This window comes from Bos mutus, unplaced genomic scaffold, assembly GCF_027580195.1.
Source record: "Bos mutus isolate GX-2022 unplaced genomic scaffold, NWIPB_WYAK_1.1 CTG206, whole genome shotgun sequence".
Taxonomy (NCBI): domain Eukaryota; kingdom Metazoa; phylum Chordata; class Mammalia; order Artiodactyla; family Bovidae; genus Bos; species Bos mutus.
In genome coordinates this window covers 323,333-395,421 of record NW_027219516.1, presented here as the reverse complement: position 1 = coordinate 395,421, position 72,089 = coordinate 323,333, and the positions used below count along the sequence as shown (strand labels likewise).

General features: G+C 38.1%; 3 protein-coding genes and 1 pseudogene across 3 annotated transcripts; 1 reads left to right on the top strand and 3 right to left on the bottom strand.

Moving 5' to 3' along the window:
- Nucleotides 1-15,720: 15,720 nt before the first annotated feature.
- On the bottom strand, nt 15,721-16,657 carry LOC102266128 (olfactory receptor 5M5-like; annotated as a pseudogene).
- Nucleotides 16,658-33,446: 16,789 nt separating this feature from the next.
- Nucleotides 33,447-34,411, bottom strand: LOC102265844 (olfactory receptor 5M10-like; the record flags this gene model as incomplete). The annotated part of the gene is given in 2 exon segments (XM_014482302.2): nt 33,447-34,099; nt 34,102-34,411. Coding segments are annotated over 2 exon segments (963 nt in total), but the record flags the coding sequence as incomplete, so codon positions are not given.
- A 15,720-nt stretch (nt 34,412-50,131) lies between these two features.
- LOC102265559 (olfactory receptor 5M5-like) lies at nt 50,132-50,977 on the top strand. Its single transcript, XM_014482298.2, has one exon. The coding sequence runs from the start codon at nt 50,132-50,134 to the stop codon at nt 50,975-50,977; it is 846 nt and encodes a 281-aa protein (XP_014337784.2).
- A 7,560-nt stretch (nt 50,978-58,537) lies between these two features.
- LOC102265285 (olfactory receptor 5M10) lies at nt 58,538-63,777 on the bottom strand (the record flags this gene model as incomplete). The annotated part of the gene is made up of 2 exons (XM_070366763.1): nt 62,860-63,777; nt 58,538-58,546 (listed from the first exon to the last, which is right to left on the bottom strand). Coding segments are annotated over exons 1-2 (927 nt in total), but the record flags the coding sequence as incomplete, so codon positions are not given.
- Between the last annotated feature and the right edge of the window lie 8,312 nt (nt 63,778-72,089).

Below are 72,089 nucleotides of genomic sequence, written 5' to 3'. Positions count from 1 at the left end.
CTGTAAAATGGAAGCAGTTACGATTACCTTTTAAAGTTATTATGAAGGTTAAATAAAGTAATGTAGGAACGGGACTTTCCTGGTGGTCCAATGGTTAAGACTCTGTGCTTCCAATGTAAGCGGTGCAGGTTCGATCCCGGTAGGGGGAACTAAGATCCCACATGCCTCACTGTATAACCCCCCTCAAAAAATAATAAGGTAGGAATACTTCCTGAGACAGTGCCTGGCACATACAAGTACCTCTGGGTTGGTGGCTGCTATAATCACTGCCACCATTATCAGTGCCATCATGGTGATGATGATTTTTTGAAGGATTTATTTATTTATTTATTTATTTTTGGTTACAAAGGGTCTTCGTTACTGCCCTTGGGCATTCTGTAGTTGCAGTGAACAGGGGCTATTCTTTACCTTCTGTGCTCAGGATTCTTATTGCGATGGCTTCTCTTGTTGCAGAGCACAGACTCTAGAGCTCTGGCTCAGTGGTTGTGGCACACGGGCATATGGAATCTTCCTGGACCAGGGATTGACCCAGCGTCCCATGCATTGGCAGGCAGATTCTTAATCACTAGACCACCAGGGAAGTCCATGTTCTTTGTTTTACTTTTGTTATTATTATAGTGTTTTGAGAACAGAAATAATTTTCTCCTTCTGCTGCTGCTGCTGCTAAGTCTCTTCAGTCGTGTCTGACTCTGTGCGACCCCATAGACAGCAGCCTACCAGGCTCCCCTGTCCCTGGGGTTCTCCAGGCAAGAACACTGGAGTGGGTTGCCATTGCCTTCTCCGACAAACTATGAGCACAATCGGACATTTCTCTGGCTTAAAAAACAAAACAAAAATCAAAGGCTAAACAGAAACCCTCTCTCTGGGTTTTTGACATTTACCATCTGTCACCCTCTAGCAGGGCTTGCTTAAGTTAAAACAGTCATAAATTAAAGACTTCAAAAGTTGTGCTCATTCAAGCTGAAAGGGAAACCAGGGCAAAGTAAACACGGATGGAACACCATTAAGCTACGAGTAGGTGAAGTGTGCGATTATATGGACCTACTTGTGTGTGTTATTTGCTCAGTCATGTCTGACTCTTTGCGACCCTGTGGACTGTAGCCTGCCAGGCTTCTCTGTCCATGGAATTCTCCAGGCAAGAATACTGGAGTGGGTTGCCATTTCCTCCTCCAGGGGATCTTCTGACCCAGGGATTGAACCTGGGTCTCCTGCATTGCAGGTGGGTTCTTTACCATCTGAGCCACCAGGGAAGCATACTTGTGTGGTTTCTGTAAATATGCTAATTAGAATCACTATTTCTGCTTAATTATGATAAGGAGCATTAAGGCATAATTAAACCCTCCAAAAGTGAGCTGGGATGTTTGACTCAACATTGGTGTCTATGATATGCGTGCATGCTCAGTCTTGTCTGACTCTTTGCAACCCCATGGACTGTAGCCTGCCAGGCTCCTCCTTTCCATGGAATTTTCCAGGCAAGAATACTGCAGTGGGTTGCCATTTCCTACTCCAGGTGATCTTTCAGACCCAGGGATCGAACCCGAGTCTACTGCATCTCCTGCCTTGGCAGGCAGAGTCTGTACCACTCTGCCACTGGGGGAGCCTTGTGGCTGTTCAGGCCGCAGACTGCAGGTGGCTAAGGCCCCCTCCCTCCACTGCGCCAGTTTGCCACGCCCCCCCCCACCACACCTACATGAGGCAAGGTGATTGTGAAAATGAAATACTAGCTATGGGGCCTGAGAGGAGAGGAACTGGGTTTTGAGGAAATTCATTTAGGGGACATAAAGAAAGTAAGGAGTAAATAAAATCTGACAATAAAATGGATAATGAAGGACCTACTGTACAGCACAGGGAACTCTGCTTAATGTTATGTGGCAGCCTGGGTGGGAGAGGGGCTTGGGGGAGAATGGACACATGAATACATACATCTGAGTCCCTTTGCTGTCCACCTGAAGCCATCACAACATTGTTAATCGGCTGTACTCCAGTGTAAAATAGAAAGCTGAAAATGAAACAGAAACGACAAGTGCAGCTGTGGAGAGAGTGTGGTAGACACAGCCCAGGTGTGATTAAAGTGGAGAAAATCACAGATTCATTAGATAGAAAGTTCTTGCATCATTTAGACAGGTTTATCTAGGAAGATTCAGGAGGAACTAGAGAAACAGGGGAGCAGGAAAAACTTAGGGGAGTGCCTTACAGAGCCAGGATGAGAAGGACAGATCACCAGCGCCCAGGGAGGACCTGAGGCCTGAACACTGGTGTGCACCCTGCCCCTCAAAGTGGGAAGAGGCGTGTGATGCTAGGGGAGGTTAAAGCTTTGTGAGATGGGGCAGTTAGACAAACAGCGTGGGTGTGAAGGACAAAGAACATTCCTTTGAATATCCCTAAACTTTTTGGCACCAGGGACCAGTTTTATGAAAGGGGATTTTCCCCATGAATTGGAGAAGTGGGGATGGTTTCAGGATGATTCAAGTGCATTACATTTATTGTGTACTTTATTTCTATTATTATTACATCAGCTCCACCTCAGATCATCAGGTATTAGATCCCGGAGGTTGGGGACCCCTCTCTCAGCTGTCTCTCCAGGGCATGGCTATCAGGTCACTGAGGCATCTTCTCTGCCTGTCATTACTTAGAGCCTTCAAATAAGAGAATTATCCCCCCAAACAGAAACATTCTCAAAGAAACAGTTTCAAATCTGTGTATATTGGGTAAGTAAGTGGGTGATGTTTTCTACTATTATTAGGTTTGAGTTTCAAGGGTACCTGATTCCCCTTTGAATTCTAGCACTGCCTCATCATAGCTGCTTCATTGAACCACCTTTTGGTGTGAATCATTGATAGAAGCTAGCCTTCCCATGTGGCTCAGTGGTAAAGAATCCACCTGCCAATACTGGAGACACGGGTTTGATCCCTGGGTCTCGAAGATTCCCCTGGGAGAGGAAATTGCAACCCATTCCAATATTCTTGCCTGGGAAAATCCTATGGACAGAGGAGCCTTGCGGGCTACAGTCTGTGGGGTCCCAAAGAGTTGGACATGACTGAGTGAATCTCTATTTGATTACTAATGTTTTATCATTTTGAAGATGATTTATTAAAATTATGTAAACATCAAGGTATGTTCATTCCCATTAGTTTTTTGTTGTAGTGGTTGTTTGTTTGTTTTGCTTTTTGGCCACACTATGTGGCATGTGGGATCTTAATTCCCTGACCAGGGATTGAACCTGTGACCCCCTGCATTGGAAGCTCAGAATCTTAACCACTGGACCATTAAAGAAATCCCATCATTAGTTATTATAATAAAATTCCAGACAGAACAAAGCCTTGAAAAAAATACAAGCACTACAGGACAGCCAGGTGCCACCTTAAACTTTAGAGATTTTCCCATGTTGAGTAAAGACGTGAAAAAAATAATTGTTTGAAATCTTAACAGCTGGCCCCACAATTCCTTTTTGGGAAGAGGAGGCTCCAGGGAGAGGAAAATGCTGCCACTAATGCAAAACTAATGCAACAAAACTACTTATTTAATCTTTCTTTATATTATCAAACATTTGATGTCTAGTTTCCATCAGAGTTTGTCTGAACTTTGTTTTTGTCCATTTGGAGTTTATTCTTTAGATTCCATCAATAGAGCTCCTTTGATGTCTAGTTTCCATCAGAGTTTGGCCAATGGGAGAAACCAGATATATAAAACAAGTGAGAGGAAGGGAAAAAAAAAATTCCCTCTAATTGTCTCCCAGTTTCATAGGGAAGTGCTAGGGTGGCTGCATCTTTGCAAGGAAAATTTCGGCTGAGGCTTGTGTTGAGAAAGTAGCAGGGGACATTCTTCCTGGATCTAGGTTCACTGGACTCGTGACCATAACCCTGGTGTTCGCTGCTTCAGGACGGGAATGAAACTGCTTTCTGAACTTACCCTCCAGGCACTTCAACTTCTTGGATTGACTTCAACACTGCCTGTGTTCTCTTTATCAAATTCTTTCCATCAAATCCTCTTCAGTTAAACCATCTGAATAAAATTCTGTTTTGTGTCATGTCCCTTAGAATGGAGTTCACAACATAGTTAATAAATGTTGCAGTGGAAGACACATTTCTGGCTTTATCATTGCTGGATACTACAGAGGCCACTGAATCACCATAATGGCTCACTGGCAGACTCACACAGGAGGCAGAGATTAGCGTTACTAGCATTATTGTGATTAAATTTGATTCCAAATGTGGCTTATCCATGCTTTTCTGCCACTTTCTTGAGAACTGGAATCACCCAGACATAGCAGAGCAGTGAGATAACTCTTGTTCCTTCCTCCCCTTTCCAGAGCCATGACCAAGCATCATGTCTGATTGAGGAGACACATGGATATCAATCACACGAAGGACATTTTGTATTGATGGTGAGGTACCTGTGATGATATTTTTCACAATGTTATCAATCTCCATTTACCTTTCCAGGATAAGTTCATGGGAGTCTATGGAGAAGATCTGAAGTGTCCTTCAAAATAATCACTGCTTTTACACTTGCTTCCATTTATCTTTGACTCCAAATAAAGATACGGTACCACTGTACGCTATACAGTACAGTACAGCAGTATGGCATTATGCTACTGAAATAAAACAGATAGAGAAAAAACAAACAAACAAACAAACAAAAAAACAAATGACAAACATTGTATGATATGACATATATGTGGATTGTAAAAAAAATACAACAGACTTGTGAATTAAACAATAAAGAAGCAACTCACAGATACAGAGGCAAAACTAGAGGTTACCAATGGGGAGAGGGAATTAGGGGAATACAATATTGTGTTGTGGGGGAGGGAGGAGCTATTATGGGAATATAAGAAGTCATGTGTTTGAAACTTGAAAATTTTAAAGTACTACAAAATTTTAAGAAACATTCACTTAATAAAAATATAATAGAATTAATATGATATCCATGGAATTCTCCAGGCAAAAATACTGTAGTGTGTTGCCTTTTCCTTCTCCTTTTACATATGCATGTGTGTGTGTGTGTGTGTGTGTGTGTGTGTAAAAATGCTATATGTGATCATCCTTTGGAGCTTGTAGGTATGTGTGTATGCATACATTTCATACAAAGCACTGCAAAAAATCATAAATGAGATGCTCCATCAAACACAATAATTTCACTTCATTGAGAGCGTGATTCATCTCTACCTATAAGTTTCCTACAAAGATATCATAATCTTCACTGAAGAACAGGAGTTGGCTCTGAGTTACAGATGCTATGAAAGAGGTGTTTGGGAGGAAATACTCTGAAAACAGTGTATAACAGCATCAGGATGGTTTAGAAAAAATTTCAAGCTCTTTAACACACAAGAAACCCAAAAGAAAGAATAAGTGATGATTACAGGAACAGAGAAAAATGGAAAGATAAAGATCAAGATATGGAAATTTCAAATGCATAAAGATGTGGCCGGAAACTGAAATAGAGAAGTTCATTTGCAGAATTCATTTATTACATGCACTTGATGATTGCTTGTGGGAGTAAAAATGGCCTTGACTCACAAGCTCAGTGACTTGTATGAGATCTAGACATATCCCAAATGAAGCAGAGTAGAAGTACTGATAAGTGGAGAGAAGAAAATGTGTAGTAAGAGAATGTGTTTACAGAGAAAGAAAAATCACAGTTGACTTGGCTGCCTGGTCAGATTAGAGTGAAGATGAGTACCTTCTGAACAAAGTACTTATGTTTTTCCTGTGCACAGCCAAGAAGAGCCTCTTCTGATGGTGGAGTAGCTCAAGGACTGTAGAAGGCTACAAACTGTTAAACCTGGAACTAGGACATTATATGGTCTTCTCTGGTGGTTCAGATGGTAAAGAATCTGCTTCCAATGCAGGAGACCCATGTTCAATTCCTGAGTTGGAAAGATCCCTGGGAGAAGGGAATGGCAACCCACTCCAGTGTTCTTACCTGGAGAATCCCCATGGACAGAGTAGCCTGGTGGGCTACACTATAGACAGAATCCAGTACAAAAGAAAATGTACTCATTGTTCAAAAACTATCAAGCATATCAAGACAATAAGAGCAGAGCATAATAAATAATCTAAGGACAAAAACCTGTTAACTGCGTGAGTTGTATGTGCCTGAATCCTGCCATTCCTGCAACACAGAGGTCAGGAGAGCTGCCAATGTAGGGTATGGAAGGAAAATGAGCGCTTCCTAAACCCCACAAAAAATGGAAAGGATTAAGGAGAGATGAGCTCCAAAGCAAGGGTCAGTGCTTATGCAGGGTGTGTGCTCAGTTGGGTCTGGCTCTTTGTGGCCCCATGGACTGTATCTGATCAGGGTCCTGTGTCCATGGGAGTTTTAGTTGCAAGAATACTGGGGTGCATTGCCATTTCCTCCTCCAGGTAAGTGCTTGTGAGATTGTCTTAAAGGGGAATCTACCTGTCTAGATGAAGTTTGTAGGGCATTCATTATAAATGAATGAGAAAACAAATTTGTCCAAGAAAGAGCAGTAAATATAAACTTTTAGCAAGAATTCACTGTAAGAATGGTTCTCAAGCTTACTCTGCTTTTATTTATTTATTTTATTTTTTGCTTCATTTTATTTTATATCTCATGAAAGACTATGGAAGGGTATTAAAACAATGGATCATCATTAAAATAAAGCATCCACACCCAATCTTAAGAAATCAAAATCAATATGCAAGTGGTTGTTAGGTTGTCCGCCTCTAATGATAAGATCTCTGGTACTAGGATCAGATCCATCCTACACCTGAGAATATGTCCTCACATTTGTGTGAGGGAGCAGAATGTTTGCCTTTCTTGATTCTTGTGCAGTAGTGACAGCTCTGTCATATAGTGTTCAGAGAGATCAGTAGAAATGTCACTAACTATGTTGTCCAGGAACTTAGTTGAATTTGACACTGATACTGAAAACAGAAAGGATTACATGTACTTATTTTGAGCAAACAAAGTGCAAATTTTGGGCATCAGATTGAGACTTTACTAAAATTTCCTTTCAACTGAAAATAGAAATTAGAAGCACAAAGTTTTACTTCTGGCTTGCATGTACACTTGCTTTCTTTAGCCCTGCTTAAGATAGTTCATTAACCCTCTCTAAGCTGAGAGACATAACCACATTTCTAGCAGAATATGCGAGTTGGGGACCCATTCTTAAAGCAAATCTCAGAAGGAATTAGGAGCATTAGCCATTTACTGGAACACCTGGATCAGAAAGCACATGATACTCCTCAGGCTTATTCTCCATAATTTCAAATCACTATTTGCCCTAAGAGATGTATTCAGTCACTCAAAAAATATCAACTTGAAATTTTGATGAGTGTTTGATTAGATATATTTTCCTTTTCTTTTTTTTTTAAATTTAATTTTATTTTTAAACTTTACGTAATTGTATTAGTTTTGCCAAACATCAAAATGAATCCATCACAGGTATACATGTGCTCCCCCTCCTGAACCCTCCTCCCTCCTCCCTCCCCATACCATCCCTCCAGGTCGTCCCAGTGCACCAGCCCCAAGCATCCAGTATCGTGCATTGAACCTGGACTGGCATTTCCTTTTCTTTTAAACTGAAACTGCTTCCTCTCCAAAATCAAGAGCTCATATCTTATCCTTCCTGATATACATGGATGTCTTGGGCAGGTCAAGCATGAATAGGACTTTGCAACAGACTAGTGGATTGACAAACACTTTTTCTGTAGGTAATTTCTCTGATGCCTCAAAACAACTCAAAGAGGAAATGACTTACTCTTGAAGTTTCAGCTAAACAGATAGAGGTTCCTCTAAAGGAACAGTCAGTCTCTAATTCACCTGTGCTACATGGCTAGTATGTGTCAGGGTAGGATTTAAACTCCTGACTTCACAAACCCAGTTGACTGCTTTTTCAGCCTAGGTCATTTCCATACCTTAACCTGAAGACATAGTTTGTCCTTTCTTCCCTCATTATGTTTTTAAATGTTACCTTAGCTTTCCCTGTGTCAGTGCTTTCCTGGTTCTCATTGGGTTTAGGTTGGTCATGGCACTAGCTGAAAGGTGCAAATTGAAAATTTTTAAAAGACACTTTCTGTGCCTCCACAGAGATTGACTTCCATCCTCCACGCTGTCTTAACTCTCTGCCTCATCCTTGGCTGAAACACTCTGTTTTCATTACTTATTAATATTGCTTATGGTCCCAACCAGATTTCAAACCCTTTTGAGCAGAGATGCGATTTCCACAGCTATCCTTGGAGATAACACTTGAGAACAAATATGTGCTAAATAATTCCAGAGTAGGCAATGTGTATTTAATTCAATGACTGTACAGTAATTCTTATTTTTCCCCTCAGGTCAATCTGTATTTAATTGAACACATAATCTCACCTGTCAAAACTGAAAGTTTACAGGGAGAGGATGTGGGATGTGTAACTAACTCATTTAAAAACCATAGGAAGAAAACAGAATGGGAGTCATTATTTATAGGTAGCATTAACATTATTTATATGTAACTTTGAGTACATCCTATGTGCCAGCATTAGACTTAGTATTACACAACCATTAGTTCAGTTAATCCTCACAAGCACTGTGGGTGCTTAGTATTAGTACCTTCATTTTACAGATGGGAAACTGAAGCAAGTGGAGATTAATAAGCTTTCCCTGGAACCTACAGTTAATAAACTGTGAGGCTGGGATCAAACAGACTATTAGACAGTACTTTATAACATATTGCTTAGGGAATAAATGCAACAAATTCACCCAATGCTACACATTCGCTGGGTAAAATGGCATTTGCTTACCCATTAATCCATTCATTCATCCATGCATATAGTTAACAAGCGGGTTTCCCTGGTGGCTCAGAGGATAAAGCATCTGCCTGCAATGCAGGAGACCCGGGTTCGATCTCTGGGTCTGGAAGATCCCCTGGAGAAGGAAATGGCAACCCACTCCAGTATTCTTGCCTGGAAAATCCCATGGACATAGGAGCCTGGTAGGCTACAGTTTATGGGGTTGCAAAGAGTCATACATGACTAAGCGGTCAATGGTATAGTTAACAAATATTCAGAGAAAATTATCTGTTTGCCACTGTATCGTCAATGAAGAAAGTGTCAGAAAAAGACAGATGATTTTTGTCCTTCAAATGCTTCTGTTTCATGGTGGGAGTGAAGAGGCGTTGAAGTTGCACAGTCAGAATTATATATTTAAGAATGAGTGAAAATCATGTTGGAAACTGGAAGGGAGTAGATCTTGCACTGCTCAAAGAACTATAATGCATAGGGCATAGTGATATTTTATTAACTCAAATGACATATATTCAGAACATCTACATTCTAGGTTTGGGGATAAAGTCTGACTTTAAATAAGTGATCAAAGTTAGATATGGTTTATTTTTTTTATTTTTATTTTTTTAATCTATTAGTATACATGTGTTCCCCATCCTGAACCCTCCTCCCTCCTCCCTCCCCACACCATCCCTCTGGGTCATCCCAGTGCACCAGCCCCAAGCATCCAGCATCGTGCATTGAACCTGGACTGGCATCTCGTTTCATACATGACGTTTCACATGTTTCAATGCCATTCTCCTAAATCTTCCCATCCTCTCCCTCTCCCACAGAGTCCATAAGACTGTTCTATACATCAGTGTCTCTTTTGCTGTCTCGTATACAGGGTTATCGTTACCATCTTTCTAAATTCCATATATATGCATTAGTATACTGTATTGGTGTTTTTCCTTCTGGCTTACTTCACTCTGTATAATAGGCTCCAGTTTCATCCACCTCATTAGAACTGATTCAAATGTATTCTTTTTAATGGCTGAGTAATACTCCATTGTGTATATGTACCACTGCTTTCTTATCCATTCATCTGCTGATGGACATCTAGGTTGCTTCCATGTCCTGGCTATTATAAACAGTGCTGCGATGAACATTGGGGTACACGTGTCTCTTTCCTTCTGGTTTCCTCAGTGTGTATGCCCAGCAGTGGGAATGCTGGATCATAAGGCAGTTCTATTTCCAGTTTTTAAGGAATCTCCACACTGTTCTCCATAGTGGCTGTACTAGTTTGCATTCCCACCAACAGTGTAAGAGGGTTCCCTTTTCTCCACACCCTCTCCAGCATTTATTATTTGTAGACTTTTGGATCACAGCCATTCTGACTGGTGTGAAATGGTACCTCACAGTGGTTTTGATTTGCATTTCTCTGATAATGAGTGATGTTGAGCATCTTTTCATGTGTTTGTTAGCCATCAGTATGTCTTCTTTGGAGAAATGTCTATTTAGATCTTTGGCCCATTTTTTGATTGGGTCATTTATTTTTCTGGAGTTGAGCTGTAGGAGTTGCTTGTATATTTTTGAGATTAGTTGTTTGTCGGTTGCTTCATTTGCTATTATTTTCTCCCATTCTGAAGGCTGCCTTTTCACCTTGCTAATACTTTCCTTTGATGTGCAGAAGCTTTTAAGTTTAATTAGGTCCCATTTGTTTATTTTTACTTTTATTTCCAATATTCTGGGAGGTGGATCATAGAGGATCCTGCTGTGATGTATGTCAGAGAGTGTTTTGCCTATGTTCTCCTCTAGGAGTTTTATAGTTTCTGGTCTTACGTTGAGATCTTTAATCCATTTTGAGTTTATTTTTGTATATGGTGTTAGAAAGTGTTCTAGTTTCATTCTTTTTACAAGTGGTTGACCAGATTTCCCAGCACCACTTGTTAAAGAGATTGTCTTTAATCCATTGTATATTCTTGCCTCCTTTGTCAAGATAAGGTGTCCATATGTCGCGTGGATTTATCTCTGGGCTTTCTATTTTGTTCCATTGATCTATATTTCTGTCTTTGTGCCAGTACCATACTGTCTTGATGACTGTGGCTTTGTAGTAGAGCCTGAGGTCAGGTAGGTTGATTCCTCCAGTTCCATTTTTCTTTCTCAAGATCGCTTTGGCTATTCGAGGTTTTTGTATTTCCATACAAATTGTGAAATTATTTGTTCTAGCTCTGTGAAGAATACTGTTGGTAGCTTGATAGGGATTGCATTGAATCTATAAATTGCTTTGGGTAGTATACTCACTTTCACTATATTGATTCTTCCAATCCATGAACATGGTATATTTCTCCATCTATTAGTGTCCTCTTTGATTTCTTTCACCAGTGTTTTATAGTTTTCTATATATAGGTCTTTAGTTTCTTTAGGTAGATATATTCCTAATTATTTTATTCTTTTCGTTGCAATGGTGAATGGAATTGTTTCCTTAATTTCTCTTTCTGTTTTCTGATTATTAGTGTATAGGAATGCAAGGGATTTCTGTGTGTTGATTTTATATCCTGCAACTTTACTATAATCATTGATTAGTTCTAGTAATTTTCTGGTGGAGTCTTTAGGGTTTTCTATGTAGAGGATCATGTCATCTGCAAATAGTGAGAGTTTTACTTCTTCTTTTCCAATTTGGATTCCTTTTATTTCTTTTTCTGCTCTGATTGCTGTGGCCAAAACTTCCAAAACTATGTTGAATAGTAATGGTGAAAGTGGGCACCCTTGTCTTGTTCCTGACTTTATAGGGAATGCTTTCAATTTTTCACCATTGAGGATAATGTTTGCTGTGGGTTTGTCATATATAGCTTTTATTATGATGAGGTATGTTCCTTCTATTCCTGCTTTCTGGAGAGTTTTTATCATAAATGGGTGTTGAATTTTGTCAAAGGCTTTCTCTGCATCTATTGAGATAATCATATGGTTTTTGTTTTTCAAATTCAAATTCATCAAAAGAGCATTTAAACGTCGAGTAAATTCCACAAAACAACTTCTGAATGCCGGCAGAGGACATCAGGCACCCAGAAAAGCAATCCAACTCTTCGAAAGGAGGTAGGAAAAAATATAAAAGACAAAAAAAGAGACAAAAGAGGGAGGGATGGAGTTCCGTCCCGGGAAGGGAGTCTTAAAAAGAGAGAAGTTTCCAAACACAGGAAACCTTCTCACTGCCGAATCTGTGCCGAGCTTTGGAAGCACAGAGGGCAACATAACAGGAAGAAAAAATAAATAAACAATTAAAACTGGAAGATTGCAAGTCCTATGGTAACTCCCCCAGCGGAGAAGCAGCGCAGACGCCTGCACGCGCCATTAGCAAGCGGGGGCTGGGCAGGGAGGCGCAGCGCGGGCTGCATCGCTTAGACTAAGAATCTGGCCTGAATACCCTGAGCGCTATCTGAGCGAAATAATTTGGGCTAGCAAACCAGACTGTGGGATATCTACCACGCGAAAAGCCAGCCCTAACCTAAGACCACCAGGCCCACGCACGGAACAAAGGACTGAACAGAGATAGCCGGCTGCAGACCTTCCCCCTCTGGTGACAGGCAGCCAGAGCCGGAAGAGGGCAATCGCAGCCCCAGAGAGACATTATCTATAAAACTGTAAGCAGGCTTCTTTGCTAACTAAAACTTCTTGGGGGTCTGGATGGTTAACATCTGCCTGAGAAGGTGCGCCGGTTTTACACCCAGATAACCGAGTGGCGGGGAGGCGATATGTCGCAGCATTGGCGCTCGCCAAACGCCTCATCACTTGAGCTGCTTGGACCTGGGAAGAGCACAAAACTCAGGCCCAACTGAGTCTGCGCCTCTGAGGACTACCCGAGTGCCTGAACCTGAGCGGCTTGAACCTGGGAGGTACATGCAACCCAGGGCCAGCCTCGGATTGTTCCCGGCAGAACAACCTAGAGCCCGAGCAGTGTGGGCAGGGAGGCTACACGCACCGTGAGCGGGGGCAGACTCAGTGTGGCTGAGGCATTGCGAGCACACGCCAGTGTTATTTGTTTGCAGCATCCCTCCCTCCCTCCCCACAGCGCGACTGAACAAAGAGAAGAAATACAGCTCCACCCATCAGAACACCGACACAAGCTTCCCTAACCAGGAAACCTTGACAAGCCACCTGTACAAACCCACACACAGCGAGGAAAAGCCACAATAAAGAGAACTCCACAAACTGCCAGAATACAGAAAGGACACCCCAAACTCAGCAATTTAAACAAGATGAAGAGACAGAGGAATAGCCAGCAGATAAAGGAACAGGATAAATGCCCACCAAACCAAACAAAAGAGGAAGAGATAGGGAATCTACCTGATAAAGAATTCCAAATAATGATAGTGAAATTGATCCAAAATCTTGAAATTAAAATGGAATCACAGATAAATAGCTTGGAGACAAGGATTGAGAAGATGCAAGAAAGGTTTAACAAGGACCTAGAAGAAATAAAAAAGAGTCAATATATAATGAATAATGCAATACATGAAATTAAAAACACTCTGGAGGCAACAAATAGTAGAATAACAGAGGCAGTAGATATGGTTTATTGACCTGGTCCTCACGAAGTTGAGAATATTGATGATAATATATGAGTCAATCACACTGATAATATTAAAACGGCAGTTGCAAAATTTATCTGAATTAAAGTTATATGATATTGTGAGAATATATCCTAAGAGAATATGACTTAAAGAAATCAGCCACGGAGGCACTGAAAATACTAAAGGGTGGATACAACTAAATCCAACTGACATTGAAACTGAAAATTGATAATTAAAAAGATAATACATTACCCATAGAAAAATACCAAATAATCTGGTAGGGTGTCAGTCTGTATAAACAAGATAAAAGAAGACAGAAAATAAAATACTTTAAGTCCTCTAGGCAAGTAACTGTTTTTGTACATGCATACCCAAATGAATTCTTCTTTGAGAATGGACAAGTGATATTCTCAGATAAGTGGAAAGAGAGACACTCTACTGACAGATGTGATTAAGGGTTTACATCAACTAAAGAAAACTAAGCCATAAACAAAGAGTGAGAGCAAGAAAACTGTGAGAGAAACATTGATAAATGTCACTAAAGTTAAAAGAACATGGACATGGAGTCAAAATTTGATATAATTATAATTTTAGTCATAAAATATAAATAATATTTAAACTTCATTATTGAAAATTTGTTATTAGAGATATATTCCCAACCTTCAAATGATAGTTTATAAGTAAGAAGCAGGATTTATTCATAATTAAAATATTCTAAGGCCCTTTTATTATTTAAAATCAAAGTAGATGCATTGAATAATGAAGACTAAGTTAAGACAAGTATGCATATACAATTTAAGGGAATTTATTAAAAGTGGTAATAGAACATGTCATATTCAAACATGGAGTAAAAAGAAAACAAACTTAAAATTTGATTTAATTCACAGTAAGTAAAGGGAAAAACACATAAAGTAGTTTGTGAACAGCATAAGTTAATTATTAGAAAATATTCGAAAGTGCCAATATTCACAATAAAATAGAGAACACAGTAATTAAAAGGACTCACGACTTGAAAATAAAAGTCAAAATATACATAATAGCCATAAACAAACAAACAAAAAATACTGCCTAATATATGTGAATATCAGACAAATTTGACTTTTAGACTTTATACATCACAGAAGGGAAGGAAACTATAAATGTTAAAAGGAATTATACTAGCTCAATACTTGACGTGTCATAATAATTTGGCCTAAATTTTTTTTTAAATTACCAAAAAAATAAATAGGCAAATCCACATCATGTTTCTCCATTTTTATATGTGAAAATTCAAACATCTGTAAGGACACTGAAGATCTGAAAAAAAGAAAATTCACTACATGGACTTAATAGGACCCTACTCTGCTCAGTTCCCATTTAAGCACTTTTCAACATCATAGTCTTTTCCCGGATATGCCTCAGGAGGAGATGCCAAAGATGAGCAGTAGTGTCCATGACATGGAGAGGTGTGGGATCTGAGTTTCTAAAATGTAGGAAACAAAAGGACCTGCTGTTATAGCACAGGGAACACTGTTCAATACTCTGTAGTAACAGAAATGGGAAAACAATTTTAAAAAATAGATATATGGATATTTATAACTGAGTCACTTTGCTGTATATCTGAAACTAACACAATATTGTTAATCAAATCTGCTCTAAAATAAACTAAAAATTTAAAAATAAAAATTGTGGCTATGCTTGAAAATATTAATTTGTAGTTATACTGACCCTGGTATTCTTTATATTAGTTTATAATTTGGTTGTGTATTGGAAATCATTCATAACAACAAAAAGTGAAACTCCAAAACTAGTTTTATGATAGGGATGTAAATTAGTTTAAAACAGGTAAAATGAATAATAAAAAATATTCAAATCAGTATTAATTGATTCAATTTACATCAATCAATAATGTAAATATTTGCATTTACATAAAAAATCTTATGAATGAGAATTCTATTCAACCAGTATTATGATCTAAAATATATCCTGGAATAATAACCTGAGATTCCCCAAAATCTTCATTGCTATAAAATTTGAATAATAGAAAACAAAAGAAACAAACCAACAGACAAATAAACATACAAGGTTGACAAGTTCCTAGAAAATAAATTGAAAACCCATTAAGCCCTGGAAATCTAAAACATTGTCATTCCCTTAACATCATTTTTTAGTTCTATCTGTTAAAAGTCTGTACCTTTTTGAGTAACATGGATAGAATAATCTCTCCTTTATTTATTTTATACAGCAATAATAATGTTATTTGGTCTTGTGTTTTAATTTATATGTAGTATTATTTTAATACACTGAGTCACAGCTAACAATTTAAAAACATTGTTCCAAGTCTTATTCGTGAATTATACAAGTTAAGAATGGTCAATAGACAAAATGATTTGTTAAAGTGCTCACTAACTGATCAGAGACTATGTATATGTTACATACCTGTAACCAAAATGTCTATTCTATTTGACAAAAAATTTCTCTTGAATCACTCTCCTTATTGCCTTTTTAACATCTTTGTTCTGAAGGCTGTAGATCAAAGGGTTTAGCATAGGACTCATGAAAATGTGAAAAACAGCTACAAGTTTGCCCTGTTCTACAGAAGTCTCAGAAGGGGGCCTCAGATACATGCAGAGAAGTGTCCCATAAAAGACAGTGACAGCTGTCAGGTGGACCCACAGGTGGAGAAGGCCTTGTGCCTCCCTTCTGCAGAGCAGATATGCAGAATGGCTCTAAAGATGAAAATGTAGGAGATGAGGATGACGGTGAGAGAACACGTGAGGTTGGAACCAGCAACTACAAACATGGCAGTCTCTTTGACGTAAGTATCTGAACAGGCCAGGACTAGGAGAGGTGGGTCCACACAGTAAAAGTGGTTGATTTCATTGGGTCCACAGAAGGAGAGACGAAGCATCAGGATGGTCTGGGCAAGACCAATTACAAAGCCGTAAGAATAAGGAGCAGCAACAAGAGAAAGGCAGACACCTTGGGACATCTTGCTGCCATATAACAATGGTTTGCAGATGGCCACATAGCGATCGTAAGCCATCACTGTGAGCATATAATAACTGCAATCACCAAGGCAATGAAAAAGTGGAACTGTATAAAGCAGCCAAGGAAGGAAATGGTTTTCCTCTTGCATAGGAAATGAACCAGCATCTGAGGAGTGACAGTGGTGGCGTAACAGAGATCTACAAAGGAGAGGTGGCTGAGGAAGAAGTACATTGGGGTCTGAAGCTTTGAGTCAGTTCTGATTAACAAAATCATGCTTACATTGCCGATGACTGTGATCAGGTAGATGACTAGGAAGACCGCAAAAAAGACAGGCTGCAAGTCAGCTCGATCTGTCAGTCCCAGGAGGATGAACTCGGTCACCTCTGTATAGTTTTCCTTTAACATTGTGTTTGCTCAGCTTCCAGTGAGATCTAACATAAAGGAAATAAACATGAATTTATCTTTCATCGTTTTTCCATTGTTCACATCATTTCATCAGATGCCTACTCCTCTCAAACTTGTAAATACTAATGGCATAAAGAAATAATTCAAGGGACATCCTTGGTAATCCAGTGGTTAAAATTTCACCTTCCAACGCAGGGGATAAGTTTGATCCCCAGTTAGGGATCTAAGATATCACATGCCTCTTGGCAAACATTATAGGAAATTCAGTAAAGTCTTCAGAAATGGTCCACATAAAAACTTTTTTTAAAAAGCAGAAATCACCTAGTAATCATGCATTAATGTTTTCAATATTTAACTTTAAAAGTAGAATTCCTTTCAGCTTCACTGGTGGCTCGAGTTGTTCAAGAATCTGCCTGCAATGTGGAAGATACAGGTTTGATCCCTGCTTGGGTAAGAGCCCATGAAAAAGGAAATGGAACCCACTGTAGTAACCTTGCCTGGAGAATTCCACGCACAGAGGATCCTGGTGGGCTATAGTCCATTGGGTCGTAAATGCTTGCTTGGACATGACTGAGTGACTAACAACAAAAGGAAGGAGAGGTCCTTTGCATAAAGAGTCATATTTTCAAATGTGTTTTTACATTTCTTTTCATAATTGAAGCTTTTATCTTTCCTAAAAATCATTATCATTAATTGGTCACTTTCAATTCCTTTAATCATTACAATTCTTTGAAATTATAATCCTTTGTTTTCAGTGTAATTTTTATGTGGTACCTAAAACATCAGTAATTGAAATAGTTATTCACAGTGGAATGAATTTAAGGTGTGGAATAAATAGATCCTTATAGAACCAGTGTCTGTCTATCTGCCACTCTAACCTCAAGGTCATTTTCAACCTAGTCCCTCACCCTGTGTTACATGTTCATTTTATGTACTCCTGCCTACCTCCAGAGGCCCTCACATCAACAAACCATGCTTAATTTTTTGACATCTCTGGATATATTTAGATTACTATATTACAGACAATTATTGAGGGCAAAAATTGGTTCATGGGACATAAAAGTAAATAAGTTATTTTCTATGAAAACAGATAAGCATATAGTATATAAATACTATGTGTATATTTTTATACATATCAGTGGTATCAACTGTTAAAGGAGGCAGTATCAAAAATTTCATTTTGGGGGAGGAGACAATTACTTAAAAAGATTGACAGACACATAATGATTTTGTTATAACTACCTCATTTTAACTCTTGCAGAGAATAAGAGTAAACTTTATGACAAGAATTCTACTTCTTTAAATCATGTAAAAGATCACACTGATAATAAAATAATCATATTACCTATAAAACTGAGACAGTAGGTAAAGAAATTACAAAGTTCACTTCTCAAATTTTGTGCATGATAAAGGAGACCATGAAGGCCATACTCAAAAAATCTACACTTTCCTTCAATAGCACATAACCAGGTATGTCATTGTTATAAGACTCATTAATAGCTACAAGGTTAGGGATGGACATGGGTCACGTGTAATGCACTTTGTAAATGAACCACTCCTACTTTCTTACCCATTTGAACTATTTCATTATCTACTTGAGATATTTGAACTTACTAACCAGGGTGATAAAATGCAAGGCAAGTCATTTAAATCTATGAAACCACAATCGTTTGGTTTTTCTAAATTTCTAAGATTAGAGTTATGTTCATAATAAACAAACATTCTTTGTTTCTGGTTTGTGTCTTTAAGGTTTGTATTTATTCAATCATCGATCAAGATATTTAACATCTCCATTCAACTTTTACTGCATGGAAATGAGGCACTGCAAGCAATGAACATTTAAGATCATTTACCTCAGTAGTTTACAGTCATGATCTTTCTTTTCAAAAACAGAACACAATATCCTACATGACTGGGCAAGAAAAACTCAGAAATGGACAGAAATGGCCTTGGGGACTAATGAGATTTGTGCTCTGACAATCACACATACCTTCAGGCTCTGTCTGTGACGTATGATCTATAGCTTTTTCCAATATGATACCCCTCCATGGTACAGTTATAAATTTTCATATTATGAGAAAAATAGAAGAATTTAAGCCTGCTCAGTTTTTTTTATCTGTATGTTAATGAGGGTTGCAATTTTCACCTAATGAAATCTTGCACTTACCTCTCCATGAGGGAAGTGTTCAAAACAACCAACCTAATACTTACAAATGATTGTTGAATCTGAGTCACTTTAACATTTCTCAAAGTGAATTGTGTCTTATATTTGATGTGTGTGTTTATGATACCCCTTTTAGGAGGAAACCTATCACCTTCACCAGGTGAAAGTTAGTGGCAATTAGAGAGGCAGTATAGAAGAAACTGGGCTTCCCTGTGGTAAAGGGAAAAACTGGGCTTCAGTTGGTAAAGAATCTGCCTGCAATGTAGGAGACACAGGTTGAATCCCTGGATTGAGAAGATCCTCTGGAGGGAATGGCTACCCACTCCAGTATTCTTCCCTGGAGGATCCCATGGACAGAGAAGCCTGGTGAGTTATAGTCCATGGGGTACCAAGTAGTTGTACATGACTGAGTGACTTTCCCATTTTTTCTTCACTTTTATACCAGAAGGGACTCAATAAGCAGTAATTACTTAGGTGATAATCTATATAGCACTACTTCTTCTTTTACCCACATTATAGAGAAAAAGAAGAAAAAAAACTGTTTAAAAAGAAATTTGCCTGACATAAAATAATAATGATTTCCACACAGTGGAAATCTTCAATCATTCTTCATTTTTAGTGAAGAAATTTTCTCCCATTGTATTTATTCTAAATATGTACTGCTCTTTTCAATATAATCCCAGAAAAGTCAATTTTTTTTTGGGCGGGGGAGGCTTCCCTAATAGCTCAGTTGGTAAAGAATCCACCTGCAATGTGGGAGACCACAGTCCGATTTCTGGGTCAGGAATATCTGCTGGAGAAGTGATAGGCTACCCATGCCAGTATTCTTGGGCTTCCCTGGTGAATCAGCTGGTAAAGAATCTGCCTGAAATGCGGGAGGCCTGGGTTTAATCCCTGGGTCAGGAAGATCCCCTGGAGAATGGAATGGCTACCCATTCCAGTATTCTGACCTGGAGAATTCTATGGACTGTATAGTCCATGGGGTCACAAAGAGTTGGACATGACTGAGTGACTTTCACTTCACTTCACTTCTCAGAAATTTTATTAAATTTTTTTTTAAGAATTGTTTAAAAATTGCTAATGGATGAGAATACATTTCAGGCCATAATTTTATTCTAATTGATTAAAATATTTATTTCTAGATTTCACAATATATTTTAACAATACCTAGCCTTACTTATGAAAGAAGTGTGATTTCTCAGTGACAGCATGGGCGTCAAGAACCTGAGGAGTTTATACCAGAATTGCCACGGAGGGACAAAATCTCTAGGGCTGAACTCCTTCTCAGAGGAAATCATTTAGATTATAAACAACCACAAGTGTTTTACTCTTTTAATAATCTTAAACCCACAGAGAACATAACATCTTGTCTCTCCACAATATCATCAGGGAATCAAATCTCCTGGAATGGTGAAGCAAAAGGATTCATTTTTGTTCAAAGCTATGTCTCCATGTCTTGATATTTTGAAACATAACTTGTGGGAAATATTAAACTCTCCTGTTTACAACATACAGGATAGAAGAGTGCGTGATAGAGGGAAACCATTGGATGATCAGACAACATTTGTTGCATTAGAACTACTTATTTCCTGATTCTGAATCTATTCTTTATATTTTAAATACTATAATAATAAATACATAGCACAGGGAACACTGTGGATATATAGATAATATAAATGTGCTGGTAATTCTTCCTTTGTCAGCCTAGCTCATTTAGAGTTTTTATCTTTTTTTTTAACTTTTTTTTTTTTTGTCCATTTGGAGTTTATTCTTTAGATTCTATCAATAGAGCTCCTTTGATGTCTAGTTTCCATCAGAGTTTGGCCAATGGGAGAAACCAGGAGCATAACACAAGTTAGAGGAAGGGAGAAAAAAAAATCAAATTTCCCTTCAATTGTCTCCCAGCTTCACAGGGAAGTGCTAGGGTGGCTGCATCTTTGCAAGGAAAATTTTGGCTGACGCTTGTGTTGAGAAGGTAGCAGGGGACATTCTTCCTGGATCTAGGTTCACTGGATTCCTGACTGTAGCCCTTGTGTTTGCTGCTTCAGGACGGGGATGAAACTGCTTTCTGAACTTACTCTCCAGGCACTTCAACTTCTTGGATTGACTTCAACACTGCCTGTGTTCTCTTTATTAAATTCTTTCCATCGAATCCTCTTCAGTTAAACAATCTGAGTAGAATTCTGTTTTGTGTCATGTCCCTGACTTAGAACAGAGTTCACAAGATAGTTAATAAATGTTTTAGTGGAAGACACATTTCTGGCTTTATCATTGCTGGATACTACAAAGGCCACTGGATCACCATAATGGATCACTGGCAGACTCACACAGGAGGCAGAGATTAGCGTTACTAGCATTATTGTGATTAAATTGGATTCCGAATGTGGCTTAGCCATGCTTTTCTGCCACTTTCTTGAGAACTGGAATCACCCAGACATAGCAGAGCAGTGAGATAACTCTTGTTCCTTCCTCCCCTTTCCAGAGCCATGACCAATCACCATGTCTGATTGAGGAGACACAAGGATACACATTTTGTATTGATGGTGAGGTACCTGTGATGATATTTTTCACAATGTTATCAATCTCCATTTACCTTTCCAGGATAAGTTCATGGGAGTCTATGGAGAAGATCTGAAGTGTCCTCCAAATAACCACCTCTTTTACACTTGCTTCCATTCATCTTTGACTCCAAATAAAGATACTGTACCACCATTCTCTATACAGTACAGTATAGCAGTAGGGCATTATGCTACCAAAATAAAACAGATAGAGGAAAAAACACAACAAATATTGTATGATATCACGTATATGTGGATTGTAAAAAAATACAACAGACTTGTGAATTAAACAAAAAAGAAGCAACTCACAGATACAGAGGCAAAACTAGAGGTTACCAATGGGGAGAGGGAATTAAGGGAATGCAATATTGTGTTGTGGGGGAGGGAGAGGTTATTATGGGAATATAAGAAGTCATGTGTATGAAACTTGAAAATTTTAAAGTACTACAGAATTTAAAGAATCTTTCACTCAATAAAAAATATAATAGAATTAATATAATATCCATGGAATTCTCCAGGCAAAAATACTGTAGTAGGTTGCCATTTCCTTCTCCTTTTACATATGCATGTGTGTGTGTGTGTGTGTGTGTGTGTGTGTGTGTAAAAATGCTATATGTGATCATCCTTTGGAGCTTGTAGGTATGTGTGTATGCACACATTTCATGCAAAGCATTGCAAAAAATCAAAAATGAGATGCTCTCAAACACAAATGTATCACTTCATTGAGAGTGTGAAACATCTCTACCTATGAGTTTCCTACCAAGATATCACAATCTTCACTGGAGAACAGGAGTTGGCACTGTTACAGGTGCTATGTATTTTCAAGATCTTTAACACACAAGAAACCCAAAAGAAAGAATAAGTGATGATTACCAGAACAGAGAAAAATGGAAAGATAAAGATCAAGACATGGAAATATCAAATGCATAAAGATGTGGCAGGAAACTGAAATTGAGAAGTTCATTTGCAGAATTCATTTATTACATGTCACTTGATGATTGCTTGTGGGAGTAAAAATGGCCTTGACTCACAAGCTCAGTTACTTGTGTGAGATCCAGACGTATCCCAACTGAAGCAGAGTAGAAGTATTGATAAGTGGAGAGACAAAAAAAAATGTCTAGTAAGAGAATATGTTTACAGAGAAAGAAAAGTCACAGTTGATTTGGCTGCCTGTTTGGACTAGAGTGAAGATGAGTATCTTCTGAACAAAGTACTTATGCATTTACTAGTGCACAGCCAAGAAGAGCCTCTTCTGATGCTGGAGTAGCTCAAGGACTGTAGAAGGCTACAAACTGTTAAACCTGGAACTAAGACATTATATGGTCTTCTCTGGTGGTTCAGACGATAAAGAATCTGCTTGCAATGCAGGAGACCCATGTTCAATTCCTGAGTTGGAAAGATCCCTGGGAGAAGGGAATGGCAACCCTCTCCATTGTTCTTGCCTGGAGAACCCCCATGGACAGAGTAGCCTGGTGGGCTACACTATAGACAGAATCCAGTACAAAAGAAAATGTACTCATTGTTCAAAAACTATCAAGCATATCAAGACAATGAGAGCAGAGCATAATAACTAATCTAAGGAGCTTCTGAGAACAGAAACCTGTTAACTGCACAAGTTGTATGTGCCTGAATCCTGCCATTCTTGCAAAACAGAGGTCAGGAGAGCTGCCAATGTAGGGTATGGAAGGAAAATGAGCGCTTCCTAAACCCCACAAAAAATGGAAAGGATTAAGGAGAGATGAGCCCCAAAGCAAGGGTCAGTGCTTGAGTGGTGTGTGTGCTCAGTTGTTCAGTTGGGTCCTTGTGGCCCCATGGAATAGCCAATCAGACTCCTCTGTCCATGGGAATTTTAGTTGTAAGAATACTGGGGTGCATTGCCATTTCCTCCTCCAGGTGAGTGCTTGTGAGATTGTCTTAAAGGGGAATCTACCTGTCTAGATGAACTTTGTAGGGCATTCACTTACAAATGAATGAGAAAACAAATTTGTCCAAGAAAAGAGCAGTAAATACAAACTTTTAGCAAAAAATCACTGTTAGAGTGGTTCTCAAGCTTACTGTTTTTTGTTTTTTGTTTTTTGTTTTTTTTTGCTTCATTTTGTTTTATATCTCATGAAAGACTAAGAAAGGATATTAAAACAATGGATCCTCATTAAAATAAAGTATCTGCACCCAATCTTAGTAAGAAATCAAAATCAATATGAAAATGGCTCTGAGATTGTCTGCCTCTAATGAGAAGATCTCTTGTGCTAGGGTCAAGTCCATCCTACACCTGAGAACATGTCCTTACATTTGTGTGGGCAGAGAAGAATGTTTGCCTTCCTTGGTTCTTGTGCAGTAGTGACAGCTCTGTCATATAGTGTTCAGAGAGATCAATAGAAATGTCACTAACTATGTTGTCCAGGAACTTAGTTGAATTTGACACTGATACTGAAAACAGAAAGGATTACATGTACTTATTTTGAGCAAACAAAGTGCAAATTTTGGGCATCAAATTGAGACTCCAATAAAATTTCCTTTCAACTGAAAATAGAAATTAGAAGCACAGAGTTTTACTTCTGGCTTGCATGTACACTTGCTTTCTTTATTCCTGATTAGGATAGTTAATTAACCCTCTCTAAGCTGAGAAACATAACCACAATTCTAGCAGGATATGGGAGTTGGGGACCCATTCTTAAAGCAAATCTCAGAAGGAAGTAGGAGCAGTAGCAATGATTGTGACATTGGGAATCAACCCTCATGAGATTTACTGGAACACCTGGGTCACAGAGCACATCATACTCCTCAGGCTTATTCTCCATAATTTCAAATCACTATGTGACCTAGGAGATGTATTCAGTCACTCAAAAAATATCAACTTGAAATTTTGATTAGTGTTTGATTTGATATATTTTCCTTTTCTTTTAAACTGAAACTGCTTCCTCTCCAATATTAACAGCTCATATCTTATCCTTCCTGATATACATGGATGTCTTGAGCAGGTCAGGCATGAATAGGACTTTGAAACAGGCTAGTGGATTGACAAACACCTTTTCTATAGGTAATTTCACTGATGCCTCAAAACAACCCAAAGAGGAAATGACTTACTCTTGAAGTTTCAGCTAAACAGATAGAGGTTACTCTAAAGGAATGGTCAATCTCTAACTCACCTGTGCCACATGGCTAGTATGTGTCAGGGTAGGATTTGAATTCCTGACTTCACAAACCCAGTTGACTGCTTTTTCAGCCATAGGTCATTCCATACCTTAACCTGAAGACATAGTTTGTCCTTTCTTCCCTCATTATTTTTTTATATGTTCCCTTAGCTATCCCTGTGTCAGTGCTTTCTTGGTTCTTATTGGATTTATGTTGGTCATGGCACTAAAGGTGCCACAAAAGGCACCTTTAGGTGCCATGAAAGCGCAAACTGAAAATTTTCAGAACACGCTTTCTGTGCCTCCACAGAGATTGACCTCCATCCTCCACGTGGTCTTAACTCTCTGCCCCATCCTTGGCTGAAACATTGTTTTCATTACTTACTAATATTGCTATCAGCAGTGGCCACAGCATTGAAACATGTCAGTTTTCATTCTAATCCCAAAGAAAGGCAATGCCAAAGAATGCTCAAACTACCGCACAATTGCACTCATCTCACATGCTAGTAAAGTAATGCATAAAATTCTGCAAGCCAGGCTTCAGCTATATGTGAAGCATGAACTTCCAGATGTTCAAGCTGGTTTTAGAAAAGGCAGAGGAACAAGAGATCAAATTGCCAACATCCACTGGATCATCAAAAAAGCAAGAGAGTTCCAGAAAAACATCTATTTCTGCTTTATTGACTATGCCAAAGCCTTTGACTGTGTGGATCACAATAAACTTTGGAAAATTCTCAAAGAGATGGGAATATCAGACCACCTGACCTGCCTCTTGAGAAATCTGTATGCAGGTCAGGAAGCAACAGTTAGAACTGGACATGGAACAACAGACTGGTTCCAAATAGGAAAAGGAGTACATCAAGGCTGTATATTGTCACCCTGCTTATTTAACTTATATGCAGAGTACATCATGAGAAATGCTGGGCTGGAAGAAGCACAAGCTGGAATCAAAATTGCCGGGAGAAATATCAACAACCTGAGATATGCAGATGACAACCCCCTTATGGCAGAAAGTGAAGAGGAACTAAAAAGCCTCTTGATGAAAGTTAAAGAGGAGAGTGCAAAAGCTGGCTTAAAGCTCAACATTCAGAAAACGAAGACCATGGCTCTGGTCCCATTGCTTCATGGGAAATAGATGGGGAAACAGTTTTGGGGGGCTCTGAAATCACTGCAGATGGTGACTGCAGCCATGAAATTAAAAGACGCTTACTCCTTGGAAGGAAAGTTATGACCAACCTATATAGCATATTGAAAAGCAGAGACATTACTCTGCCCACAAAGGTCTGTCTAGTCAAGGCTATGGTTTTCCCAGTGGTCATGTAAGGATGTGAGAGTTAGACTGTGAAGAAAGCTGAGCACGGAAGAATTGATGCTTTTGAACTGTGGTGCTGGAGAAGATTCTTGAGAGTCCCTTGGACTGCAAGGAGATCCAACCAGTCCATTCTAAAGGAGTTCAACCCTGGGTGTTCTTTGGAAGGAATGATGCTAAAGCTGAAACTCCAGTACTTTGGCCACCTCATGCGAAGAGTTGACTCATTGAAAAAGATTCTGATGCTGGGAGGCATTGGGGGCAGGAGGAAAAGCAGACGACAGAGGATGAGATGGCTGAATGGCATTACCGACTCGATGAACGTGAGTTTGAGTGAACTCCGGGAAATGGTGATGGACAGGGAGCCTGGCGTGCTGTGATTCATGGGGTCGCAAAGAGTCGGACATGCCTCAGCGACTGAACTGAATTGAACTGAACTGAATAATGCTATTGTCACAACCAGATTTCAAACACTTTTGAGCACAGATGTGGTTTCTACAGCTATCCTTGGCGATAACAGTTGAGAACAAATATCTGCTAAATAATTCAAGAGTAGGCAATCTGTATTTAATTCAATGACTGTACAATAATTCTTATTTTCCCCCTCAGGTCAATCTATATTTTATTGAACACATAATCTCACCTTTCAAAATTGCAAGTCTACAGGGAGAGGATGTAGAATGAATAACAAACTCATTTAAAAACCGTAGGAAGAAAACAGAATGGGAGTCATTATTTATAGGTAGCATTACTATTATTTATATGTAACTTTGAGTACATCCTATGTGCCAGCATTAGACTTAGTATTATACAACCATTAGCTCAGTTAATCCTCACAAACACTGTGGGTGCTTAGTATTAGTACCTTCATCTTACAGATGGGAAACTGAAGCAAGTAGAGTTTAATAAACTTTGCCTGGAACCAACAATTTATAAATTGTGAGGCTGGGATCTAAACAGAGTATTAGACAGTATTTGATAACATATTGCTTAGGAAAGAAAAGTGACAAATTCGCCTAATGCTACACATTCTCTGGGTAAAATGGCATTCACTTATCCATTAAACCATTAATTCATCCATATATACAGTTAACAAAGATTCAGAGAAAAGTATCTGTTTGCCACTGTATCATCGATGAAGAAAGTGTTAGAAAAAGACAAAAGATGACATTTGTCCTTCAAATGCTTCTGTTTCATGGTGGGAGTGAAGAGGCATTGAAGTTGCACAATCAGATTTATATATTTAAGAATGACTGAAAATCATGTGGGAAACTGGAAGGGAGTAGATCTTGCACTGCTCAAAGAACTGTAATGCATAGGGCATAGTGATATTTTATTAACTCAAATGGCATATATTCAGAACATGTACATTCTAGGTTTGGGGATAAAGTCTGACTTTAAATATGTGAGCAAAGTTAGACATGGTTTATTGACCTGGTCCTCACGAAGTTGAGAATATTGATGATAATATATGAGTCAATCACACTGATAATATTAAAACGGCAGTTGCAAAATTTATCTGAATTAAAGTTATATGATATTGTGAGAATATATCCTAAGAGAATATGACTTTAAGAAATCAGCCACGGAGGCACTGAAAATACTAAAGGATAAATATGACTAAATCCCAAATGACACTGAAACTGATAATTGATAATTAAAAAGTATAATACATTACCCATAGAAAAATACCAAACAATCAGGTAGAACATCAGTCTGTATAACCAAGATAAAAGAAACAGAAAATAAAATATTTTCATACTGAAAGCAAGTAACTGTTTTTGTACATGCATACCCAAATGAATTCTTCTTTGAGAATGGACAAGTGATGTTCTCAGATAAGTGGAAAGAGAGACACTCTCACTGAAAGAGGGGATTAAGGGTTTACATCACACAAAAGAAAACTAAACCATAAACTAAGAGTGATAGCAAGAAAACTGTGAGAGAAACATTGATAAATGTCACTAAAATTAAAAGAACATGGACATGGAGTCAAAATTTCATATAATTATAATTTTAGTCATAAAATATAGATAATATTTAAACTTCATTATTTAAAATTTGTTATTAAAGATATAGTCTGAACCTTCAAATGAAAGTTTATATGTAAGAAGCAGGATGTATTCATAATTAAAATAGTCTGAGTTCCTTTTATTATTTAAAATCAAAGTAGATGCATTGAATAATGAAGACTAAGTTAAGACAAGTATGCATATACAATTTAAGGGAATTTATTGAAAGTGGTAATAGAATGTGTCATATTCAAACATAGAGTAAAAAGAAAACAAACTTAAAATATGATTTAATTCACAGTAAAAAAGGGAAAAAACACTTAAAGAAGTTTGTGAACAGCATAAGCTAATTATTAGAAAATATTCAAAAGTGCCAATATTCACAATAAAATAGAGAACACAGTGATTAAAAGGACTCAGGGCCTGAAAATAAAAGAGTCAAAATATACATAATAGCCATAACCAAAAAAATTAAAAAAAAAAATACTGCCTAATATATGTGAATATCAGACAAATTTGACTTCTAGACTTTATACATCATAGAAGGGATAGAAATGATAAATGTTAAAAGGAATTATACTAGCTCAATGCTTGACATGTCATAATAATATAGCCTAAATGTTTTTTTTAGAAATACAAAGAAAAAAAAAAAATAGGCACATCCACATCATGTTTCTCCATTTTTATATGTGTAAAGTCAAACATCTGTAAGGACACTGAAGATCTGAAAAAGAGAAAATTCACTAGATGGACTTAATAGGACCCTTCTCTGCTCAGTTCCCGTCTCTTCTAAGCGCTTTTCAGCATCATAGTCTTTCCCGGGATATGCCTCAGGAGGAGATGCCAAAGATGAGCAGTAGTGTCCATGACATGGAGAGATGAGGGATCTGAGTTTCTAAAATATATGAAACGTAAGGACCTGCTGTCATAGCAGGGGGAACACTGTTCAATACTCTAGTAACAGAAATGGGAAAACAATTAAAAAATAGATATATGGATAGATATAACTGAGTCACTTTGCTGTATATCTGAAACTAACACAATATTGAAAACCAACTCTGCTCCAAAATCAACTAAAATTTTTAAAAATAAAAATTGTGGCTATGCTTTAAAATATTAATTTGTAGTTATACTGACCCTGGTGTTCTTTATATTAGTTTACAATTTGGCTGTGTGTTGGAAATCATTCATAACAACAAAAAGTGAAACTCCAAAACTAGTTTTATGATAGGGATGTAAATTAGTTTAAAACAGGTAAAATAAATAATAAAAAATTTTCTAAACAAGTGCAGGCGGCTGTGAAGGGTGTGCTAAGTGGGGCCGAGAGGAGCTACCCCATGTCCGAGGTCAGGGGCAGAAGCCAGGAGGACCCCATGCCCAAAGGGCGGCAGCCAAGAGGAGTTACCCCACATCCGAGGTCAGGGGCAGCGGCCGAGAGTGCCAGACTGCAACGGCACAGAAATGGCCAAGAGGAGCTACCCCACGTCAGAGGGGGCAGCGGAGAGGAGATACCCAGCGTCCGAGGTCAGGGGCGGCGATGAGAGGAGTTACCCCACGTCCGAGGTCAGGGGCGGCGGCCGGGAGGAGATACCCCAGTCCTTAAGCCCGAGGCCAGGGGTGGCAGCCGGGAGGAGCAACCCCACGCCCGAGGCCAGGGGTGGTGGCCGGGAGGACCAACCCCACACCATGGCTGCACGGGCACAGGAGGGCCTAGAGGAGCTATCCCACACTGAAGGTCAGGAAGGGTGGCAGTGAGGAGATACCCCTCATCCAAGGTAAGGAGCATTGGCTGTGCTTTGCTGGAGCAGCCATGAAGAGATACCCCACGTCCAAGGTAAGAGAAACCCAAGTAAGACGGTATGTGTTACAAGAGCGCATCAGAGGGCAGACACACTGAAACCATAAACACAGAAATCTAGTCAATCTAATCACACTAGGACCACAGCCTTGTCTAATGAAACTAAGTCATGCCTGTGGGGCAACCCAAGTTGGGCGGGTCATGGTGGAGAGATCTGACAGAATGTAGTCCACTGGAGAATGGAATGGCAAACCACTTCAGTATTCTTGCCTTGAGAACCCCATAAACAGTATGAAAAGGCAAAATGATAGGATATTGAAAGAGAAACTCCCCAGGTCAGTAGGTGCCCAATATGCTACTGGAGATCAGTGGAGAAATAACTCCAGAAAGAATGAGGGGATGGAACCAAAGTAAAAACAATACCCAGCTGTGGATGTGACTGGTGATAGAAGCAAGATCCGATGCTGTAAAGAGCAATATGGCATAGGAACCTGGAATGTCAGGTCCATGAATCAAGGCAAATTGGAAGTGGTCAAACAAGAGATGACAAGAGTGAATGTCGACATTCTGGGAATCAGCGAACTGAAATGGACTGGAATGGGTGAATTTAACTCAGATGACCGTTATATCTACTACTGCAGTCAGGAATCCCTTAGAAGAAATGGAGTAGCCATCATGGTCAAAAAAGAGTCTGAAATTCAGTACTTGGATGCAATCTCAAAAACGACAGAATGATCTCTGTTCATTTCCAAGGCAAACCATTCAATATCACAGTAATCCAAGTCTATACCCCAACCAGTAACGCTGAAGAAGCTGAAGATGAATGGTTCTATGAAGACCTACAAGACCTTTTAGAACTAATACCCAAAGAAGATGTCCTTTTCATTATAGGGGACTGGAATGCAAAAGTAGGAAGTCAAGAAACACCTGAAGTGACAGGCAAATTTGTCCTTGGAGTATGGAATGAAGCAGGGCAAAGACTAACAGAGTTTTGCCAAGAAAATGCACTGGTCATAGCAAACACCCTCTTCCAACAACGCAAGAGAAGACTCTACACATGGACATCAACAGATGGTCAACATCGAAATCAGAATGATTATATTCTTTGCAGCCAAAGATAGAGAAGCTCTATACAGTCAGCAAAAACAAGACCAGGAGCTGACTGTGGATCAGATCATGAACTCCTTATTGCCAAATTTGGACTTAAATTGAAGAAAGTAGGGAAAACCACTAGACCATTCAGGTATGACCTAAATCAAATCCCTTATGATTATACAGTGGAAGTGAGAAATAGATTTACGGGCCTAGATCTGATAGATAGAGTGCCTGATGAACTATGGAATGAGGTTCGTGACATTGTACAGGAGACAGGGATCAAGAAAATCCCCATGGAAAAGAAAAGCAAAAAAGCAAAATGGCTGTCTGGGGAGGCCTTAAAATAGCTGTGAAAAGAAGAGAAGTGAAAAGCAAATGAGAAAAGGAAAGATATAAGCATTTGAATGCAGAGTTCCAAAGAATAGCAAAGGGATAAGAAAGCCTTCTTCAGCGATCAATGCAAAGAAATAGAGGAAAGCAACAGAATGGGAAAGACTAGAGATCTCTTCAAGAAAATCAGAGATACCAAAGGAAAATTTCATGCAAAGATGGACTCGATGAAGGACAGAAATTGTATGGACCTAAGAGAAGCATAAGATATTAAGAAGAGGTGGCAAGAATACACAGAAGAATTGTACAAAAAAGATCTTCACGACCCACATAATCACGATGGTGTGATCACTGACCTAGAGCCAGACATCCTGGAATGTGAAGTCAAGTGGGCCTTAGAAAGCATCATTACGAACAAAGCTAGTGGAGGTGATAGAATTCCAGTTGAGCTATTGCAAATCCTAAAAGATGATGCTGTGAAAGTGCTGCACTCAATATGCCAGCAAATTTGGAAAACTCAGCAGTGGCCACAGGACTGGAAAAGGTTAGTTTTCATTCCAATCCCAAAGAAAGGCAATGCCAAAGAATGCTCAAACTACCGCACAATTGCATTCATCTCACATGCTAGTAAAGTAATGCATAAAATTCTCCAAGCCAGGCTTCAGCAATATGTGAACCGTGAACTTCCTGACATTCAAGCTGGTTTTAAAAAAGGCAGAGGAACCAGAGATCAAATTGCCAACATCCGCTGGATCATGGAAAAAGCAAGAGAGTTCCAGAAAAATATCTATTTCTGCTTTATTAACTATGCCAATACCTTTGACTGTGTGAATCACAATGAACTGTGGAAAATTCTGAAAGAGATGGGAATACCAGACCACCTGATCTGCCTCTTGAGAAATTTGTATTCACGTCAGGAAGCAACAGTTAGAACTGGACATGGAACAACAGACTGGTTCCAAATAGGAAAAGGAGTTCGTCAAGGCTGTATATTGTCACCCTGTTTATTTAACTTATATGCAGAGTACATCATGAGAAATGCTGGACTGGAAGAAACACAAGCTGGAATCAAGATTGCTGGGAGAAATATCAATAACCTCAGATATGTAGATGACACCACCCGTATGGCAGAAAGTGAAGAGGAACTAAAAAGCCTCTTGATGAAAGTGAAAGTGGAGAGTGAAAAAGTTGGCTTAAAGTTCAACATTCAGAAAACGAAGATCATGGCATCCGGTCCCATCACTTCATGGGAAATAGATGGAGAAACAGAGGAAACAGTGTCAGACTTTATTTTTTTGGGCTCCAAAATCACTGCAGATGGTGACTGCAGCCATGAAATTAAGACGCTTACTCCTTGGAAGGAAAGTTATGACCAACCTAGATAGCATATTGAAAAGCAGAGACATTACTTTGTCAACTAGGTTCGTCTAGTCAAGGCTATGGTTTTTCCTGTGGTCATGCATGGATGTGAGATTTGGACTGTGAAGAAGGCTGAGCGCCGAAGAATTGATGCTTTTGAACTGTGGTGTTGGAGAAGAGTCTTGAGAGTCCCTTGGACTTCAAGGAGATCCAACCAGTGCATTCTGAAGGAGATCAGCCCTGGGATTTCTTTGGATGGAATGATGCTAAAGCTGGAACTCCAGTACTTTGGCCACCTCATGCGAAGAGTTGACTCACTGAAAAAGATTCTGATGCTTGGAGGGATTGGGGGCAAGAAGAGAAGGGGACGACAGAGGATGAGATGGCTGGATGGCATCACTGACTCGATGGACGTGAGTCTCAGTGAACTCCAGGAGTTGGTGATGGACAGGGAGGCCTGGCGTGCTGGAATTCACGGAGTCGCAAAGAGTCGGACACGACTGAGCAACTGATCTGATCTTATCTGAAACATATTTGGCATTTACATAAAAAATCTTATGAATGAGAATACTATTCGATCAGTATTATCATCTAAAAAATGTCCTGGAATAATAACCTGAGATTCCCCAAAATCTTCATTCCTATATTATTTGAATAATAGAAAACAAAAGAGACAAACCAACAGACAAATACACAAGCAAAGTTGACAAGTTACTAGAAAATAAATTAAAAACCCATTAAGCCCTGGAAATCTAAAACATTGTCATTCCTTTAGCATCATTTTTAAATTCTGTTAAAAGTCTATACCTTTTTGAGTAACATAGATAGACTAATCTTTCCTTTATTAATTTTATATATCAATAACAATGTTATTTGGTCTTGTGTTTTAACTTATATGTGGTATTATTTTAACACACTGAGTCACAGCTAACAGTTTAAAAACATTCTTCCAAGTCTTATTGGTGAATTACAGAAGAAAAGAATGGTCAATAGACAAAATGATTTGTTAAAGTACTCACTAATTGATCAGAGACTATGTACACGTTACATACCTGTGACCAAAATGTCTACTCTGTTTGACAAAAAATTTCTTTTGAATCATTCTCCTTATTGCTTTTTTAATATCTTTGTTCCAAAGTCTGTAGATCAAAGGGTTTAGCATAGGACTCATGAAAATATAAAAAACAGCTACATTTTTGCCCAGTTCTACAGAGGTCTCGGAAGGGGGCCTCAGATACATGCAGAACAGTGTCCCATAAAATACAGTGACAGGTGTCAGGTGAGACCCACATGTGGAGAAGGCCTTGTGCCTCCCTTCTGCAGAGCAGATATGCAGAATGGCTCTAAAGATGAAAATGTAGAATATGAGGATAATGGTGAGAGAACACGTGAGGTTGGAACCAGCCCCCAAAAACATGGCAGTCTCTGTGACATAAGTATCTGAGCAGGCCAGGACTAGGAGAGGTGGGTCCACACAGTAAAAGTGGTTGATTTCATTGGGTCCACAGAAGGAGAGACAAAGCATCAGGATGGTCTGGGCAAGACCATTTGCAAAGCCGTAAGAATAAGGAGCAGCAACAAGAGAAAGGCAGACACCTTGGGATATCTTGCCGCCGTATAACAATGCTTTGCAGATGGCCACGTTACGATCATAAGCCATCACTGTGCGCATATAATAATTGCAATCACCAAGGCAATGAAAAATTAGAACTGTATAAAGCAGCCAAGGAATGAAATGATTTTTCTCTTGGATAAGAAATGAACCAGCATCTGAAGAGTGACATTGGTGGCATAACAGAGATCTACAAAGGTGAGGTGGCTGAGGAAGAAGTACACTGGAGTCTGAAGCTTTGAGTCAGTTCTGATTAACAAAATCATGCTGACATTACCGACAATTGTGATCAGGTAGATGACTAGGAAGACCACAAAAAGGACAGGATGCAAGTCAGCTCGATCTGTCAGTCCCAGGAGGATAAACTCAGTCACCTCTGTGTAGTTTTTTTTTTTTTTTTTTTAACATTGAGTTTGCTTAGCTTCCAACATGTTCTAAAGTAAAATGAAATGAAATAAAACTCGTTTGTCATTTTTCCATTACTCACATCGTATCATCTGATGCCCACTCCTCTCAAAATGTGAAATAAATGGCATAGAAAGCATGAAATTAATACTTTGAATATCTAAATTAATACAGAGCTTCTTTACATAAAGACAGACATACATGCAAATGCTTTTCTCCAAGTCTTTTCGTAGTTGAAAAATCTTTACATTTTCTGAAAATTGTTTTCATGAATTACTTCAGTTCAGTTCAGTTGCTCAGTCGTGTCCAACTCCTTGCAACCTCATGAATTGCAGCACGCCAGGCCTCCCTGTCCATGACCAACTCCCGGAGTTCACTCAAACTCATGTCCATCAAGTTGGTGATGCCATCCAGCCATCTCATCCTTGGTCGTCTCCTTCTCCTCCTGCCCTCATTCCCTCCCAGCATCAGAGTCTTTTCCAATGAGTCAACCCTTCACATGAGGTGGCCAAAGTACTGGAGTTTCAGCTTTAGCATCAGTCCTTCCAAAGAACACCCAGGACTAATCTCCTTGAGAATGGACTGGTTGGATCTCCTTGCAGTCCAAGGGACTCTCAAGACTGTTCTCCAATACCACAGTTCAAAAGCATCAATTCTTTGGCACTCAGCCTTCTTCACAGTCCAACTCTCCCATCCATACATGACCACTGGAAAAACCATAGCCTTGACTAGACGGACCTTTGTCGACAAAGTAATGTCTCTGCTTTTGAATATGCTATCTAGGTTGGTCATACTTTCCTTCCAAGGAGTAAGCGTCTTTTAATTTCATGGCTGCAATCACCATCTGCAATGATTTTGGAGCCCCAAAATAAAGTCTGACACTGTTCCCACTGTTTCCCCATGTATTTCCCATGAATTGATGGGCCAGGTGCCATGATCTTAGTTTTATGAATGTTGAAAACTAAGCAACCCCATGTCCAAGGAGCAGTGGCTGCACAGTGCAGGAGGGCTGACAGGAGCTACTCCACGTTCAAGGTCAGGAAGGGTGGCAGTGAAGGGTGAACTCCAAGGTAAGGAGCAGAGGCTGTGCTTTCGCAAACCACTTCAGTATTCTTGTCTTGAGAACCCCATGAACAGTATGAAAAGGCAAAATGATAGGATACTGAAAGAGGAACTCCCCCGGTCGGTAGGTGCCCAATATGCTACTGGAGATCAGTGGAGAAATAACTCCAGAAAGAATGAGGGGATGGAGCCAAAGCAAAAACAATACCTAATTGTGGATGTGATTGGTGATATAAGCAAGGTCCGATGCTGTAAGAGCAATATTGCATAGGAACCTGGAATGTTAGATCCATGGATCAAGGCAAATTGGAAGTGGTCAAACAGGAGATGGCAAGAATGAACATGGGCATTCTAGGAATCTGTGAACTAAAATGGACTGGAATGGGTGAATTTAACTCAGATGACCGTTATATCTACTACTGTGGGCAGGAATCCCTTAGAAGAAACGGAGTAGCCATCATGGTCAACAAAAGAGTCTGAAATGCAGTACTTGGATGCAATCTCAAAAACGTCAGAATGATCTCTGTTCATTTCCAAGGCAAACCATTCAATATCACAGTAATCCAAGTCTATGCCCCAACCAGTAATGCTGAAGAAGCTGAAGTTGAGTGGTTCTATGAAGACCTACAAGACCTTTTAGAACTAACACCCAAAGAAGATGTCCTTTTCATTATAGGGGACTGGAATGCAGAAGTAGGAAGTCAAGAAACAGCTGGGGTAACAGGAAAATTTATCCTTGGAATACAGAATGAAGCAGGGCAAAGACTAATAAAGTTTTGCCAAGAGAACACACTGGTGTTAGCAAACACCCTCTTCCAACAACACAAGAGAAGACTCTACACATGGACATCACCAGATGGTCAACACCAAAATCAGATTGATTATATTCTTTGCAGCCAAAGATGGAGAAGCTCTATACAGTCAGCAAAAAAGACCAGGAGCTGACTGTGGCTCAGATCATGAGCTCCTTATTGCCAAATTCAGACTTAAATTGAAGAAAGTAGGGAAAACCACTAGACCATTCAGGTATGACCTAAATCAAATCCCTTATGATTATACAGTGGTAGTGAGAAATAGATTTATGGGCCTAGATCTGATAGATAGAGTGCCTGATGAACTATGGTTGGTGGTTCATGACATTGTACAGGAGACAGGGATCAAGACCATCCCCATGGAAAAGAAATGCAAAAAAGCAAAATGGCTGCCTGGGGAGACCTTACAAATAGCTATGAAAGGAAGAGAAGCAAAAAGCAAAGGAGAAAAGGAAAGATATAAACATCTGAATGCAGAGTTGCAAAGAATAGCAAGGAGAGATAAGAAAGCCTTCCTCATGAATTACTTATAATTCTTTAAACATTGCTTTTCATTGAAATTATGACACTTTTTCAGTATAACTTATGATGCAGTATGTAAAGCATCAGTCATCAAAACTCATGTGTTTTCACAACTTAGTGGAATTAATTTCATGGAATTTGTAGGTCTTTATAGAACCAGATTCTGTCTACCTGCCCCTTCAAACTCAAGATGACTTTCAGACTGATCCCTCACTCTGCAATGCATATCCTCTTTTCCCACTCTTGTTTATCTGAGGGGGTCCTAAAATAATCAAATATTCCTCAACTTTTAAGACAGCTCAAAATACCTTTGCTTTGTGTTTTATAGCCAATTATTGGGGGCAAAATTGTTGTATGAGATACAAAATCAAATCCCTATTTTTGGATAATAACAGAGAAGCATATAGTACATAAATAATGTGTATATTTGTGTTGGTGGATGGGTATATATATATATATATATACATATATATATATTTCAGTGATATTAAATATTTGAGTATAGAGTTATTGGGGTACAGAAATATTGTATTAAAATCTTCCTGGTGTGACATATGTGGAACTAGATAAGTGGTACTGATGAACCTATTTGCAGGGCAGGAATAGAAATGCAGACAGAGAACTGGCTTCAGACACAGCAGAGGAAAGAGATGGTGGGATGAATTGAGAGAGCAGCACTGAACATATACATAACCATATGTAAAGCAGAGAGCTAATGGAAAGTTGCTGTACAACACAGGAAACTCAACCTGGTGGTCTGGGACGACTGAGAAGGGGGATGATGTGCAAGGTAGGAGGGGGGTTCAAGAGGGAGGGTTCATATGTATATGTATGGCTGATTCGCATTGTCCTATGGCAGAAACCAACACAATTTTGTAAAACATTTATCCTCCTATTAAATATAAATTAAAAAAGCAATCAAAAAAGATTGTCAAAAAAAAAAAAAAAAAGATTGTCAATAATATCCTTGGATCATAATGATTTTGTTATAATGTTACCACATCTTAACTATTGCAAAGAGTAAGTATAAACTCTAAAACTGGAATTTTCAATATAAAGTTCATTATAACATGCAAAAAATCATACTGAAAATAGTCATATGATTCATATAACTGAGACAGTATGTAGGAAATCATGAAGTGCATCTCCCAACTTTTGTGCATGATAAAGGTGACCTTGAAGATTATGATGGAAAAATCTACACTTTTCTTTCATAGCACATAAAGGCAGTCATTGTTATAATGACTCTTATAATAGCTACCATTTCAGTGATGGACAGAGGTCCCTTGTAATGTACTTTGTAAATGAAACACTCCTGCTTTCTTGTCCATGTGTATTATTTTATTATGCACCTGAAAAATTTAGACTTATTGGCCAGCTTAATAAAATACGAGTCGCCTAAATCAATGAAATCATAATCATCCTGTATTTGTCATAATAAAGCATTTTTGGTTCTGGGATTGTATTTTAGTGTCTCTATTTATTAAATTATTAATCAAAAGCCAAAATAACTAATACAGTAAACCCCCTACATACAGACATTCAAGTTGGAAACTTTCAAAGTGCGAACATAGGTGTCAGCTCCTGCTTGCCAGCCATTGCACAGTACTAGTGAACTTTAAAGGTACTGTACTGTAAGATTGAAAGTGTTTTCTTTATTTCTGTGTTTGTTCTTTATGTGTGCATTATGTTTGTACTGTAAACATATTACTGTACCTGTTATGAACATATATTGCTGATTGTGTTAATTGGGTACTTAGGCTAACTTAGTTGGACTTACAAATTGTAATTACAAATGCACTCTCAGAACTGAGCTCATTCAAATGTAGAGGACCTTTTGTCTTTCCATTTGTTTTTACTATGGGGTAATGAGGGATTACAAGCAATGAGCATTCCAGATCATTAGAGTATTTGATGGTAATGACCTTCTTTTACAAAAATAGGACACAACATTTTATGTGATAGGGCAAATAAAACTCAGGAAGAAGTATTTGCAAGTGGAAAGAATTGTCTTTGGATATGAACAAATTTGTACCCTTGACATTCACTTGAGTTTCTGTCATTGGTCTAGTTCTTTTTCTACTATGATGCCACTCCACTGTACGGTTATAAATATTTGTACTCTAACAAAAATAACAATTTAAATCAAGACATTTGCTAATTCATCAGAATATGTTTCAGGCCATCACTTTTTTTTAAACTTTATTTTGCTATACCTTATCCTACCTGTGAAAGAGGACTTCCCAGTGACAGCAAAGATGTGAGAACCTGAGGAGTTTATATCAGAATTGTCACAGAGGGACTGACTCCCTAGGGTTTCATTATTTCTCACAGAAACTCATTCAGACTGTTAATAACCACTAAGGTTTCTTTTATTTTAAAAATCTTATGCTCATGAGGACACGACAACTTGCCTCTTCCTAATATCATCAGGGAATCAAATCTCCTGAAATAACGAAGCGATGAGATTCACTCTTCATTTCAGTATGTATGCCGGTTGGTCTACATAATTCGAGACTTGACTTGGGGAGTGGGGGAATATTAAGTTTCGTTGTTTTCATCATGCAAAATAGAATAGTGCATGATATATGGAGTTTTACAGTCTAGAAAACCACTGGAAGATCAATTAAATTGTGTTAAGTTTGAACTAGTTATTTCCTGATTCTGAGTCTTCTCATTTTTAAAAAAATACGTATAAAAATACAATAGCTAAGAGAATTTCATTGTTGTTCAGTCACTCAGTGGCGTCTGACTCTTTGTGACCCCATGGACTACAGCATGCCAGGCTTCCATGTCACCATTTCCTGGAGTTTGCCCAAACTCATGTCCACTGAGTTGGTGATGTCATCCAACCATATCATCCTGTGTCCCCTTCTCCTCCTACTTTATTTTATTTTTTAACTTTACAATATTGTATTGGTTTTGCCATGTATCAACATGAATCTGCCACAGGTATACACGTGTTCTCCATCTTGAACCCTCCTCCCTCCTCCTTCCCTGTACCATCCCTCTGGGTCATCCCAGTGCACCAGCCCCAAGCATCCAGTATCGTGCATTGAACCTGGACTGGTGACTCATTTCATGTATGATATTATACATGTTTCAATACCATTCTCCCAAATCATCCCACCCTCTCCCTCTCCCACAGAGTCCAAAAGACTGTTCTATACATCAGTGTCTCTTTTGCTGTCTCATATACAGGGTTATTGTTACCATCTTTCTAAATTCCATATGTATGCATTAGTATTGGTGTTTTTCTTTCTGGCTTACTTCACTCTGTATAATAGGCTCCAGTTTAATCCACCTCATTAGAACTGATTCAAATATATTTCTTTTTAATGGCTGCATAATACTCCATTGTGTATATGTACCACAGCTTTCTTATCCATTCATCTGCTGATGGACATCTAGGTTGCTTCCATGTCCTGGCTATTATAAGCAGTGCTGCGATGATCTTTCACAGCATCAGGATCTTTTCCAATGAGTGGGCTTTTCTCATCAGGTGGCCAAGTTATTGGAACTTCAACTTCAACATCAGTCCTTCCAATGAATATTCAGGGCTGATTTTCCTTAGGATTGACTTGTTTGATCTCCTTGTCGTCCAGGGGACTCTCAAGAGTCTTCTCCAATACCACAGTTCAAAAGCATCAATTATTTGGCATTCAGCTTTCTTTATGGTCCAACATTTACATACATTTACTACTGGAAAAACCAGAGTTTTGACTATATGGACCTTTACTGACAAAGTAATGTCTCTGCTTTTTAATATGCTGTTCTAGGTTTGTCATAGCTTTTATTCCAAGGAGCAAGTGTCTTTTAATCTCATCGTTGCAGTTGCCCTCCACAGTGATTTTAAAGCCCAAGAAAATAAGTCTGTCACTGTTTCCATTGTTTCCCCATCTATTTGCCATGAAATTATGGGAACAAGAGTATATTATAAATATCCAGATAATGTAAATTGCTGGTAATTCTTCCTTTGTCAGCTTGTCCCACCCAGACCTATTGTCTTTTTCCATCTGAGGTTGAATTCTTAGATTCCATCAATAGAACTACTTTAGTGTCTGGTTTCCATCTGAGTTTTTCCAATGGGAGAAACCAGGAACACGACAGAGGTGGCAGGAAGAGAGAGGTATCCCAATTTCATTTTCATATTCTCTCAATTTCATAATGAAGTGGTAGGGTGGCTACAATCCTTCCAAGGAAAATTCTGCCTGAGGAGTGTGTTGAGTATGTGGCCTAGGACATTCTTCTTAGTTCTAGTTTCACTGGACTTCTGACACTAGTCCTTGTGTTGGCCACTTTAGTATTGGAATGGAAATTGCCTTCTGCAATTAACCCCCAGGAACTTCATATTCTTTGTTCTTTTTAACATTTCCTGTGTTCTATTCTATTAAATTCTCTTCAGTTAAATCATCTGAGTAGACTTTTGTTTTGTCTCAGGTCTCTGACTCAGACCAGAAAGTTGCACGATAGTTACTCAATAAATGTTGCAGTGGAAGAGAGATTTCTGTCTTCACCATTGAAGCCTTGCTTGGAGAAAGTTGAGTATTACTTTGCTAGTGTGTGAAATGAGTCCAATTGTGTGATAGTTTACACAGGGATACAATGTTCTTTTTTTTTTATTCTTTTTTTTCCTTTTTTTAAAATTTTATTTTGTTTTTAAACTTTGCATAGTTGTATTAGTTTTGCCAAATATCATCTTTTTTTGGCATCTTGCTCCATTTTAGTGTCCTTGACTCTAATAAAGTGGTAAATCCCTACCTTGGGAAAAAAAAAAAAAAATTCTTTGGAATTGCCTTTCTTTGGGATTGGAATGAAAACTGATCTTTTCAGTCCTGTGGCCACTGCTGCATTTTCCAAATTTGCCAGCATATTGAGTGAAGCACTTTAACAATATCATATGTTAGACTTTGAAATAGCTCAACTGGAATTACATCACCGTCACTAGCTTTGTTCATAGTGATGCTTCCTAAGGCCCACTTGACTTCACACACTCCAGGATGTCTCGCTCTAGGTGAGTGATCACACCATCATGGTTATCTGGGTTATTAAGATCTTGTGTAGTTCTTCTGTGTATTATTCTTACCTCCTCTTAATATCTTCTGCTTCTGTTAGGTTCATACCATTTCTGTCCTTTATTGTGCCCATCTTTGCATGGAATGTTCTCTTGGTGTCTCTAATTTTCTTGAAGAGATGTCAAACTTATTCAATTTATTTCCCATCCTATTGTTTTCCTGTATTTCTTTTCACTGATCATGTAGAAAGGCTTTCTTATCTATCCTTGGAGAAGATTCCTGAGAGTCCCTTGGAATGCAAGTTCAAAACAGTCAGTCCTAAAGGAATCCAGTCCTGAATATTCATTGGAAGGACTCATGCTGAATCTGAATCTCCAATATTTTGACCACCTGATGTGAGGAACTGACTCATTGGAAAAGACCCTGATGTTGGGAAAGATTGAAGGAAGGAGGAGAAGGGGATGACAGAAAATGAGATGATTGGATGGCATCACCGACTCAATGGGCATGAGTTTGAGCAAGCTCTGGGAGTTGGTGATGGACAGGGAAGCCTGGAGTGCTACAGTCCATGGAGTCACAAAGAGTTGGACACGATTGAAACGAACTAAACTGATATACACACACACACACACACACACATATATGTATATTTATATATGTATATATGCATATAGGTATGTATACATATGTGTGTGTATACACACACACACACACACACACACACACATATATATACATATACATTTCTCCAATATTCAGATTTCTCCAATATTCAGGATCTTCATCTGTTAGAAAGAAATAATTTCCTATCACAGGGATATTATAAGTGTTAAAGAAACTGTTGCTCCTTACTAAAGGACATGTGTATTCATTTTGAAATGCTTAGCACACAAATGTCTGGTATCTAATAAATACTCAGCAGATGATACTAGCTGTCTTACTAAAAAAGTTGTAAATATATGAGCTCTACAACCTGGTAATGTAAATAAATTTTGAAAATACAGCTTTTTAAATTATCCATAACTGCTTCAATCTACCATATATGTCCTATTCAACTGAACAGGAATATAGGAAAAATAAGATTTTGAAATGTATTTTATACTGAATTTAATATAAAGCCAACGATTCTATTTGTTCAACCTGAAGTAAGGAAAATCTCAAAATATTTGCAACAATTAAAAGGGTGTATTCACAGTTGGTAAGGTTGAAGTCAATTGGAAAAACATTTGCAATCTCATTGCAACTTATCAAGCATCATAGGATTAGTCAGCAAATTCAAATTTCTACAATGAAGCCTATGGATCACCTTAACGAAGAAACAATTTTTAAACTCCACATTAAAATATAATGTCTCCCAACCAAGATATTTAATATAATAACATGTATATAAGCTAAGTGATATAAAATATGAGGTAATTATCAATACAATTTTATAGGTGAGCTTTTACCCATATCCACAAACCAACTGGACTGAAGAGCATTTTCAGAATGACACAATAGTTTATATGGATTTTGTTTTTCTACAAAGCAGGGTCTTTGTCCACTTCACAAAGACAGTGAGTGCATTAATTATTATTTGCATGTTTATAATAACTGATATATAAATATTTTGCGTGTTTCTCTATTATCTTTTGAGATAAGTATCTCAATGACCCAACATCTTTAATTATTGTATTACCTGGGTTCTTACATCAAAATATAATTATATAGAAGGACTTGTGAAGTATACCTTTCTTTGAAAGAGTAGTTTTGGACTTAGAAGAGTATATTGTTTAAATAAACTCTCTTGGTTGATCTTTCTCTTTAGGCAAATGCCTAGCCCTTCATATTTCAGTCCTTTTTCCCCTTATATGACTTATGAGAACTTCTGTCATCTGCATCTGTTATCTTTGTGCTTCTTTCTGATCTTTCTTGGCCTCTAATCTGAAAGATTAATGTTTGCTCTGCTGTTGTCCACCAGGATGTGGGCATCTTGCGGGCATTACTCTCTTCTGATTGGATACAGCCTGCTAATCTTACCTGCTGACTCAGCTGCATCCTGACTCTTAGAGCAATTACAGACTTAAACCTGTTCTTTATATTTACTGGGACCTCTCCTGGAAAGTTTGCTGAGTAGCAATCAACTTCACTAGCTACATATCCCAGACTTCAAATGGTTGCTATCTTCATATTCCTCTATTTGGAATATACTAGAAATTTGGAAATCTGGCTACTGTTCATATCCCATAGAGACTGAAGTAACTGTGGGAGTACTAAATCAAGCCCAAGTGTAAACTGTTTAAGTAAGCTGTGTACAAACTTCAGTTTGCTTTGGCTGACCAACAAATTGACTCTAGCAAGGACATTGGGACAACTGGTCTCAGAGAGATCTGCTAAGGCTTTGAATCATCTTTTGCTTTTTCTATCAATTATTCGTATTTCTTTCCCCAAAGTTATGACTCAGGGGTCTTTATTTTTCTCTATCATAGTCCCTGCTTTTTAATGTGAAACATGAATGGAGGATAGAGATTGGAGAGGAAGATTGGCTTACTCATATGCAAGATATAAAACTAATATATTATTTTTGTTTTTCATAAGAGTATTATAAGGAAACTGTGTCAGACATACTAGTTGACTGCTTTCAAATATTAATGTAGATATGATCTTAAATATTAAATATTATATGTTATCAAGAATCATAAATTAAACACATCTGTGCTAATAAGTCTAATTTTATTTAAATCATCTCCAATTATATCTCAATGTGTAAAAATAAATTCCTTGCAAATTGAATTGTAATCCATGAGATGAAATTATCTTTGATTATTAGTGAAAATGAGGTAAAGTACAGCTTACATGAAAAGCCAGTAATTTGAAACCTCCCTATAGCATCATTGTTTGGTTATTTATTCAATGTTAGTGTTAGTTGCTCAATCATGTCTGACTCTTTGTGACCCCATGGACTTAGCCCACCAGGTTTCTCTTTCCATGGAATTCTCCAGGCAAAAATACTGGAGTGGGTTGCTGTTCCCTTTTTCAGGGATCTTCCTGACCCAGGGATCAAAACCAGGTCTCCTGTATTGCTGGCAGATTCTTTACCATCTGAGCCACCAGGGAAGCCCATGCTGGCTTACAGGCTTACACACACAAAAAAATAGGTGTTTATTCAATACCTCTTTATTAAACATTAACTATGCACTCAAAATGTTTATAGACTGCTACAGATTGCTACTCAGGATATTAGGGCTTCCCAGGTGACTCAGTGGTAAAGAATCCTCCTGCCAATACAGGAGATAGAGACCTGGGTTTGATCCCTGGGTCAATAAGACACACTGGAGAAGGAAATAACAACCTACTCCCGTATTCTTGTGGGGAAATTCCATGGACAGAGGAGCCTGGTTGGGCTACAGTCCATGGGATTGCAAAAAAAGAGTCAGACACAACTTAGTGAATAAACAGCAAATGGAGCTCAGGATACTGAATTGACATTAATTTGTCCTCAGACACTTATTATCTTTAAAATAAATAGAATGGTTATGAAAGGAGACATGTACCACACAGGAGGCAGGGAAACAACAATGTGAATTCAGAAGAAGGAAACACTATTCTAGCTGAAGATAAACAAAGCCCATTCATCATTTGAAAAAAAAAAATCTGCCTGAGAACTATTCCTAGTATCAAAATCAGTACTATGTGTTTTTGTACTTACTAAAAAACACTTTGTGCATCTAATGATTAACCCATAAACAATGTTCCTATTAATTAAGAAGTGACTTTTGTTGATGCCTCCAGAGGGAGCACTGATAATGTCCCTTAGGTGATTTTGTGATGAAATCTGGCATGAATCTCCCAAAGTTAGCCAGCCTTTCTTGTATAAATCCTCCTATTTGAGGGACCTTCACAGAGCTAAGAAATCACAATCCCTTTGTAGGTAAGTCTGACAGTTCTGAAAATCAAGAATTCTTAAGAAACTTTGTTTGATATTTATTCTTTGGAGCATAAAATGCAGTTAGTAGTGAGTGTTAAGAATTGCCACATGAAGATCCAACAGTAGGCAGATCGACCCCAGTCTTTTGGATGGAGGCAATAAGTGACTTGTGATGTATTGGGAGGTCAAGCAAGTCTTGCAACCATCCTTGACCTTAGTTACAGACCCATTTCACAATCTTTGTGAATTTCTAAAGCACAGGTAGGATTTAGAGTAGGCTTACCTGTGGAGCTTTAGCAAATTCTAGGTATTCAAGAAGTTCATAGATCATGCTTCCCTTATAACTTTTTTTTCCCTGTAAGCTTAGAGCCTTAGAATTTGGCACAAGAAAATGTACTCCCAATTTATATGATAATTTTGTACTTATTTTTAATGGATGAGTTTAAAGGAATTTGGGTACATGAGTGTAAGATTAAAGGTGAGAGGGAAAAAATTGTGAACACATTTCCTTCTTCACCTGCAAGGTCTTGCATCAGGTTTTCTGCATTGAAATGTGGTAGCTTTGGTGTATCAGAACTACCAAAGCAGGTGTACACTGCTTTACTCAAGAGGAAGATGCTTTCTTCTGCTGTGCTTGTGTCCCTTTCCAACACTGCTATGGATTTTATTGAACTTCCAGCTGAATCATCCCATTTGGCCAACATTCTTAGAAAAAAACTATACAGGATTTATGGTTTTTGGATTTCATCCCCCTGCATTGTATATAGACCTTTAATTCATACCTACCCTAAGCATAAGTGTGGTTGTTTTCAGTAGTTCTACTCTTTGAACTGTAATGATGTTATACCTTTAACTGTTATCTTTTGGAAGAATATTCTTATTCCTCCCATTTTCTCACTCACCTTCCTCTTTGAATGAAGAAGAAGATCTCAACAATTAACACAAGCAATCTGCACTAGCATTTTCACTACCCTGAACACTTTGTGCTAAGTCACTTCAGTCATGTCTGACTCTTTGTACACCATGGACTGTAGCCTGTCAGGCTCCTCTGTCCACGGGATTCTCCAGGCAAGAATACTGGAGTGGATTGTCATGCTCTCCTCCAGGGGATCTTCCAGACCTGGAGATCGAACACACATCTCTTATATCTCCTCCATGGCAAGTGGGTTCTTTACCACTCGGCCAGTACTTTAGTGAGAATGATAAAAATGAATCCTTCTCCTTCACTCCCTTACTTCTGCTAGTAATTTGGAAAATAACTATACTAACACTACTTTTGCAATGGGTGTTTCCCATGTGAATCCCAGAAACTAAGCCCTGAATTGCATGTAATGAATAATAGAATGGTGTGATCCTTAATAAGGTTTTCTCTTCTTTTCTATTTCTTGAGTGCAAGGCAAAATTGTGGAGTCTCTCAGAAACATATTTTCTTTACAAGCTTTGTGAAACCAACAGAATATTATACAGACTGAAGTCAGAGGCTGGAATTTTGTCTTAATCAGAATAATAGAAAAAGAACTTTGTGTACTGTTGATGACAGCAAGTTCCATAATTAGGAGGAATTTGTGGCAATATCTCAGAAATCACTGAATGGGGAAAGTGTAAGTTTTCAGAGGGTAAATCTATGTGTTAAAAACTTGCCTAATTCAAGCATATCATTTCAGTTGTCTCATGCAGCACTTCAGCCCTGGCTACACATTAAAACCCTGTAGAAAGCTTGTTAAATATGCCAGTATGTGTACTGACCTCAGCTGAGCTAAGGCTCAAGGATTAGTGCTTTTAGAAACTCCACATTTGATTCCAGTGTGAAGCCAGAGTTGATTACCCTTACTCTGAGTATTATATTTATTAAAACATTAATTTAATAAAGCAATAGAGTTGTCTTTTAAGAAATGTGACCATTCTATGTCCTTCTGGACTTGTAAAGTTTACTGTAGTGATTAAAGATAACTCATTTTTTCAATCAGCTTTTACTTTTACCTGTTTCCAAGGATTCAATGTACAAGTTTTAGCTGTTAATTATTGAGATTTAAAATACATACAACTATCACTAACACTAGATTGTGTTATTAAAATCACCTCTTATTTGTGCTCCCTCTAGAGAATTTTGTAGTAACTCAGTCTCCATTGGCAACATCAGGGAGGCAAGAAACATACATATCATGGAAAATCAGCTGATGTGATTGCAGGATTACCCCACCAGTTCATCATTTCTGCAACTAATGGATACTGTTTTCTTGACCATGATTCAGGAACTCACCCAAATTCTGGGGATATAGCACAAATAAAGTTCCTCATGTGACTAGTATTCCAACGGTGGAAGGGGTTGTAAAAAATAATACTTTTAGAAGTGATAAATGATATAAGAAAAATCGATCATCATGCTTGGTTAGAGAGCTATTTGGTTATTGAATAACTTAGACAAGAGGCCCAGACAAGCTTTCCAGAGGAGGTGTCATGAGAAGAGAGATGTAAATGAACTGATGAAGTGAATAATTTAACGATCTGAGAGAAAAACATTCTAGGCAGATAGAACACTATGTGCAAAGGCCCTGAGGTAGTAACATATTAGTCATGTTTAAGGCACAACAAGACAGTCAATGTGGCAAGAAAAAAGGGCTGAAGAGAAATTGATGGAAGAATTTGGAGAAATGTATGAGAATACATCACACACCCCCTTGCAGACCCTGATAAGAAGTTAAATTTCAAACCCAAATGTGATGGAAAGTGTAGTGCCATTTTACCAGGTCACCAACATGATGTAATATGTGTTTATAAAAGATCAGTGGCAATCTTATATTCCTGGATATGTTCCAGTGTCTTCTTATTTATACTCTATGGGAACTTGAATAGAATTTGTATCCCACTGTTATGTCAAAATTGTGCAAATCTTAATTATATTGAATTGGTTCACAGTGCTTTTCAGTCTAATATATCCTTCTACTTCTTTGTATATTCATTCAATTAATTTTTGAGAGTTTAATAGTAAAACACCAACTAAATATCTTAATTTACCTATTTAAAAATTATAATATATATTGGAAATATATATAACTTTGCTATGTATTTTCAAGTCTCCTGCAAATGTGTTAGCATCTTTTCATAATTTAAAAATTAAAAGAAAGAGTAAATATGCAAAAAAAAGATAATTGGCTTATGTTGGAGGATAGAAGATTTCAAATGTGGAAGAGGGAAAATCATTATAATAGCTTAGGCATTAGAGTAGCTTAGATTTGACTGGTAGCAGAGAAAATGCTGACAAGCTGCTGTAATATTCAATAAGTAATGTGTTAAAGGTGGAGCAGACAAGACTTTCAGATAGTTTAGATATAAGGTATGAAGTCAAAGGTATGATATTAATCGAAATGTGAATCTGAAATACACACACACACATATATGTAATATAAAATAAACTGAGATGTGTGAATTAATAAGAAATTAGTGAGGGGCTTCCCTGGCAGTCCAGGGGTTGAGACTTCTCTTTCCATTTCAGGGACACTGGTCCAGCCCCTGGATAGGGAGCCAAGATCCCATGCCTTGTGGCCAGAAAACCAAAGCATAGAACAGAAACAGTATCACAGCAAACAATGAAGGTGCTAAACACAGTGCACACCAAGATAAAGAGTGAGAGATCAGTGAGATCATAGTGGGGACCAGACAAAGAAATAACCCTAGACAACCTATTGTTGATTTGAAACAAAGGAAATAGGAGGGGCAGACTATCAAGGGACTGGGAGAAGTTTATTGCTGCTGGAAAATAAGTAAGAGATAAGGAAGAAACTGAATCTGAATAAATGTACACAGGCTGTCAAGAAGAGTATACTACTCTGGTTATGGAATGTTCACCTTTACTGACAAAAATAGAATCAATGTACAGAAAACCAACCATTTTCTCCATTCCCTGATCCAGCATTATGTCACGATCAAACAAAGGCAGTAGTTTGAGCATCAGTGCTTCCTGGTCCATAGCCTAATGAGGGACACCAAAGAGTTAAGTCAGATTCTATATATTTTAGTAGAGATAGGTGGAGATTGCAGAGCAGCCTGCATTGATGCTGCTTGGACTTCAAAACATGCTCATGAAATAGATTATCCAGTTTACTCAGCACCACCAATCATCTGAGGCATTTAGAGAGACTCTTTCATCTCTCAGGGTAGTAACAGCTTAGTTAGACCTCTCTTTTGAAAACCAGTTTTAGTGCTGATTTATTTTGTCTATTTTTGAATTTCATACAACCTATTTCTTTTTATATCTGAGACATTATTCTTCTTTTATTAGAGAGTCTGAAAATGGATACATTTCCCTCACACAATGGCACATAGGTGACTGAGTTTATTCTGCTGGGACTTAGCAGTCAACAAGAGCTGCAGCCCATCCTTTTTATGGTGTTTCTCCTGATTTATCTCATCACCCTGACTGGGAACTTTGGGATGATTTTATTAACCAGATTCACTCCCCAGCTGCAAACCCCCATGTACTTTTTCCTCACCCATTTAGCGTGTGTAGACATTTTTTACTCTACAAATGTCTCTCCTCAGATGCTTGTTAACTTCTTATCAGAGAAAAAAAAAAAAAAAAAAAACATTTCCTACGCGGGGTGCCTAGCACAATGTTTTGTTTTTGTGACTCTGCTTTTTACTGAGTATTACATGCTTGGTGCTATGGCCTATGACAGGTACATGGCAATCTGCAACCCCCTGCATTACAAGATAAGGATGTCCAGGTTCCTGTGCATCTGCCTGGTCACTTTCCCCTACTTCTGTGGGTCTATGGTGGGCACAATGCAGGTAATATTGACCTCCTGCTTGTCCTTTTGTGGATCCAACACCATCAACCATTTCTACTGTGCTGACCTGCCCCTCTTAATGTTGACATGTTCTGACACTTACATAAAGCAAACTGCCTTGTTTGTGTCTGAAGGGATTAACCTCACAGGTTCCCTACTCATTATCCTCATCTCCTACGTTTTCATTTTCATCACCATTATGAGGATCCGTTCTAGCAAAGGGCAGCACAAAGCCTTCTCCACCTGTGGCTCCCACCTGACAGCTGTCACTATGTTCTACGGGTCCCTGACTTGCATGTATCTGAGACCAGCAAACAACCAATCTGTGGAACAAGGGAAAATTGTGTCAGTGATTTGCATTTTTGTGAATCCCATGCTAAATCCATTTATCTGTAGCCTCAGGAACAATGATGTGAAACAGGCTTTAAGAAGAATATTATGAGAAACGTTGGTGCAATGAAGAAGAGTTCTCTTTTGACAGTTTCCCAGTAAAAAAAAAAAAAAAAAAAAGAGAGAGAAAGAAAGAAAAAGTGTCTCGAAAGCAGCCCCAAAATATACCATCTTGCCTGAAGAATCCAATCCACTTCAGTATTCTTTCCTGGAGAATCCATGGACAGAGGAGCCTGTCAGGCATCAGACTCCTGTCCATGGAATGGCAAAGAATCGGACCTGACCCAGCACACATGCACATTGACACACGTTTGCAGAGCTGGGGATCGAGTCTAATGGAAACAAAGAATGGAAGTGTTGTTTGGAAGAAAACACAACAGAAGTCAGTTTCTTATGATTAAGCAGGTTTAAGCTTTTAGCCTCACTCAAGGACTCATTTCCACTTGCTTGGCATATATTTCTTCCTTTTTATTCCTAAGTCTTCAATATTGAGCATCATTGAGGTATTCTTACCAGCAAAGCAATCTGCATTACAGTATATTTCCTCAATAAGAAGCTAATTTAGTTCCCTGTGATATATGACATATTCCCTTAATGAAAGCTGATTATCCTCTCAAAAATCTCATTTCTCTAATCTTCAATGTGTGTTCTGAATAAACCTTTGATGAATGCTTGTCTATATCATTTGAATGTAAAAACATATATGTTTTATCATTGTTGTTTAGTCGCCCAATCATGTCAACTCTATGTGACCCCATGGACTACAGAACACCAGACTTCCCTATCCTTCGCTATCTCCCAATTATTATTTGGAACAAATCCTGATATTGTAATTTTAATAATCCAATAATCTGTTTCATTAGCTTCCTTTAATCAAAGCAGACACCCTTATGAATGGGAGCTACACTTTGCTGACTTGGAGTTTTCATTTCTTATATAAGAGATTTATATCATTTCCCCCTACAATGTTAAAAATTATTGTGCCATAATTTTACATATTATCTTTTAGTTCTTGTTTATCCACAAACAATTTTAAAATAAAAGCTACTTTAATATGCATGAAAACTTGGTTTTATTTATTTATTTTTAATTAATTTAATTTTATTTTTAAACGTTACATAATTGTATTAGTTTTGCCAAATATCAAAGTGTTCTGAAACTAAGTTGTATTTTCCAGACTGCTTGATAATCTTTGAAATTGATCTTTATTTAAAAGCATAATGTAAATTAACATTGATATGACACACATAGTTCACCACTTCCTTATAATATTTAAGGAGTTTTTGTTTTTTCTACCTTTAGGAAAATCTTTATGCATATAAGTTATGGCCTCTTGTGTATAGTTATTACATTAAGGTAGATTTCCACCATTTTATTCTTAGTTACCTTTATATATATTTTTTCCTTTTGGATTTAGTCATGTATGACATCAACCCCAGCAAATGAATACCCTAATTTTCTCATATCCTTAATAACACTGGAAATATCCTTTCATTGTGTGAAGATAGTAGACACAAATGCAACAAAGAAAACATCCATGTATCAAAAACAACTTATTGGAATTCAACTTTAATTTATTTTGCTATTTCTCAATTTTATAGTATAGTATCATAGCTACTGTGCTAGTGATATTTAATCTCAAGAAGAAAAAGTCCCTTACTTGGATGAATTTTTTCTTGAGAAATAAAATTTTTAAAAAATGGTTCCATATTAAAAAGTAATAGTTATAAATATTGATACTCATTTGTCACTCACTGTTAACAAACAAATAAAGATGGCTTGTTTACCCTTGAAGATTTCAACCTATTCATAAGCACCATATTTTTAAAAGGAAAAGGGACAAACAGTAGGAGGTTGAATTACAAGGATCTTGGATCACCAACCAGTTGAATACTTTTAGAGAACAGATTTTGAACCCCCGCTTTTTTCTATTTTCATATTCCAATATTACTATTAATGAATAAAGATTCATTAATTTTATATTTTGGGATTGGAAGAGTTTAGAAATATTCATTTTACTTTTTTTTTTTGCTTATTTAAATACAATAATTGATTATCATAGAAAATTGGTACACAGAAGGAACTAATTTTACTTTTCCTAAGCCTAGTATTTTACAAAGTCATCATCATGTACATATCAATGTGACCTTATTCTTCATAAAGTAACATAAAATACTTTGACCTTTTCTTAATTGAAAACTTCTTTAATGTCTGTGTAACATTCTAATGCAAAGTCCATCACGTGATAGTAAAATTCCTCTTTATGCTCACAACCAATGCAGCCCTGCAGGTGTTCTAGTTACATACATACAGCCTCTGGTCTGTCTGGTGTCTGACTATGCCTAACCCAGTATTGAATGCAGGTGAAACTCCAGTACTTTGGCCACCTCATGTGAAGAGTTGACTCATTGGAAAAGACTCTGATGCTGGGAGGGATTGGGGGCAGGAGGAGAAGGGGACAACAGAGGATGAGATGGTTGGATGGCATCACTGACTCAATGGATGTGAGTCTGAGTGAACTCCAGGAGTTGGTGATGGACAGGGAGGCCTCAAAGAGTCAGACATGACTGAGCAACTGAACTGACTGACTGAGTCCTCACTTTGCACACTGCTGAGGTCACACAAAGTGAGGACACATTTCCAGGTTCTATGGTTTCAGTTAGATGAGATCATGCAACATGAAGGCTGTCTGTTTTAATATATCACTTGTTTACTTTTTCTCAAATATGAAACAAATATTATATTAAAATCTTCACTTAGTTTTCTCATTATACCTCAGCACATGCTTAAAATTGGATTTACTGTAAGTGCACATTTCTAAGACTCTTGAAACATGTTAAATAAATTTCTAGAAAAAATGTGTATTATTTTTCTTGATATAATCAGTGTATGAAAGCACCAGTCTTTTTAAACTCTCTTAAATACAGATACACAAAGCAATATTTTAATTCATATTTTTATTAACAATAATTTTATTCACTAATTTTAACATTTGTTAATTTTTATCAATTCAATATGCATAGCCTTCAATGTCATTGTCCATATGATTTCTATGAAATTAATAACATCATATTTTTGTAATATTTTCACTTTTTCTTATTTGCAATAAAATCTTTTGTCAACTTGGGTGGTGCTTAGTTTTAAATTATTTTATGATAAAATCCAAGAGACTCACCGACTTAGAGAACAAACTAATGCTTACCAAGAGGGAAGGCTGGGACAGAGAGAGAGATTTGGAGTTTGGGATTGACATGTGCACATTATTATATTTAAACTGGTAAACAACAATGACCCTGTGTGTTAGCCCAGAGAACTCTGACGCATGTACATATATAACTGGAAAAATATTATGTAGCTAAAAGCATCTGATTTATATTATTCTGGGATAAATTTAAAAGTGAAAAATATTGAAGATGAATTTTCTCTGTGCCTGCATCCTCAGGTGCTTCAGTCATGTCTGACTGTTTGCGTGACCCTGTGGATCACAATAAACTGTGGAAAATTCTGAAAGAGATGGGAATACCAGACCACCTGACCTGCCTCTTGAGTAATCTGTATGCAGGTCAGGAAGCAACAGTTAGAACTGGACATGGAACAACAGACTTGTTCCAAATAGGAAAAGGAGTACATCAATGCTGTATATTGTCACCGTGCTTAGTTAACTTATATGCAGAGTACATCATGAGAAACGCTGGACTGGAAGAAACACAAGCTGGAATGAAGAATGCGGGGAGAAATATCAGTAAGCTCAGATATGCAGATGACACCAGAAAGTGAAGAGGAACTAGAAAGCCTCTTGATGAAAGTGAAAGTGGAGAGTGAAAAAGTTGGCTTAAAGCTCAACATTCAGAAAACGAAGATCATGGCATCCGGTCCCATCACTTCATGGGAAATAGATGGGGAAACAGTGGAAACAGTGTCAGACTTTATTTTTTTGGGGTTCCAAAATCACTGCAGATGGTGACTGCAGCCATGAAATTAAAAGACGCTTACTTCTTGGAAGGAAAGTTATGACCAAGCTAGATAGCATATTCAAAAGCAGAGACATTACTTTGCCAACAAAGGTCCATCTAGTCAAGGCTATGGTTTTTCCTGTGGTCCTGTATGGATGTGAGAGTTGGACTGTGAAGATGGCTGAGCGCCGAAGAATGGATGCTTTTGAACTGTGATGTTGCAGAAGACTCTTGAGAGTCCCTTGGACTGCAAGGAGTTCCAACCAGTCCATTCTAAAGGGGATCAGCCCTGGGCTTTCTTTGTAAGGAATGATGCTAAAGCTGAAACTCCAGTACTTTGGCCACCTTATGTGAAGTGTTGACTCACTGGAAAAGACTCTGAAGCTGGGAGGGATTGGGGGCAGGAGGAGAAGGGGACGACAGAGGATGAGATGGCTGGATGACATCACTGACTCGATGGATGTGAGTCTGGGTGAACTCTGGGAGTTGGTGTTGGACAGGGAGGCCTGGCATGCTGCGATTCATGGGGTCGCAAAGAGTCGGACATGACTGAGCGACTGAACTGAACTGAACTGATGGACTGCAACCACCAGGCTCCTCTGTCCGTGGGATTCTCTAGGCATGAATTCTGTAGTGGGTTGCCATTTTCTCCTCCAGGGGATTTTCCCGACACAGGAATCTCTTGTGGTCCCCGCATTGCAGGCGATTTCTTTACCACTGAGCTACAAGGGAAGCCCAGATTTTCTCTACTAGAAATTAAAACACCAATCTATAGCAAGTTTAGGAATTTTGCTTAAAATGCAAAATATACAATATAATATATTGGCTTAATCAACATATTGGTTAAAGAATAAATAACAATGAATGTATTTAGTGTACAATGAAGATAACATCACAAATTAGTAAGAGATAAAAGACAACTTGATAAATTGTAGGAGGAAATGGATAAAAATGTGAGAGAAAAGTTATATGCAATATTACAACATACAACAAAATTGTGTCTAGAATGAACGTGGAAGTGAGAGTGTTACTTGCTTAGTTGTGTCCCCCTCTTTGCTACCCAATGGACTGTAGCCCACCAGGCTCCTCTGCCCATGGAATTCTCCAGGCCAGAATACTGCAGATGGTTGCCATTTCCTTTTCCAGAGGCTCTTCCCAACCCAGCATCAAATCTGGATCTCCTCAATTGCAGGCAGATTATCTACCATCTGAGCCACCAATAAGCCATATATAGAATAATTCGAGATATCTCTATAAAATATGGCAATTAAAAATAAAGAACATAATATAATAACTTGTTTTACTACAGAAATTGTGTATAGTGGAGACAAGCCATAAAACTAAAAACAGAAAAAAAGCCCTATATATATATATTCTCAGGGGAGGAATCATCAGAAATAAGATCAATAGCAAAATCAATCAACATAATGTATATCATTTCTTTGTTAAACATTTCTTCTTTTGTTTTAATTAAAACATATTTCTTCCCTAAGAACTTCAGTTGAGAAAACAAGGAAGCATATCATTTTCGCTGATATTTTCTAAAGTTTTTAAGGTACATTTATGTGATTACTCTCAAATATTAATTAATAGTCATAAGTATAAATGTCCAGTGCTTTTTGGAGAAAAAATTACCTATATAAAAACTTAAGCAGGACTTTTAAAAAATTTAAAATCTTAATTCAAAAATTATACATTTTGAATATCCTCAAGAAACAGAGGGATCTGCACATACAAATGTGAGTCAATTATCAATATAAAAAATATAGGATACCTTGACATAATGAAATGATGGTTTGCAATATAAACTAAATGAAAAAATATATATACCAAATACTCAGAGCACTTTTCTTTAACCAGAGATAACAAGTAAATTGTGCTTTCTTTCCAAAATTTAAATTTAATTTTATCTAGAATAATTCAGGGATTCCCTGATAGCTCAGTTGGTAAAGAATCTGTCCAAATTTCAGTATTTTTCAATTTATGTATCTTTAAATGAATTGCAATATTTTTGTAATTAAGTTCAATTCCTTAATTCTGTGTATTCAGTTCAGTTCAGTCGCTCAGTCGTGTCCAACTCTTTGTGACCCCATGAATCGCAGCACACCAGGTCTTTCTGTCCATCACCAACTCCCGGAGTTCACCCAGACTCACGTCCATCAAGTCAGTGATGCCATCCGGACATCTCATCCTCTGTCATCCCCTTCTCTTCCTTCCCCCAATCCCTCCCAGCATCAGAGTCTTTTCCAATGAGTCAATTCTTCACATGAGGTGGCCAAAGTACTGGAGTTTCAGGTTTAGCATCATTCCTTCCAAAGAAATCCCAGGGCTGATCACCTCCAGAATGGACTGCTTGGATCTCCTTGAAGACCAAGGGACTCTCAAGAGTCTTCCCCAACACCACAGTTCAAAAACATCCATTCTTCAGTGCTCAGCTTTCTTCACAGTCTAACTCTCACATCCATACATGACCACTGGGAAAACCAGAGCTTTGACTAGACGAACCTTTGTTGGCAAAGTAATGTCTCTGCTTTTGAATATGCTATCTAGCTTGGTCATAACTTTCCTTCCAAGGAGTAAGCGTCTTTTAATTTCATGGCTGCAGTCACCATCTGCAGTGATTTTGGAGCCCAGAAAAATAAAGTCTGACACTGTTTCCACTGTTTCCCCATCTATTTACCATGAAGTGATGGGACCAGATGCCATGATCTTCATTTTATGAGTGTTGAGCTTTAAGCCAACTTTTGCACTCTCCTCTTCACTTTCATCAAGAGGCTTTCTAGTTCCTCTTCACTTTCTGCCATAAGGGTGGTGTCATCTGAATATCTGAGGTTATTGATATTTCTCCTGGCAATCTTGATTCCAGCTTGTGCTTCTTCCAGCCCAGCATTTCTCATAATGTACTCTGCATATAAGTTAACTAAACAGGGTGACAATATACAGCCTTGACGTACTCATTTTCCTATTTGGAACAAGTCTGTTGTTCCATGTCCAGTTCTAACTGTTGCTTCCTGAACTGCATACAGATTTCTCAAGAGGCAGGTCAGGTGGTCTGGTGTTCCCATCTCTTTCAGAGTTTTCCATAGTTTGTTGTGATCCACACAGTCAAAGGCTTTGGTACTGTCAATAAAGCAGAAATAGATGTTTTTCTGGAACTCTCTTGCTTTTTCGATGATCCAGTGGATGTTGGCGATTTGATCTCTGGTTCCTCTGCCTTTTCTAAAACCAGATTGAACACCTGGAAGTTCATGGTTCACATACTGCTGAATCCTGGCTTGGAGAATTTTGAGCATTTCTTTACTAGCATGTGAGGTGAGTGCAATTGTGTGGTAGTTTGAGCATTCTTTGGCATTGCCTTTCTCTGGGATTGAAAAGAAAACTGACCTATTCCAGTCCTGTGGCCACTGCTGCAGTTTCCAAATTTGCTGGCATATTGAGTGTAGCACTTTTACAGCATCATCTTTCAGGATTTGAAATAGCTCAACTGGAATTCCATCACCTCCACTAGCTTTGTTTGTAGTGATGCTTTCCAAGGCCCACTTGACTTCACATTCCAGGATGTCTGGCTCTAGGTGAGTGATCATGCCGTAATTATTATCTAGGTCATGAAGATCTTTTTTTGTGCAGTTCTCCTGTATATTCTTGCCACCTCTTCTTAATATGTTCTGCTTCTGTTAAGTCCATACCATCTCTGTCCTTTATCGAACCCATCTTTGCATGAAATGTTCCCTTGGTGTCTCTAATTTTCTTGAAGATATCTCTAGTCTTTTCCTTTCTGTTGTTTTCCTCTATTTCTTTGTATTGATTACTGAGGAATGGTTTCTTATCTCTTCTTGCCATTCTTTGGAACTCTGGATTCAGATGCTTATATATTTCCTTTTTCCTTTGCTTTTTGCTTCTCTTCTTTTCACAGCTATTTATAAGGCCTCCCCAGACAGCCATTTTTTTTTTTTTGCATTTCTTTTCCACGGGGATGGTCTTGATCCCTGTCTCCTTAACAATGTCATGAACCTCAGTCCATAGTTCATCAGGCACTCTGTCCATCAGATCTAGTCCCTTTAATCTATTTCTCACTTCCACTGTATAATCATAAGGAATTTGATTTAGGTCATACCTGAATGGTCTAGTGGTTTTCCCTACTTTCTTCAATTTAAGTCTGAATTTGGCAATAAGTAGTTCATGATCTGAGCCACAGTCAGCTCCCGTTCTTGTTTTTGCTGACTGTATAGAGTTTCCTCCATCTTTGGCTGCAAAAAATATAATCAATCTGATTTTGGTGTTGACCATCTGGTGATGTCCATGTGTAGAGTCTTCTCTTGTGTTGTTGGAAAAGGGTGTTTGCTATGACTAGTTCGTTCTCTTGGCAAACTCTATTAGCCTTTGCCCTGCTTCATTCTGTATTCCAAGGACAAATTTGCCTGTTACCCCAGGTGTTTCTTGAATTCCTACTTCTGCATTCCAGTCCCCTATAATGAAAAGGACAACTTTTGGGGGTGTTAGTTCTAAAAGGTCTTGTAGGTCTTCATAGAACCGTTCAACTTCAGCTTCTTCAGCATTACTGGTTGGGGCATAGACTTGGATTACTGTGATATTGAATGGTTTGCCTTGGAACGAACAGAGATCATTCTGACGTTTTTGAGATTGCATCCAAGTACTGCATTTTCAGACTCTTGTTGACCGTGATGGCTACTCCACTTCTTCTAAGGGATTCCTGCCCACAGTAGTAGATATAATGGTCATCCATTCACGCCTGAGTAGCTGCAATGGCACACATGCGCAGGTGGCTGCGATGATGCACAAGCATGGCCAAGAGGAGCCACTCCACGTCCGAGGTCAGGGGCAGCGGCGAGGAGGAGCCTTCAACGTCTGAGGTCAGGGTTCACAGCCGAGAGGAGCTACCCCACATCTGAGGTCAGGGCCGGTGGCCAGGAGGAGCCTTCAACGTCTGAGGTCAGGGTTCACAGCCGAGAGGAGCTACCCCACATCTGAGGTCAGGGCCAGCGGCGGGAGGAGCTACCCCACACCCGAGGCCAGGGGCGGTGGCCGGGAGAAGCAACCCCATGTCCAAGGAGTGGTGGCTGCGTGGGCACAGAAGGGCCTAGAGGAGCTATTCCACATTCAAGATCAGGAGGGGTGGTGGTGAGGAGATACGCCTCGTCCAAGGTAAGTAAGAGAAACCCAAGTAAGACAGTAGGTATTGCAAGAGGACATCAAGAGGGCAGACACACTGAAACCATAATCACAGAAATCTAGTCAATCTAATCACACTAGGACCACAGCCTTGTCTAACTCAATGAAATTAAGCCATGCTGTATGGAGCCACCCAAGACGGGCGGGTCATGGTGGAGAGGTCTGACAGAATGTCATCCACTGGAGAAGGGAATGGCAAACCACTTCAGTATTCTTGCCTTGAGAACCCCATGAAAAGTATGAAAAGGCAAAATGATAGGACACTGAAAGAGGAAATCCCGAGGTCGGTAGGTGTCCAATATGCTACTGGAGATCAGTGGAGAAATAACTCCAGAAAGAATGAAGGGATGTAGCCAAAGCAAAAACAATACCCAGTTGTGGATGTGACTGGTGAGAGAAGCAAGGTCCAATGCTGTAAAGAGCAATATTGCATAGGAACCTGGAATGTCAGGTCCATGAATCAAGACAAATTGGAAGTGGTCAAACAGGAGATGGCAAGAGTGAACGTCGACATTCTAGGAATCAGCGAACTAAAATGGATTGGAATGGGTGAATTTAACTCAGATTCTGTGTATTATACTACATTAAAAACAATGTTCACTAAAAATACATAGTCTGTAGAAAGTTACAAGCACAATACTATCAAGTAAAAATTAATCTTCAAACTTATACATGGCAACTGCTTCCAATTTTGTCATATTAATTCTAAGAACAAGTAAATGTTTTAACTTATTGAGAAAATAGAACAACCAAATACAGAAGCTATCCTTTGATTTGGGACATACTACTGATGAATGTTACTCCTTCACTTCTGTCTGCTTTTTTATTTATTTATAAATAATATTTTTCGTAGAATTAGCCTTAATCAGCTGAGACTTAAGAATGAAGCCCAGATTTCTAAAACTTCAGGTTATTTGGATGATTTTATGGAAAATGATTTGAACACATTATATTAAATATAGCAGTTCCTTTCATATGACCACTTATTATTGTGGTCTTAGTTAAAATCGGAATGTACAATATTAGAATACTTATGTATGAATGTGATAGTTGGATTATAAAGAAAGCTGAGTGCCAAAGAATTGATGCTTATGAACTGTGGTGTTGGAGAAGATCTTGAGAGTCCCTTGAACTACAAGGAGATCCAACCAGTACATCCTAAAGGAAATCAGTCCTGGGTGTTCATTGGAAGGACTGATGTTGAAGCAGTAACTCCAATGCTTTGGCTACCTGATGAGAAGAACTGCCTCATTTGAAAAGACCCTGATGCTAGGAAATATTGAAGGAAGGAGGAGAAGGGGACAACAGAGGATGAGATGGCTGGATGGCCTCACTGACTCAGTGGACATGAGTTTGAGTGAATTCCAGGAGTTAGTGATGGATAAGGAGGCCTGGCATGCTGCAGTCCATGGGGTCCAAGAGTTGGACATGGCTGAGAAACTGAACTGAACTGAACTGAAGCATTCAAGGCCATTTAAAATTAAATATATGCTTCAATATAGAACAATATAGCTCACTAATAATGCAAGGATCAGTGTGGATGAATTATGTATCTTTTTATATAACTTTCTTTGCTATTGATTTTCTCAAAAGATGGCTTCCCTTGTGTCTCAATTGGAAAATAATCGAACTGCAATGCAGGAGACCACAGTTCCATTCCTGGGTCGGGAAGATCCACTGGGGAAGGGATATACTATCCACTCCAGTATTCTTAGGATTCCCTAGTGGCCCAGCTGGTGAAGAATAAGCCTGCATTGTGGGAGACCTGGTTTGGATCCCTGGCTTGGGAAGATCTCCAGGAGAAGGGAAAGGCTACACACTGCAGTATTCTGGCCAGGAGAATTTCATGGAATGTATGGGGTCCCAAAGAGTTGGACACGACTGAGGGACTTTCACTTCTCACTATTGGAACAGACTTGCCTAGAAAATAATGAGCAACCACTTTTGTATTTTTTTTTTCATTGTTAGAAAATTGCTTTACAGTGTTGAGCTGATTTCTGCCATAAATAAAACATCACTGTTCACTTTCAGAAAGATATCTACACACCTCTTCATTTGTATATCATTTTAGGGCATTCTTGTGTCTACAGAAGCCAAGTGCTAAGCTATGTTTACTCAATAAATTTGTTATAATTTCGAACAAAAACATGAAAAAATATATCTAGACTGTCATTATAATATATTAATGACTGAATTGGATCTCTATTCCTGGAAGCTCATAAACAGGTGTTGAGAGTTCATTTTCAAAATTGCAAACCACAACCAATATTTATAAATGAGTAAAAAGTTTCTCAGGATATCTATAATATTGGTTGGGGGAAAATTTATAAAAAAATTTTAAAGCTATGGGTGATCCGTGTACTTCAAATTTCCCTAGTCAGGCACTGGAGTGATTGTTCTACATCACACATTGAAGAAGAAACTTTTTCATAAATTTTTAAAAGAAGCTAAAAAGCAATCATCCTATTTTGAGCCTCACTATGGCTCTGTAGACCATTTGATTCAAATAAGATGGATTGGCAGTGTTCACATCAGATTGAATTAATATTAACATAATACTTGTCCCCAAGTGAATAAATTTAGTAAAATATTAAATGCGCTTATTGAAAACATTTGTCTTTAAAGTATAAATTTTGAGGAGAAATTATGCAATATCAGTGAGAACTCATGAAGATAAACTAATAGTGACAATAGACTAACAGGCTTTTCCTTGAAGGAACCCCTGCATTATTACAGATACCTTAAATATGAATAAGTGCCTAAACTGTACTTCTGTGAAATAAAAAGTTACCTTAATCATATGCCTCATGGCATGGATCACATGCTTGTTCCTTAGACTGTAGATCAATGGGTTCAACATTGGGCTCAAAAATGTATAAAAGACGGCAATTATTTTGGACTCCTCTACAGAGTTCTTAGATGGAGGCCTTAAGTACATGCAGAAGAGGGTTCCATAAAATAGAGTGACTGTTGTCAGGTGGGAACCACAAGTAGAAAAGGCTTTGTACCTGCCTTTTGCAGAATGGATCCTCAAGATGGATGCAATGATGAAAATGTAGGACATAAGAATGATGAAGAGAGAACTTAAGAGAGTGAAACCAGCAACCACAAACATCGCCATCTTTTTGACATAAGTGTCAGAGCAGGCCAACATTATCAGAGGAGGATCAGCACAGTAGAAATGGTTGATTTCAAGGGAGTCACAGAAGGACAAGTGAAAGGTCAGCAGGGCCTGAGAGAGACCATTGAGGAGACCACAAGTATAAGGGACTGTGACTAGAAAGATGCAAACGTCCTTGGACATCCTGGTGCTGTAATGTAGAGGGCTGCAAATGGCTACATAGCGATCCAAGGCCATTGAAGCAAGGAGATAAAGTTCAGTGATCACCAGGGCAATGAAGAGAAGACACTGTGTGAAGCATCCAGCATAGGAGATGGTCTTCTGGTCTGAGAGGAAATTGTGCAGCATATTTGGAGTAACATTGGAGGAATAGCAAAGGTCTACGAAGGAGAGGTGGCTGAGGAAGAAATACATGGGAGTCTGGAGGTGGGGATTGGTCCTGATCAGCACAATCATGGTCAGATTTCCTACAACTGTGATTAGGTAGATCACCAGGAACACCCCAAACAGGGCCTTCTGTAGTACTGGGTCATCTGTGAGTCCCAGGAGAATGAATTCAGTCACTATTGTGTGATTTGGGGAAAACATATTCTTATTCCTTGAGAACTGAAAGTGACAAAGAAAGTTAAGAATTCTGTATGACAGGCTCTGCATTCACTCCATACCTCTTACATTTACTCATTGATCAATTCATCTGTGAAGAAATTTCTATTTTTCAACAAATTAATCAGGATTTCTGCACAAATATTCAATCCTATACCTCAGTACTATTCTGCATTTTCTCACTGTATCTCAATCTCTCCCTTGTTTGTATATATACATATATCATTAATCAAATATTGGTATATAATATTATATGTATTATATAATAATAATTGTATATCATTTATTAATATATTGATTTTGATATTATATTAATTATTATATATTGTTATATAGTATCTAATATTATACATTGATTATTATATATTTTATACATGGTTATATATTAAATTTTATATATAATATTATATATTAATTATATTAAATATTCTATGTTGATTATTAATAATATATATTAATAAATGTTATGATCTAATAATATTACATATTATATATATTCACTTATATCTTTTATATCATTATATATATATATATACATTTATATCTTTTAAGGGGACTATACTTTGATTTTTTTTTTCAAACTTTGTGGGAACAAAAAACCAAAGGTATGAAAATCAGGTATGAAAAGCAACAAGACATCATCAACACCTTTAAAATGGACAAATGAAGAAAACTGTTTTTCTAGAGCTCCACCAGTTCTTACAGACTATTGTTTCAGATCCTGCCAGGCAGCACTGGACTATATAGTGAGGACTGTGCTATAAAGAAAGCTGAGCACCAAAGAATTGATGCTTTTGAACTGTGGTGTTGGAGAAGACTCTTGAGAGTCCCTTGGACTGCAAAGAGATCAAACCAGTTAATCCTAAAGGAAATCAGTCCTGAATATTCATTAGAAGGACTGATTCTGAAGCTGAAACTCTAATGCTTTGTCCACCTGATGCAAAGAACTTACTCATTGGAAAAGCCCCTAATGCTGGGATAGATTGAAGGCAGGAGAAGAAGGGGACGACAGAGGATGAGATGATTGGATGGCATCACCAACCTAATGGACATGGGTTTGAGCAAGCTCCCAGAGTTGATGATGAACAGGGAAGTCTGGTGTGCTGCAGTCCATGGGATTGTGAAAATTTGTACACGACTGAGCGACTAAACTGCATTGAACTGATTGTTTTAAAACAGTTATAAATGTTCAGTACTGCATTTTCAACTGAATCCCATAGTTGTATGACTTAATTTCATTCAAAGAACATTGAATTAGTGAAATTTATCTCAAGATATGACTAAGAATAAACAGAATGAAGAATTCATACATGCACTCATTTATTCTTTTACACTGTAAAGATTGATTTTTTTTTCTGTTCTAGGTTCTAGTGCTACAGCAATGAAAAAAAAATCTCCAGCCTAATGAAGTATAATATTGTAGGAGAAGGAACAAGTACTAAACCCAGAGATAAAGATATATCACGTACTGTTTGGAAACCACAGCAGTAATTGTCTCCTCTGAATTGGAGTCATGTTGTGGGGTAACTGTCTTTGATTTGTTAAACTCTGATTTATCTTTTGAGGAAGCACAGTAGTTTTTACAAGTACAGAAGTGGCCCTTGTATTTAACTGTGCTGCCTGTAACACACTTATCTGTTTTCTGTAGTTTACATAAAGCATTAGTTCATTTCCAGGAGTTGGAAAATTTGAATTCTAAAAGGTTAAATTCACACACACACACACACACACACACACACACACACACACAGAAACCCATCACCATTAGAATTCCTATTTTAGGCAATGCATATCTTTTTGTATTGTGAGCATGATGGCTCTCTCTGCACTGTCTGGCTGCAGAGCTGTCACTCTGGCACTTCTTGTCTCTGTATACTTGCCATCTTCTTCCTGATGTGATCCCAGGACTAAGAATGAAGACATCTGGAGCTTATGATTAAGCCAAATATTTGAACCTAGGAATACTGTGTATCACTTTCTTCCCTGGTCCCTTTACAATTTCTAGACTTGATGAAATCTTCACCATTAAAAAAGACTCTAATCTCAGTTAGAAGCAAGTATTGTGAAGAAAAATGAATGTGGGATGCTTTTAAATGCATTTTTTTTGGCATATGGTGAATACTAATCTCCACAAAAAGAAAAAAAACTTATACTTGGTGAACAAGTATATCAAATGACCTACCTGTAAAACTGAAATTATGACATTTTGAAAAAAATAAGAGGGGATGATTTATAATGTATTTCTTAAGTATAGTCTCTAGGGTGTTAAAAAAATCTAAAAGCCAATTAAAATTACCTTTGTTTCTCAAAATTGTAACATTAACTTGATCCCTTGGGAATTAGAGTCTCCTCTGAGGCTGATATTGCTACATAGCATTATACACAGGATTGATACTGTGTGTGAAATCTTTAGCAGAGAGACATTAGCCGTCACTTTTAATACCATGGAAGTAGGGAATATGGTAGATAAGTTTAGTACTTACATTACAGTAAGGAAGAAAGAATATCAATTATTTTTTTAAATGTCATTTTCTCTATAAATGCTAAGGTGAGGTCACATACTGATAGTGAGAAATAGAAAAAAGTGAACTAAGGGAGAGTTTTGAGGAGCACAAAGACTAGGAAAGCCACAGACTAGGAAAAATATTCATACTGAGTAATGTTGGCAAGGATTCCTACTCAGAATGCATATAGATCCTCCACTATTCACTGATCAAAATGCAATCAGACAATTTTTTTAAATCTATGATCTTAATACATTTCATATACAAAAATATATGAATTGCCAAAAACCGTATGGAAAGAATTTCAATATGTATAATTGTTAAGGAAATATAAATTGTAACTCCCTTGAGATACCACTTCACATCCTCATTAATAACAAGAATTGGGAGAGTGTGATTGAGGTATATACACTGTTGATATAAAATAGGTAACTAGACCTTCCCAGGTGGCGCTAATTGTAAGAACCCACCTGCCAATGAAGAAGGCATAAAACATGCAGGTTCGATTCCTGGGTTGGGAAGATCCCTGAAGGAGAAAATGGCAAATCCACTCCAATATTCTTGCCTGGAAAATCCCAAGGACTGAGGAGTCTGGCAGGCTATGGTCCATGAGGTTGCGAAGAGTAGGACATGTTGAGTAGCTGAGCATGCATGCGATGAGAACACACTGTATAGCACAGAGAGCTCTCCTTAAGGCACTGTGGTGACCTAATGAGAAGGAAGTCCAAAAGGGAGGGGATACACTTATATGTAAGGCTGACTCATTTTGATGTACAGTAGAAACTAACACAACATTGGATAGAAATTATATCCATTGTCTTATAAAGACAATGTGAATCCACTGTAACTCTCATAATATATCATGTGAAGAAGTTTAAAATGATTCAGCTACTTTGGAAAACTAGTTTTTTATTCTGAAATGCCTTATAATGTCTTAATTTTCCTATAAAACTATGTCTCAGTAAGTATTAGGATTTTATCCAAGAGTATAAGAAGGCATACACCCACAAAGAAATTCAAACTTATAAAGGCAGATACTTAGATAAACAAATTGTGATATATCCACATAATGGGACACTACATAGAAATAAAAACTGAACAAAGTACTAATAAAACTTAAATGAATCTCTAAAACATTGTATCAGAAGTAGATCAACTTTTGAATAGCAGAGTAATGGCCTCCTCAAACCTACTCCTCCACAAAAGCAACAGAAACAGGACAAAGTGGTCAAAATTGCTCTTTCAGAATTCTGTATATTAACAAAGGCTTGTGACAATCCCATGAGTGTTTTCATTCAAGTAAAAAGTCAGAATATTTCTTTTTTTTTTATTTTTTTTTATTTTACAATACTGTATTGGTTTTGCCATACATTAACATGAATCTGCCATGGGTGTACATGTGTTCCCCATCCTGAACCCCCCTCCCACCTCCCTCCCTAGCCCATCCCTCTGGGTCATCCCAGTGCACCAGCCCCGAGCACCCTGTATCATGCATAGAACATGGACTGGCGATTCGTTTCACATGTGATAATTTACATGTTTCAGTGACATTCTCCCATATCATCCCACCCTCTCCCTCTCTCACAGACTCTAAAAGACTGTTCAATACATCTGTGTCTCTTTTGCTGTCTCACATATAGGGTCATCATTACCATCTTTCTAAATTCCATATATATGCATTAGTATACTGTATTGGTGTTTTCCTGTCTGGCTTACTTCACTCTGTATAATAGGCTCCAGTTTCACCTACCTCATTAGAACTGATTCAAATGTATTCTTTTTAATGGCTGAGTAATATTCCATTGTGTATTCCACAGGTTTCTTATCTATTCATCTGCTGATGGACATCTAGGTTGCTTCCATGTCCTGGCTATTATAAACAGTGCTGCTATGAACATTGGGGTACATGTGTCTCTTTCAATTCTGGTTTCCTCGGTGTGTATGCCCAGCAGCGGGATTTCTGGGTCACATGGCAGTTCTACTTCCAGTTTTTTAAGGAATCTCCACACTGTTCTCCATAGTGGCTGTACTAGTTCACATTCCCACCAACAGTGTAAGAGGATTCCCCTTTCTCCACACCCTCTCCAACATTTTTTTAATTTAATTTAATTTTTTTTCTTATTTATTTATTTATTTTTAAAATTTTATTTTATTTTTAAACTTTACATAATTGTATTAGTTTTGCCAAATATCAAAATGAATCCGCCACAGGTATACATGTATTGCTTGTAGACATTTGGATAGCAGCCATTCTGACTGGTGTGAAATGGTACCTCATTGTGGTTTTGATTTTCATTTTTCTGATAATGAGTGATGTTGAGCATCTTTTCATGTGTTTGTTAACCATCTGTATGTCTTCTTTGGAGAAATGTCTATTTAGTTCTTTGGCCCAATCTTTGATTGAGTTGTTTTTTTTTTTTTCTGGAATTGAGCTGCAGGAGTTGATTATATATTTTTGAGATCAATTCTTTGTCAGTTGCTTCGTATGCTATTATTTTCTCCCATTCTGCAGGTTATTTTTTCACCTTGCTTAGATTTCCTTTCAGAGAAGGTGATGGCACCCCATGCCAGTACTCTTGCCTGGAAAATCCCATGGATGGAGGAGCCTGGTAGGCTGCAATTCATGGGGTCATGAAGAGTCGGACACGACTGAGCAACTTCACTTTCCCTTTTCACTTTCATGCATTGGAGAAGGAAATGGCAATCCACTCCAGTGTTCTTGCCTGGAGAATCCCAGGGCCAGGGCAGCCTGGTGGGCTGCCGTCTATGGGGTCACACAGAGTCGGACACGACTGAAGCGACTTAGCAGCAGTAGCAGCAGATTTCCTTTTTTGTGCAGAAGCTTTTAATTTTAATTGGGTCCCATTTGTTTATTTTTGGTTTTATTTCCAATATTCTGGGAGGTTGGTCATAGAGGATTGTGCCGTGATTTATGTCGGAGAGTGTTTTGCCTATGTTCTCCTCTGCTACTGCTACTGCTGCTAAGTTGCTTCAGTCATGTCCGACTCTGTGCAACCCCAGAGACGGCAGCCCACCAGGCTCCCCTGTCCCTGGGATTCTCCTGGCAGGAACACTGGAGTGGGTTGCCATTTCCTTCTTCAAAGCATGAAAGTGAAAAGGGAAAGTGAAGTCACTCAGTCGTGTCCAACTCTTCATGACCCCATGGACTGCAGCCTACAAGGCTCTTCCGTCCATGGGATTTTCCAGGCAAGAGTACTGGAGTGGGGTGCCATCGCCTTCTCTGATGTTCTCCTCTAGGAGTTTTATATTTTCTGGTCTTAAGTTTAGATCTTTAATCCATTTTGAATTTATTTTTGCGTATGGTGTTAGAAAGTGTTCTAGTTTCGTTCTTTTACAAGTTGTTGACCAGTTTTCCCAGCACCACTTGTTAAAGAGATCATCTTTTCTCCAGTGTATATGCTTGCCTCCTTCGTCAAAGATAAGGTGTTCATAGGTGCGAGGATTTATCTCTGGGCTTTCTATTTTGTTCCATTGATCTATATTTCTCTCTTTGTGTCAGTACCATACTGACACACTATCTTGATGACTGTGGCTTTGTAGTAGAGCCTGAAGTCAGGCAGGTTGATTCCTCCAGTTTCGTTCTTCTTTCTCAAGATTGCTTTGGCTATTCTAGGTTTTTGTATTTCCATACACATTGTGAAATTGTTTGTTCTAGCTCTGTGAAAAATACCATTGGTAGCTTGATAGGGATTGCATTGAATCTATAGATTGCTTTGGGTAGTATACTCATTTTCACTATATTGATTCTTCTGGTCCATGAACATGGTATATTTCTCCATCTATTAGTGTTCTCTTTGATTTGTTTCATCAGTGTTTTATAGTTTTTTATATATAGGTCTTTAGTTTCTTTAGGTAGATATATTCCTAAGTATTTTATTCTTTTCATTGCAATGGTGAATTAAATTGTTTCCTTAATTTCTCTTTGTTTTCTCATTGTTAGTGTATAGGAGTACAAGGGATTTCTGTGTGTCGATTTTATATCCTGCAACTTTACTATATTCATTGATTAGCTCTAGTAATTTTCTGGTGGAGTCTTTAGGGTTTTCTTTGTAGAGGATCATGTCATCTGCAAATAGTGAGAGTTTTACTTCTTTTCCAATCTGGATTCCTTTTATTTCTTTGTCTGCTCTGATTGCTGTGGCCAAATCTTCCAAAACTATGTTGAATAGTAGTGGTGAGAATGGACACCCTTGTCTTGTTCCTGACTTTACGGGAAATGCTTTCAATTTTTCACCATTGAGGATGTTTGCTGTGGGTTTGTCATATATAGCATTTATTATGTTGAGGTATGTTCCTTCTATTCCTGATTCCTGGAGGGTTTTCTATTTGTTTATGTGGTTTATTACTTTGATTGATTTGTGAATATTGAAGAATCCTTGCATCCCTTGGATAAAGCCCACTTGGTCATGATATATGATCTTTTTAACATATCGTTGGGTCCTGTTTGCTCGACTCTTGTTAAGGATTTTTGCATCTATGTTCATCAGTGATATTGGCCTGTAGTTTTATTTTTTTGTGGCATCTTTGTTAGGTTTTGGTATTAGGGTGATGGTGGCCTCATAGAATGAGTTTGGAAGTTTACTTTCCTCTGCAATTTTCTGGAAGAGTTTGAATAGGATAGGTGGTAGCTCTTCTCTAAATTTTTGGTAGAATCCAGGTGTGAAGCCGTCTGGTCTTGGGCTTTTGCTTGTTGGAAGATTTCTGATTACAGTTTAAATTTCCATGTTTGTGATGGGTCTGTAAAGATTTTCTATTTCTTCCTGATTCAGTTTTGGAAAGTTGTACTTTTCTAAGAATTTGTCCATTTCTTCCAAGTTGTCCATTTTATTTGCGTATAGTTGCTGATAAAAGTCTCTTATGATCCTTTGTATTTCTGTGTTGTCTGTTGTGATCTCTCCATTTTCATTTCTAATTTTGTTGATTTGATTTTTCCCCCTTGGTTTCTTGATGAGTGTGGCTAATGGTGTGTCAATTTTATTTATCTTCTCAAAGAACCAGCTTTTGGCTTTGTTGATTTTTGCTATGGTCTCTTTCTTTTGCATTTATTTCTGCCCTAATTTTAAAGATTTCTTTCCTTCTACTAACCCTGGGGTTCTTCATTTCTTCCTTTTCTAGTTGCTTTAGGTATAGAGTTAGGTTATTTATTTGACTTTTTTCTTGTTTCTTGAGGTAAGCCTGTATTGCTATGAACCTTCCCCTTACCACTGCTTTTACAGTGTCCCACAGGTTTTGGGTTGTTGTGTTTTCATTTTCATTAGTTTCTATGCATATTTTAATTTCTTTTTTGATTTCCTCTGTGATTTGTGGTTATTCAGCAGCGTGTTGTTCAGCCTCCATATGTTGGAATTTTTAATAGTTTTTATCTTGTAATTGACATCTAATCTTACTGCATTGTGGTCAGAAAAGATGCATGGAATGATTTCAATTTTTTTGAATTAACCAAGGCTAGATTTATGGCCCAGGATGTGATCTATCCTGGAGAAGGTTCCATGTGTGCTTGAGAAAAAGGTGAAGTTCATTGTTTTGGTGTGACATGTACTATAGATATCAATTAGGTCTAACTGGTCTATTATACCACTTAAAGTTTGTGTTTCTTTGTTAATTTTCTGTTTAGTTGATCTATCCATAGGTGTGAGTGGGATATTAAAGTCTCCCACTATTATTGTGTTATTGTTAATTTCCCCTTTCATACTTGTTAGCATTTGTCTTATATATTGTGGTGCTTCTATGTTGGATGCATATATATATTTATAATTGTTAAAATATTTCTAA

Excerpts from the sequence above, each read along its gene's own strand:
- LOC102265559 (XM_014482298.2), top strand. The coding sequence starts at position 50,132 with ATGGTGTTTCTCCTGATTTATCTCATCACCCTGACTGGGAACTTTGGG.